The following is a 72,089-nucleotide window of genomic DNA, read 5'->3' on the forward strand; positions in this document are numbered from 1 at the left end:
TTTTATAAATTTAAGGCCGAAATGTAATAAAAATACTATGATTTGACAAGAAATGTACCTTCTAGAGGGAAAAATCCCTCTATCTGCACGCTTGGATCCTTGCCCAAATGCTGCAAAATACTAACAATTCACCAATTTATAAAAGTACAGTTTTATTTCATAACTTTCTTCTTATTTATTAATAAAATTTAATTAAATTCACTACCAACCTATAAGTTGTGAAATATTTTCTAAAAAATCTTCACTGAGTCTATAATTCACATAACATTTTGCAGCACTCGTGCATGGTAAATAAGAATTTCCAAGGCATCCTGAAATCAATTCCAGTTATTTGAAGGAAACTCAAATGGATTGTGTTTGAACATCTAGTAATACAAATTAAAACTCTTATAACGAAGATTTAAATGTATTTATTCACTTATTTTGTGACGTTGAAACAATATTATCAAGGACTATATTAATAAGCATTTTCGTGAAGAAGTAGAGTGTATTCATGCGCTCCTCTACAGAACAAATTTCTCGTGATGATCATAAGAAGCAGAACTGTTGTCTCATGGATAAATGTCTAAAATATTAGGGTATTTGGTCGTTTGTGGAACTAAAAATGGAACAACCGAAAGTATCAACGTCTAGGCTGTTCGTAACATCCATAATTGAGAGTAAAAGAGATGAAATTGAAGAGGTAAATCGCATCTAATTTTCTATCCTTTGAGGTCGATTAGGAACAGCCATTGTGATGAGTAGTGTTAGTTGGAGTTTTAATATGTTTCCGCTAGGTTCGCTATATGTGAAGAGGGCAATTCAAATACTTTAAAATTTATGACAGAACTAGTTTATTACTATTATTCTTGTCTTTACTAATTTACACTATTTTTATAATCATAAATAATATAGCTATTGCATTAATCAGTAGAAATAACATTATAGGTTAGGTTAGTTTGCAGATTTGCTAGATAGTATATGATTTGTAGGTTATAAACACAGTCATTGTTTACATTAAGGTCTGACCATTTTCGATGCAACTTTGCATTCTTATTCACATTCAAAAAGCATTATTATTTTCATTAAATTATACTATAAGTAATAAAACCATATCCTATCAAAATTTTTATTTTTGACGCATTGTAGTTAAGTAGGCTTAGCTATTTATCATAAATATAAGGGAGGGACCATAATAATATACACTTTATTCTCTTATTAAGTATTTAAAGTACCTTTTATGTAAATGTTTTGAAAATATATGAAGATATTTAATTATATCTAGCCTATGTTGTAAAAAAACATCTAAAATCACTTTTAGCAATTTCCTATAGCCTAATAAATGTAGTATATACTTTCATTTCAACAACAAATTTTTAGGCACAAACTATATAAGTTATTCCATAAAAGTAAATAGGCTTATATGCTAGTTGCCTATTTGAAATTAGGTTATGTCCGAAATAATCATTCAATCCAAGGACTCTCTGGCGTTAGTGATGACACTCAAGAAGTTTGATATTTTACTGATAGGTACTATTTCAAAGAATGTTTGATTATGTTTTTCTCTAATATTGTCAAGTGGTTCAAGCAAATATTACCTAAACAGTCTTTTCAGAAAATTATTTAAAAAATGTGTTATGAAACTAAGAAATTTGTGGCTTGAAAAAACTTATAATATACTGAAGTAAATACAAGTTTAAAAAAGGATACGTACTCTTATTAGAATGTTAGTTAACGTATAGTGGTTTTTCAACATCATGTATTCTCAGCAACTTAATATTCATTTAATAAAAAAATGTATGAAATTCATGCCAAACATTCTTAAAATTCAATAAAAAAACATTGATTTGTGGAAATGAAAGCTTTTTGATTGACATTATTCATTTAAATATTGGCCAAAGTTGGCCAATAAAATAGCTCTTATAAAGCTTTTGCCTTTACAAAACAATTGTATCTATCTTGCCTATTTGCTTGTTATTCAAATGCACTGTAATATTACAGTCTGCTAAATAGTCTACAGCATTATAGACCAACAAAAAGCAATTAATTAGCCTAGGCTATTTTGAATCTTTTTGACAGTATGAAGTCAATGATTTAATATAAATCTGAGTGTTGTTAATATAAACAAACATTAGTTGTCTCTATAGAAATTTATAGCTTGTTCTCCATTTTCCAAATTTTATTGAGCTGAATTTCAAAGCGTTTATAAAATGTGAGATGAATAAATCATATTAAAATATGAACATCTGTACTATACTAACGTTATTTACTATAAAAATACAGATGTCCTAACCATGGGGGTATTAGTTGTAAAAGAGTAAATAACTATGCTTTAGTGTTGAAAATTAACATATCTGCTTTAGTAACAATATAATGTTGCAGTGTTTACAATAGGCATATTTCAAAATTATTATACCTTAGTAGCCTATTTGATTTGAAGAATGCTGAGCTTTAAATTAAGGTGAGAGACTTATTTAGCCTTAATTTTTATATAGGCTTATCTCAATTTGTCTATTATATTGTCAATATTTCACCTATACCATTTATATAAGCAGCCAATGTTTAATAATGTCATTTAATATTGTATCAACATCTCCTTTTGAAAAGAATTCATATACCTGTAAAAATAGTGTACTGTAAATAACTCAGGCCTAAATGTTATTTTAAAAGTAGGACTAACCTGAACTAATATTGGTTGCAGTATTATAATAAGCGGCCACCACCACAATTGTATCATTGATATTCATGATTATCTAAATTATCAAAATTAAAATGTCAAACTGGATTACGTTAAATGTATTTCAAATTATTGTATAGTTTAGCTGTCCTTATATCTAAAAAAGTAATTACAGAATACAGAAAGCTTTATTCAAAACATCAAATTTAGAACAGATGTCAAATACATAATAATATAAATGAAAATCAATAATAATAAGTTAATGATTAATAAAAAAATAACTATCCTATGTTTATTTATAAAATGTAAGAAGCAAAATAGTCTAAAGTGTAGTTACTATTTACTATTTTGAAGGATAAATATGTTTGAGAGCTCTTGACACAAATAACACGCGTACATCAACATTCTACTTGTGGTCACTACTCAAATACTGTACAAATGATTTTACTTTGTTTAAATTAATTTAGAACAGTTTTACTATTAAATACATTAAAAATAGCTGCAATAATTAGTTGTAAATAATTACAATTAAAATGTTTTTGTATTCAATAGTTTAGGTATTTTTATCCGATAATTCAGTACCCTAATTCGATTATGGTGATGGCTGCTTTGTATACTTCAGCCCTAATCTTTATATATATTTCTTGTGTTCGTGTGTATGTGACTGAACTCCTCCTAAACGACTGGACCGATTTTGATGAAATTTTGTGTGTGTTTTCAATGGAATTCGAGAATGGTTTAGATTCACAATTTGGTCCACTGGAAAATGTTTTTTTAATTAATTTTTCATTTGTAAGTAGTTGTTGATTTTGGAGTGTTTTACATTGGATCCGGCAGACTGCGCTATGATACGTAATACAAAGTGAACTGATACTTAACAGCTGTTAATACTTTCAGCTGAAGTTCATCAAAGAGGCAGAAACATTTGTTTACATTTCAAATTTAGAAAATTATTATTGTAAAAGTGCTTGATCAGTAGTGTAATGCAGATTACATAGAAGAAGTTATCGCCTAATTTTAAATTTAGTTTGCACCAATGATCAATAAACTATCTATGCAATGAAAATACTATTAAACGCTGTTATAAAAGCCACCTCATTGTACAAAGCTGTGAATGTTTGCACATAACGTAATCAAATTTGGTTAGATTGAAGGTAAATGAAAAGAGCCAAAAGAAGACGCTTTATGATCGAAATTGGTTTTGGTTGATACATTTTCTTGATCGGAGCACAAGGCAAACTCCACAAAAATACTGGAAATATCTTAGACAGAAAAATTAATTTTAACAGACCGAATTAGATTCTTTATAACCTAATTAGTTTCATCCATATAAATTAATTGTATTGAATAACTTATCAACACCTAACAAAAAAACATGAAAGATAGAGGCAGGAAATATGACATACCTTCATAATGCGCCCAAGAGGCTCACAAAGGAATAACTATCAATTATCTCAGGAATGTTTCGAATGTGATAGTAATAGAATATGTGAATATATTGTATTGTTTTTCAACAGGAAATTGTGAGTGAAGCCGCGGGCAACTGCTAGTATTAAAAAAAGATTTAAGAATACACACCATGTTTCAGTTTATAGGTTTAAATTGTAACCCAAAACAACTGGTAGTTAAAATTTTGTTGTTATGTGATTTATTAGGTGCTGATTCACAAGGGCTTTGAAATTTTTGTTGTGCGTATATAATATTAGCATTACCCATATCCAAGGATTACAAAAACCGTAAAATATTGACAATGGTTGTATATTGTATGTATTTATATAATTAGGCCTAACTGAATATTTTCTTCAATGTTAGTAAAACCTTGGAATTAAAAAAATAAACTATAATTTTGATGGACCATAAATAGAAAATTGACATTAAGTTCCAAATTTGGAAATATGGCTTTGAAAACGAAGGAAAAATTATCACAACTTTTGAAAGTAGACTTTTATATAGTTGTACAAAGTATATTTAAGGAATAAATTGGAGGCCTAACTATTAAAATGGCTAATTTTTAACTAACAAAATGAAAATCAATAATAAATCCCACTTTGTTTCTTTTTTTTTTTTTAATTTCTGATATCCGACAGATTGGTTTACAAAAGCATACAAGCATGAAACAAAAACTAGCATGAATAGCAATTTATAAGTGAGTGTCAATAGAAGTAAATAAAATATTGGTAGCTCAAATATGTATTTCCAATGGTAGCCTACCTAACTAGTTAGATGTATGGAATAACAAATAGAGAATACTTTATCCAGTGCCCTGTGCCGCACTATCCAACTGTAGTAATGATCTCTATCTTTAAAATAATCCATTTCTTGGTAAAGAGAGTTGATGTCCTCAAATAATTGCATGTAAAAATATGGAATAACACACTTAAAGTAAGGCAATCATTTAAAGTAAAAGTTTTGAAAAGAAATTAAGTAACAATCTGAAATAGATAAATCTCAATTTAAAGATTCAAGTGTTCAATTTTTTTCTTGAAAAGTTTATAGTTCTTAAATTTTAAGCAATGTAGTAGAAGAGAGTTTGGGAATTTTTCTGGATAGCCAATAACATTATTGAAAAATCTAGCATAAAACAAGAACTTCTATTTGTTGTTTGATTTAATATTGTTGTTATGATTATAAAATGAACATGGCTGCTGGTAGATATGGCTCTTGAAGATACTACATTTAAGATTGACATGTAGCTCAATATGATCAAATATTACTTTTAACTGGTTGAAAGTGCCTAACGACAGACTTAATTTTAGCTACAATGTAACCGATGTTGTTTTGTAGAAGTTTGTAGAAATTTAAAAGATTTACTTGGCAACTAAATTTTATTTGATTGTAAAAATATGGTTGTTTTACAGACTTTAAAGTACAATATTACTAATTGGTGATATTGAAATAATGTTTAACATGTTACAAAGAGTTTCATACCAAATCTATCATTTTGATATACTGCAGCTAATCATGTAAAATTATTTGGAACATTCACCATTGGTATATGTTACAAACACTTAACTGTATTTTGAGGGTTGGTATGCATCCTTTCATTTACAAGGTTAGTAGTATATCATGCTGAATTTTGTGTAATAGGCATCGCTGAGGTTGGATGCAAAATTTTAAATCTACAGCTACACATGTGTTTATGTTGCAATAAAATGTCAGATGGTTGTAGCCTATTCATTTTGTATATACATTTCTTCTATGATTTTCTTGTTGCTGTTCAGGGTTAACGATAAAACCAATGTGTTCACTAACAATCAGCCAAATCCCACTGAGTTGGATACACCATCATCAAACTCTGTTGCTTATGTAGAAATGAAGTTTTATGCAAAATTTTAAGTCTATAGGTTGGATTGTTCTCAAAATATTATGCGGGCAGCCAAACAGACGGGAAAGAAATTTTTCAAGCTCCTGGAGTGATAGGCTTTACTAATGTTCAGCCAATTAAAGTACATGCATGCTTAACTAAATGTTTTAGGATTTTTAAGACATGAAAAATGCTTAGATACCAGTCCTTGAAACATACTATCTCCGTTTTTATAACAACAATGACAAATATCCTAAATGTTGTTAATTCTTCCAATTATCCAATATCAGTAATTCTCACTTAAAAAAAAAATGATCATATAAGTATATATATATATATATATATATATATATATATATATATATATATTAAACTTGTTTAAAAAATAAATTATGTTAATTAAAAAATTTATTTTACAAATTAAATTATTACAGATGTTTCATTTTTAATTTGTATTCAATTCTGTAGTCATTCATAAAAATGTGTATGTAGATAATAATCATGATTTATTGATTGATTTGAGTTTATTCTGTCAAAGCAATTTTCAGAAACTACCTCTCAGTTCATAATATTGTAATCAAGTTTTTAGATATTTTCTTAGATAAGTTAAGAGTCTTCTCCCTGTAAAAGTATTCCTCTACAGTAAAGCTGTGTTATTTCTGTGTGGATTGTATTAAAAGTTTTAATACATGATCTGCCACACCAGTGATTTTTCTCACACCCCCTCCGATGGCCAACCCAAATAAATGATTACTTTCTCTTGTAGTGTTATTATTAGAAGAACATGAACCTATGATAATACCAGGAGTTGAAACATCTGTATTTAGAAAAAAAAATTGTAGACCAATCAGTTGCCATTTTATTTTCATATTGATTTTATAACTTAATTGAAGCTGCCGCACGATCGGTACACACTGAACCCATAACATTTTGTTGGTTAGGATTTCTACACTAGTATTTTTACTCTCAAAAGTTTCTTCCATCTAAGTCCTAAGTGAAAGATCAATAATGTACGAAAAATAATATGAGGAATATATGAGGAAACTTTACTAATGCTGGGATTGCTGTTCTATAATGCATTTGCCTAGTTTCATTTCATGTTCTTAAACTATAATAAAGCTATTTTCATTAACACATGTTTCTTTCTCTAATTACAATCAAATAGAACAAGAAATTGCGTTTAATATTAAAATGTGTGAAATGAAAAATTATGTTTTCTGAATCATAATAAATTGGAAATAATCAGAGTGTATTTATAAACATTTGAGCTGTAAGTATCAGTACATTGTATAGGATGAATAACGATCACATTTCTAGCAGCTGATTCAGCCAACTAATAAAAGACATATTGCAGTGAAGTGCCGTAATTGTAGCATTATGTAGTTTGCTATACTCTTAGTTCAAAAAAACTCGTACTGTGTAGGAGTGCTACAATAACATCAAAATAGAACCACTTTTATCATAATAGCTTGTTTTGCCATTATTGCCATATCTTCAGTTCATTACTGTCCCAGGGGTTGGCTGACATACCTGTTAGTACGGCATGGCATCTAATGTGTTAATAGAACAAAAACAAAAGAAAACACAGAGAATTGAAACTAGAACATTTGACAAAGTTTGACTGTGTTGGAATGTTTTATTTAAATGGATGCAATATAGTTGAATGGATAATAACAAATTTTTAAATATGTAATAAGTAGAAATACTTATAATTAAATTTGGTCTCAAAGGACAATTGTGTTCTAAATTAATTTGTTGACTTTGTTTCATACTATTTAGTTCAAAACTCGTGTATTTTTGAGCGCATGTTGGAAGTTGGTTAACACCTTTCATGTCAAAACATTTTTCAACCGTATCTTGACTTATGCAAAATCATTCTTGCCTGTAGCTATTTTGTGTTGTTGAAATCAAATATCAAATCTATGCTCTGTTATGAGAATTTGTCACTAGGTGTCTGACCAATGTATTTAAAAAGCAAGATTATTTGAGTGTAATACTACGGTTTACTATTTAGGGATAAATCGGTTGAATAATGCTAATGTTAACTTTCCTTGAAGTGTTATTAGGTGTACAAAAGTGATTTCTAACCATTAAGTAAAGCCGGCCGTTTAAAACTAAAAGTGATTTATAACCTCTTATAAATGACTGAGTTTTTCCCATAAGAACAGTGTTAACACCTTATTCAATTTTACACGCTTATTTTTTATCGTAGCGTTATGGGAGATTTATCATGTTCTCAAAAGCTTTTTGGTTTTGTTTGTAAAGTGTATACTTTTTTAATATTCAAGCAAAAAATTTCAAATATATTTTTTCTGAATGTTCTATAAAAAATTTGAAATGAGTTTGAATGCATATTAGAGATAGAAATCTTTAAAATTAGATATCTCCAATAATTCTACGACTAAAAATTAAGTCGTAAAAGTGTATGAAGTTTAACATACGGAGCTAAAATCAAGATTTGACATCAGTACAGCCAGCTCTTAATCTTGTAAATTGTTGGGTTTGGGAATTGTTGTGTGAACTAATCTACCTTACATTTTCAGTTCAAAAGTATTTTTATTTTGAGGCTATTTTTATAATATATACTCTTATGACACCCCAAACATCATTATGAGACTAAACTAGCTATACTGACTAATCTTATGTTAATCTTACTGATATACTTATTACTGACTAATCTGTTTAAAGTATTTAACTTTTAATTTTTGTACTGGTATGAGAAACACATTAATAGATTAGAAGTAACCTTACATATTCAATTTTTATGGATGAAATAAGATTAAAATAGAATGACAATATATAAGCTCCAATCAATCAATCAATCAATCAAATATCTTTATTCATTTGAATACATCAAGTGTACAGGAATAGTGTCAAAAATGCCATCATACATATGGCCAATCTTATTACTAAAAATATTTGCTAGTTTGGTCTTTTTTAATGACATGAATTCCTCCAACGAGTATAAACTAAGGCTTATAATATACTTTTTTAATTTGGCTTTAAAAATATTAATATCATTTTCCTTTAGAATATTTTCATGCAAACGCCTTTAAAAATACTTTTCCAATGTAATTTGGTTTCTTTTTATATAACTCAAGTCGATGGTGCTCTGTTATTATAGTATTTTTCCATCCTGGTGTTGTGAGGGGTGTATGTCATTAATTACACTTGAATCAGTTTTTACAATTAAGATTGTTTCATATATGTACATTCCATATACAGTCCAAAAGTTCTAATTTTGTAAAAATATTCCTTCACAGAAATCATTATTTTTTCAGACTTAACATAATACGAATCCCTTTTTTCTGTAGCTTAAGTAGTTTATCCAAGTTTTTTTTTGATGTTGAACCATATAGACTTAATTCCAAAGTATATATGTGAGACTGAACATGTGCATGATAGACTGATTTTAACATTTGGTGATTACATAGATATCTCATTTGTCTAAGTGCATAAATTCCTGAGTTAACTTTACTTATTACATGTTTTACATGGTCGTCCCAACTAAGGAACTTATCAATTTTCAGCCCTATAAAAATTTGTTGTATTTACTTCTTCAACTAAATCCGTATTATATAGTACCCCTTGGTTTGTCAGTATTTCCATTCTGTTTTGTAGCAAAGGCAACAAATTTAGTCTTTTCAATATTTAAAGTCAGATTATTTGTTTTTAGGAATTGGTTAACTAATGCCAATTTTTGTGCTATATTCCGCTCTAGTTCTTGAAGAGTTTTTGCAGAAAATTTTAAATTTGAGTCATCAGCAAATAAGGTTAAGTATTGGTTTTTATTATTGTTTATTAATTTGTGGCATATCATTTATGTAACATAAGAACAGGATTGGACCCAATATACTCCCTTGCGGTACTCCAAATTTTATTAACTGCAAATCTGAATGAATTTTATTTTTTTTGTTATTTGAATGTATGATAATTCTACAAAATTGTTTTCTGTTTGATAAATAAGATTCAAAGAGCTTGAATGACGTTTTTGTAACACCCATTTTTTGTAACTTATCAAGAAGTACATCATGCTTAACGCTATCAAACGCTTTAGACAGGTCCATAAAAATTCCTACTGTCTTTCTTCCCCCTTATCGATTGATTCAATTACTGACTCCAAGAATGAGGTGGCCGCTGTAATTACTGATTTGTTTGCACGAAATCCGTGCTGGGCAATATTCAACATTTGATTCATTTCTAAGTATTCTACTAATCTATTATAGATGGCTTTTTCAAAAAATCTTGGATATATTAGATAACAGAGATATGGGACGGTAGTTTGAAATGTTTTGCTTGCTTCCTTTTTAAAGACTGGTATTTATTTTTTGAAACTTTTAATAAGTTTGGAAAATTTCCAGTAACAAATGCAGAATTAATAAGATGACTTAAAATTCTAGATAGATTTTTTTTTAGCCGCTTTTACTACTGAAATCGGTATCTCGTCATGACCACAAGAGCTCTTATTTTTTTAGAGAATCTATAATATGTTCTATTTCAGACTCACTTACTGGTTTTAGGTAAAGTGCTGGTTGAAAGATATTATTGTCTTTGGTAACTATTTTGATCAAGTGGGTAACTCATGCTATCCAGAGATTGTTTACTCCCCACACAATTTACTACATTAACATAGTAGTTATTGAATTTTTTTAACTTATAATAAAAGGATCAGTGTAGAAGTTATTATCAATTGTTAGAGTGATATTTTCAGACTGATGATGGTCTTATTTCCAATCTCAGAATTTATTACTTCCCAAGACGCTTTTGAAATATTTTTGGCAATTCTTATTTTATGATCATAATAGTTTTTCTTGGTTTTGTTTAGTTTCATCTTAAAAAATCCTATTTCTTCTTTTCCTCAGGTACTTAAATAAATTATTATTTTTACTGTGTCTTGCCATTTTATATATTTCAGTCAACTCTTGTTTTTCATCTTTAAGTTCAACTGTCACCCATTCGTTTTTCTTTTTTGTTCCCTTAATTGTTTTTAAAATGAAATGATAAGTCAAAATAATATTTGAATATATCATAAAAAATTTTTGTACTTAAGGTTCGAATTTGCAAAATATACTTGGACCCAGTTTTCCTTCTCCAGAAAAGAATTAAACGTTTCAACATTCTCTTTGGATATGACACGCTTAAATTCTGATATTGAAATGTTTTCAGTTGTAGATTTTTTCAAATTTAACAAGTCAATTAATTGGCCATCGTGATCAGATAGCAGTGTTTATAATCCCTTCAACTTTTATTTTACTTGTAGGGGATATTAGTAAAAACATTATCTATAGCAGATTCAGAGTCCACAGTTACTCGGGTTGGGAAGTTCACTAAGTATTTCAATCCATGACTTTTTAAAATATTATTCAATTCAATTTTATCTGGTTTGTTAAGTAAAACATTAATGTTAAAGTCACCTACAATCAGAATATTTTTAAAATTTTGCTAAAATATAATCAATTAGAATATCTAGTCTGCTCAAAAAACTCATATACGTCAGACGATGGGGACCTATACATTCCAACAAGTACAAATACATAATCATTTAGAGTACATTTAACAATACAAAAATTCACATTGAAAATCTTCACATAGTTTGTCAGCTAAAGGTATTGACATGTTACTTACTTTAGATCACACCTGGAAAGTATTAAGACTCCCCCCTTTGTAGTACTATCTCTACAGTAACTAGAGGCAGTGCTAAAGTTATGCAAATTTAGCCTTTCTAATTCCCAACTTCTAATGTTATGCTCAGTGATAACACAAATATCAGGTTGAACCTCGTCAATTATAATTTGAAGTGTGAATTTTAATCGTGACGGAAGATGCTCAATATTCTGGTGAAAAATTCTGATCTTTTTTATTTATTTCTTTGTCAGCGTGTTTGTGACCGGTATAATTTTTGCATTATTCTATCATTAACTTGTTTGTTATCAACTACAAAAAGGTGAGGAACCCACCTCCAGATGCGAGCTCAATCTAAAAAACCATTATCAGTAATAACATTTCCGTTTGGTCTGTACACAGACCTATCCGATCACAACACTAGTACTCTGCTTTTTCACCACCGGAAACATTTTTAATAACTTGCACTGAACCATCTTTTTCACTTGTATCCAAGTTAAACTGGTTCACTATTTTTCCAACAGTTTCGTGCTAGTTATAGCATAGTGATTTCCATTTGACTGTGAGTCAGTGAAGTTTTAAATTTCAGCTGGCAATATCAACGTGCCTTATCTGCTGATGACTTATTCTGTTGATGACTTATATTGTGATTAAAAAGAACGTATAAAATGTATTGCGATATACTATCGTGTAATGTTTTTTAATCTTGTTCATAATTATAAATACACATATCTAAACTTAAGTTCCAACTGTGATCAGTGGAAATACTCCAAGCAGTTCTACTGTAATGAATGTGTTAGTGTTGGAAACACCAGTTCTGCCAGTACATTGTCAACTCAGTAAATTGTGATAGTATAGATGGATGTATTTATTTTTGGGAGTTTATTTGTAAGAATTTTATAATTATAGATTTAATCATTTTATTTGTCACTAATTATTTAAGAATAAATGTAATAAGACATTGTCAATGTTACATACTAAAATAATACTGTCAATTATATATTTGTGGGTTTTGTTTAGCTTGTAATAACTTTACTTAACAACTTTTAAAATAAATTATAAAACTTATATAAGTTATGGAACACACATGTCATTTGGAAACAAATGAAACAACATCAACTTGGATTTATAATATATAACAATTTAAAAACTCAATCTAATGACACAAATGAAATAATCAGGATTTATAATAAAATACTTCTTACAACCATATAATTTGTTGTGGTAAAATGTCTATTTTCAGATATTTACACTTAAAAGTTTTAAGAAGCCACCATTTTGAAAATAAAGCTTGTAACAAATTATTATTTTTTCTGGGGTTATAAAGCTATATACCAAATTTGAACTGTGCACAACAAGCCGTTCTCAAGCTAAAAATAGTTAAGTGGAAAGAAAAGCAACATTACTGTAACACATTGGTTATATACAATTTTACTCAAAATATTACTATTAATTAATACATAAATTACTATGTTTGCTGTGGAATTCCCAGATACCACTCATAAAGCAGTAATTACGGAAGCAATCAGAAAACAAAACAGGTTCTTATGTGATATATTCATTCTTATATTTTATGTGATTTTGTCATAAAATGATGTTGTAATATATATTCCGATAATATGTATTTTCCGTTCTGGAAGCCATGGTCGGAGAAAGTGCAAAGCGTCTCCTGAAAATTCAGTGAAGAGTTTTATTACAATAGGCATATTTCTATGAAATCCATACATAAACCACTAATATGCTATGGTTCTTTAAATCTGGAAGGCTTTAGGATGATGGAGTTAGGTTGGGATCACTTGTATTCATATCATACAATACAGTGGGATTGAATTAAATAACTTCTATCCCATTTTAATTAGGACCATACTTTCTTATAGAATAACAATTACTGGTTGACCATTAAATTTCTGTTAACAAAAACTATGATGGTATAACAGACATGAAGACTATGAGAAATTCATAGCCTGTATAAACACATCTAGTGAAAAAAATAGTGTGTAATACCGTTGTAGGATTTCATACTATAAATGAAATACCGCTGGAATAGTGACACTGAAACACGTCAGAACATTGACATAAAACGAAAGGTGACGCGATATAACTGCTAGCCCATAGCTAATCTAAAGCTCATAAGGGGAAATACCCAGAAGACAGGAGTGGGAGAGCAGCCGACATATTCCCTCGGTAATTACTTGGAGAAACACAAGAAACTCAATATTGACTATAAACTATAGACCATTATATTAACAAATAGTCATATTTTTTAACAATTCTTTCCCATTAAGAGACAAAGTCATATTTTTAACAATTCATTTCCATTAAGAGACTAAAATATATGTTTCTGAAGTACAACATTTATGGATTTGAGACTATAAAGCCGTTAAAGCCGCTTTAAAGGTTTACCCCTATATTAAAAACAGAGTCTCAGATTTGTGGCCTGCACTATGTTTGAAATAATTTGCGATTTCAATGTTTTTGATAAATAAAAGCGGAGAGTAAGTTCTTTACATTAACATTATAGTTTTAGTTTTATATATAAAACATCCTTGTTAGTTGTATTATTGTTTAATCCAGCAATATGAAGTAAGTTTGTGTACTTATCTAAACTTGGCACTGTCATAATATTAGATTCATTAAATTTTTATCATATTGACCTTTATAATCAATGCCAGAAAAATAATGCCTGTGTTTGTATAAAAAGAGTGTTATTATTATTTTTTCCAAGTTTTCCCATATTTAGTGCCACAATGTACAAAATGTAATTTAGAATATACCTAATGAATAATTTTAAAAGCCTATTCGTTATAGGTCTTAATATAGTTTTCGATTACACAAATACTGTATTTAGACCTTGAACAGTAAGAATTAAAATGTTCGTGTCATTTTAAATTTGTATTCACAATACAACTGAGAAATGTGATGGACTACTGATAAGTAGATATTACTAAACCCTCAATTCTATCTGTGATTCGAAATTAGAATATTTATATATGATGAAATGTAGCGATTTATTACCATTATGACCATCAAGAAGTCTTTGTTAAAATGGTGAACAATAAGAGGGACATTTCAAGGAATTTATTTCAAAACTGCTCTAAAGTTACACTTGAATTGAGGTACTTTAGTTCACTCCACTCTGATCGAACAATTTTTTTCCTGTTAAACAAACAAGCATATTGGTATAAATAGGATCTGATAAAAGTTAATATTTCACAACAATTATGTAAAATTATATTAATTATCTGTTGATGTATAGCATTTTAAATATGAATTTTTGATTGTTACAGAAATTGGAACAAGGTTACCAGACGTTGCATGGCTTGGTGTCCGGTCTCTCGGAGAAAGAGGCTCATGACGCACTGAACATCGCTGTCAGCAGAGACAAAGCCCACGAGGAGGCTGTGACCCTAGGCTTGCTCTGTGTCATCCTGTCGGAACCTCAGCATGCTACAAAGGTGAGTATCGGTCATTCTATTGGCCAGTAGTTGACTGTAGAATGAAAACAGTATCTTCTGGAAACACTTGTGTGATGGTAGTACGTTGACAAGACTTCTTGAAGTAGTCAATTAAATATTTAATTGTTTTATTCTAGAAAGCTGCAAAGTAAACGGAAATTGTTCTGAGAACAAGGGTGTCTTTTAAATTAGACCTTAAAGGAGTAATTGATGTACCGGATCTAGTTTAAGAGTATATTACCTTGATGGCAGTTTTGTAGCATTATTAGTAGCTTATGTGTTTGAAATGATCCAATAAAAATATTGTATGTAAGAAATTGTTAATTTATGTTAGTTTTGGATGATGTAAGATATTAATTTATGTAATAACAGTGTACAAATACATATAACTTAAAAAGCTTATAATATTAACCTTTAGCGAACCATATTAAAGTGGATATAGTTTTGCCATTGAACCACATATTGTTTTGTGGAGAAAATGTTCCGGACACAAGAGTTAAATCTTTTCCAATATGAGGAATCATAAAAATATAACCATATGTTTAATGATGTATTTTGTTAATTTAGAACTCAAAATATAAGGAAGAATTAAATATACTTAAAAACACCAAATTCAGTAAATAATAAATTGCAGAAAACTACATTATAAATTAAGAACACAAAAGGCAACTGTTAACTGTTAACTCCAGAACAAGTGCAGAAGCAACTTTTATTTAATAGCACCACTGACAGGCTGAACATATAAAGGTAGATGCCATTGCTGTAAAAAGGACAATGTACGAGAAGTATTTATGTTATACTTTGAGTATTTGTAAATAAATAGGTCAAGACATAAGCATTAGTATCTCCAGGGCTATAACACAACGTAATTTAGTGTCCTATTGTGTAACCTAGAGAGGCTAAATATCCAAATCGTCTACTGTTGATTTATACTCAGAAACTTGTTGTTTGATCAGTTTGAGTAAAATATATAATTATGTGCAGAGTTTCCGAGACCTGACATTGGTGACGCGCGACGGTCTGCAGCTGGTGATGATGTGCCTCTCGCAGCTGGCTGTGGAGAAGTGGTTGCGGATGGCTGACGTGGCGCGCTCCCAGTTGTTGTGGCTATTGCGTGAGCTGATACGAACGGGTGCGGCAGGCGTGGACAATGTCTGTTATAACCTCATGCGGCACGCGGCTGGCGGCGATGTTTCACCCAGAAACATTGCGCTTGTCGATTACATGTTGGATACCTTCATAGAGAACAGGTGACTACAAATATAACTTTCCTGTAAACTTTGTGATAAAAAAGTAATTTCCTAAAGATTAATTAGTGTATTAGTTAAAAAATACATAATTCATCGTTGAGTTAACTTGTTTCATTTGACACCTAGATGCAGACTAAATATACATTACTTAATTAATTATTTTGTTTTATGAATTATTGAAACTCATTGTTCATCTCCTTTGAACAATATATTTAATCTCTAACAATATCCTTTTAAACATAGGGAGACCGGCTCAATAACACAAAACTTGAGCCAAGAATACCATAATATTTAGGGGATTTCCTCTGGAGTTCCAGAGAAATGGATACATTTTAAGAACTACAAACCACATACTCGTATCTTTTATTTATATTTGATAGAATTTAAAGTAGATTTCTTGAATGAATGGTCTTACACATAATACAATACTATTGGGATACAGTGTCATGTGTAATCATATAGATAGTAAATACACAAAGTGGTCATCATAAGATCATCTGCTTATTACCAAACAGCTGACGTACGCACATAGATGCATGATACTTGACATAGAACGTACAAACTGATATAATATTACTTAAAAACTACTGCATATCATTTATTCCATTTATTTACGTTATTTTCTTACACTGAAAGTATTCCCAAACATTTCTTCGCCATCATCTTTGTACTATAATGCATATCTCATCATGGGATGATGCACGAACATAGTCAAAGACAATATTCTTTATTAAACAATATAATTCAGATATGTTATAAAGTCAAAAGTTTGTAATAATAATAATAATAATAATGTTTTCCTTTATTTTCATCAAGCGTTTCTCAGTTACATACAGAACAACTGTGCTTTTCAGAACAACTATCGTCAAATACAACATATACATGAAAATTAAATAGGAGTAAATAAATAAAATCTATACATTAAGCAAATTCTGCCTCATCTTATTCTTAAATGTAGCTATTGAACATTGTTTTCACGTTTGGTGGGAGATCGTTGTACAATTTCGGGCCGAAATAAGAGAAGCTCCTTCTTCCCAACTCCAGCCTAACTTTGGGAAAGTGAAGAAGATTCCCATGGCGGGTTCTGCGCTGAGAGACCTCATCCCGAAATGAGAGCTTCTCACTAAGGTACTGAGGCTCCTGATTAACAAGAGCCTTGTGGACCATGCAACACGTCATGACCCTGCAGACGGTCTCTACCCGACATCATCCCAGCGGCATCTCTGTAAGGAGAGACATGCTCAAATCGTTTCAAATTAAAAATGAAACGGATAGCAGAGTTTTGCAACTTTTGAAATGCGATGCATGTCTTCTCCAGAAATGCTATTCCCGTAGGCTGGGAAACAGTAGGCGAAAACGGACAGGACTAGTGACTGCATGATACGTAGCTTCGCAGACTCAGGTAAAATATCTCTAAATCTGTAGAGTCCCCTCAGTCTACCGAGTGCTCGTTGACAGGCATGCGTGACATGGTCAGAGAACGTGAAGGCCACTGTCTAGCACAACGCCAAGATGTTCTCGCCCTATCAAATACAGCCAAACTCTGACCATCGAGCCTCACCATCACTCCTCTTTCACTGAGGGACTGCACAATGTTGTGTGGCGCCGTATGCAACACAGTGCACTTGCCTATGTTTAGTTTCAGCCCATTCGCCATTGACCACCCCAATATTTTTTTCAAGGTCGACATTGATCATATCAATGGCTGACACCATCTGCGATGGCTCATAAGACAAGTGCAGCTGCGAGTCGTCAGCATACAAATGAACTGTGGCAATTTTGCACACAGCTTGGCATATCGGCTGTGTACATATTGAACAGAATAGGCCCTAGGCAACTACCTTGAGGAATGCCTCGATACTTCACAAGCGGGGTTGATGTTTCACTCCCTAAACGCGTCACCTGCAGCCTGGAGTCTAAGTATGACCTTATCCAATTGACTACGCTCAAGTCAAAGCCATAATAGCTCATCTTCGCTAAAAGCATCTCATGGTCCATTGAATCAAAGGCCTTAGAATAATCCAACATAACAATGGAGTTATATTTACCCCTGTCTTTGGCGTCAAACATATCACTGAAAAGATTTGTCAGGGGCTGTACATGTACTATGATTGCGCCTGAAGCCCGATTGCAGCTTCGGTAAAATATCCGATGTTTTCATAAAACTGTCTATTTGTCTAATGGCAATCTTTTCCAGTAATCTTAGACATGGCTGGGAGTATTGAAATTGGCCTAAGCTGGTCTACCTGAATTGGCAGCTTGCCCTTTCGGTATTGGCCGAACAATACTTGTTTTCCATGACTTTGGAAACACGCTGCCAACCAGGGAAAACGTTTACCAGTGTGTAATGGTTTTGACTGCGTAGGGGCTCACTGACTTGATCATGTCAATCGAAATTTCATCGCTGCCCACAGCTTTAGATTTTATTTCATTCATTGCCGAAATAACGTCTCTTTTACTGACAGCGTAAAAACTTAAATTTATCTCTAATTTTTCTTCTCGGCCATTGGTTGCAAAAAATTCCCATACGCTTTTATCAATCTTCGGGCCAGCTCCCATGTTTATAAAGTATTCATTGATCTCATGCGCTTTAAGTTCTGGTGGAATGTTCGAGCAATCCCTTGTTTGTACAATATCATTTTTCTTAAGGCATGTCCAGAACTCCTTTGGATTTTTTGAAGAGGATAGCTTTTCAGAAAAAAAATCTCTTTTTTGCAATTCTGATCATATTATTAAGTCGGTTTCTTATTTCTTTTCTTTGTACCTCTCCCAGTCATCTATATGCCTGTACTTCCAATATCTATTTCGCAACTTATTTTTAACCTTCGTCATCTTTCGGATGTCATCGTTTCGCCATGGGGCTTTTTTCTTGGACACTTTCTTACATACTACAGGGGCATTTTTTGTCATATACTTTCCTGATATTATTTGTTATCCATGCCTCCACAATATCGACGTCTTGTTCGTTCAATATACCATCCCAGTCACAAGCCGCTATCTCGCTTACAACTTTTTCTGGGTCACAGCTGCTAAAATCTCTATATTTAATAAATTTGTGTTCTATTTTGTTCTTTTGTAACCCCAACAATGCAATAGGGTTAACTTGTGATCTGTAATGCTTACGCCCCTATGATCCTTAATACTCGAGACATCCACGACGCCGTTCCTCTTGACCTCAACCGACCTGTCCACAATGATGTGGTCTAACAATGTGGCTGAGGTTGTTGTCACTCTGGTGGGCTCATTAACAATCTGTGACGTATTGGATTCTTTCAAGAGTCGGCAGTAATATCGAGATACGTTGCTTGTTTTTGACATGAGATCAACAATTCATATCTCCTAAACATATCACACCCCTCACTTCGATCGCAAGATCCACGAACAGAGAGTGAAACAAAGAAGCGAGACAGGTATGCCTAACAATGGGCGGCCTATAAGCCACACACAGCCCGAGCCTCTCTCCCCTCAATTTCAAAACGACACAAATCGCTTCTATATGCCGGGGTCAAGCTGATTCACGAAGGAGTGGCTGTTCAAATTGAATGCCATCTTTTATGTAGATAGCTACACCACCGCCTCCTTCCTCCCCATCGGCATCATTTGCATTGGAGTTTCGGTCACAGCGCAACATCTGATAACCAGGCAATGAATAGTTAACAGATGGAGTTGCTGGTTGTAGACATGTAATATAAAGTTATTACATGTTTCAGAATGATAATAGATGGATGTCTAGTCAAGTCGAAGATTTTCATTCCATGAGTAGAATTCCCCAAGTATTTAGATGGCCTGGTTATGTAGCCAATGCTGAAGGATTCTCTTCTGGTTCTTGGGTTGAAAATACTAACTTAAAAAATCACAATTTATAAAATGACAATATTTAGTTAGGTGATAATATAACTACAGCGTTTTATACATAAAGAACGTGTTTTCAATCAAATATCATCATCACTTAGACATGTGGTAATTCATTAACATAAACATGAAATATACAAACCTTAAGTCAAATATTATTTGCAAAATGGGTATTTGCAAATATTTAGTCAAAATGTGTTACAAAAAATATAAACTATATCTTTTATAGCTTTTAAGAGAAACTCTCAATATACTGAGTGTAGTTCCTCAAAGGATTAAAAATAATACAAGTAATGAGACATACAATAAAACATTCACTAGGCAAATTCTAGCGTTATGTTCTAACTGTATTTATCAAGATTTTGACACATTTACTTGCTATGATTGTGCTAGGGCAGATATCCTGTGGGGTTATTTTTTAAAATTGTTAACGTATGAATAAATTGAATAACATAATTTTTAAAAATTCGTTAATGGGACACAATGTTGTGTATTCAGATTTCATAAAGTTGATACTTGGAATGTTTCAAAGTTGTTGGCTCCTAGTGAAACCACCTTGTTGAGACAGAGAAATAAATAGGAACAACTCTTGCATATGGCTTTAAAAATATTTTGAAATAGATGTTCTGGTTATTTTGGCAATGTACCAATTGACTGCTAGTGATATTTTTTCATGACATTGCCAATAATTTTAATAATAAGCTTTGCCTATTTTGTTATTTATTTTTAAGTATTTCATGTTGGTCAGATTTGGAACATTTATTTTACTGTTTAAATACAAAAAAAAAAAAACACAAAAAATAATGATACAAGGATAATGAATTGGTGATCTTAGTAGCCATGCAATGTAAATGGGTTTTCTTCTAGTGCAATATCCAAGAAGAATGTCTAGGTCTACGGGTTCAATCACTTGTAACTTGTGCTGGGGTCCCAATTTCCTAAAACAAGACATATTCATTGCCTATGAACTCTTATAAACAGCATCATCTTCCTCTCTTAATCACTAATTTAACTGACATTTAAAGTTTTCTTCCATAAAATAAGGATCCACAACAGGAGTCAAACAATCCTACCCAAACATTTACTTTTGAGGATAATGCTTATGCTCCTTAATTATCATACCCTTTCGTTATTCTTGAGACCAATAATGTGAATTATGTCTTATGTTATATGTTATCATGTTGTTGTTTTGTTAACATAGTTACCATTTTATTCCCTCTAAATGTAATAACTATAGTTGTGTTCTTGTTTAATAAAACCTTGTTCTAATTAAAAGTTATTACTGAATTTACAGTATATTTGCTGTACTATTAAGAAGAAAGCTGGTCGTACCAGAAAACTAGTTTTTATTACTGGCATTAGTTTGTTACAAATTCAAAGTATCCAAGAGTGTGGTCTGGGTTATTCCAATTTAATACTTAATCCAGTTAGACCTTGTTATGCTAGTTCCTTGAAAATTACTGTGTAACCATCTGTTATTTTGACAACCCAAATCTTCCCAGTAAATAAGCATTACATCTTTTTACTGTTTTTCTGGTTATGAGTAGAAAAAGACACCATGGTCATATATAGATTAATTAATTTAATTAACGCATTAAACCATTAAAGTCCTGGACTGTTATATTATTGTTCGCCTATAGGAATGAATACCATCAAATATTTCTTAACTCTTTATATTGACAAATTTTGTCTCTATATGATGGATAGGATACAACTTAGTTTCAGTAAATGGTACTGTCATATTGCATGTAAATATTAATAAACAAATATTGATTTATATAAGCAAATAACCTTTGTTTGTTAAAGCAGTCTAAAACTAAACAAGAACGTCAAACATACTAGATTTTCCCTTTTATGAAGAAAAGACTATTTTGAAGGTCATTGGAAAATCCATCCACAGTAGTTTTTTATCACACCTCTACTTAACTAGTCACTTGTAAATTGATAATAAAACACCTTTTTCTAATTATCTTATACAAGAGTGTTTATGAACCCTCCAACAATGTTTTGGGAATTTGTTCTTTATGTGAATACAAAAAATGTATTATACACTGAAATTATTAGTTTATCATCTGTCTGTATTTGTGTTTTTTAGTTTTTGTTTTTATGACATTAATAACATTGTATTTTACACTACTTGATCCGTGAAACTGTGATATATATATATATATATATCCCGGCAGAGCAAGTACTTTTTGTGATTCAATGTTTATTGAAATTATATATATATATATATGTATTTACACAGTAGCATTGAACTTTTTATTCGTTGTCACTCTCACCAGAGTGATTGCGAGGGCAATAATAATTTGTATCCAAAGTTTATTATATTTTGTGAAGTTGTAATAAATTATAAAACTATGAAACAAGCACTATTATAATGAGCGTATCTTTCTGTGTTTATTGATATATTATAACATGTATTTAGTTACTAATGTCTTGAGTAAAAAATGTGTCTTACAAAACCCTTGTTGTCACCTTTTGCTGCCACTGGGGAAGCATTTTTAAAAGGCCTTTATTTAGTTACTAATGTCTTGAGTAAAAAAGGCGTCTTACAAAACCCTTGTTGTCACCTTTTGCTGCCACTGGGGAAGCATTTTTAAAAGGCCTGTTATAGGCCATTTGCTGTGTCTGGAATTAAACATGAAATTTAATATAAGTGAGAAGTAAATACTCTTGTACATTACAATGGAAATTAAAATTTAGTAGTAAGAATTTTAAGTTTTTCAGTCCCACTAAATTTTTTATCTTTTGGATGATGCCTTTAGACATTTTTGATTTGATTATAGGATTAAAATGCTGTAGAGTTTTAAGTACTGTGGATTATAATATTTTGTACGTATGTAAATTGCTTATTTAAACTTGTATTTAACGTGACAAGTAAATAAGATGGAATCTATTGACATTAGTATAGAAAAATTTAACAGTTCTATCATGAAAGCGCATTTTTCTCACTTGCAGAACGTGGTTGGAAAAACATCCGGTCCTGTTGTCGTCGATGGTTTACAATTACTTAAGACTAATAGAGGACCACTCGGCCCCGCAGTTCACGATGCTACGTCAGAAGGAAACCAGTTTCGTGGTGGGGCTGCTGCGAGACCGGTTTTCTGACTGTATGGTGATTGGGCGTGACCTTGTACGATTGCTGCAGAATGTTGCACGGATACCTGAGATAGAGCTGCTGTGGCGAGACATTCTCAACAACCCCAAGTCTCTGTGTCCCTCGTTCACAGGTGAGCAGATCACACAAACAATAACAGGTGGTAGAGAAAGACGGAAATAAGGAGAGGGAATGATAGTACCCACAGTAATGATAGTTCAACTGATTCCCACAGGCAGGGTAGAAGAGGTATGCCGACCTCGTCTAGCATCTACATATCTGAGGTCCCACCTACTAATGTTATGAATGCCTCAAAGATCTGAGTAGTGATTCCTCATTGCAGTCAAGTTGAGACTAAGAGCTCTTTGTGGTGTAATGTGTACTTTCTCTGATCAGTTTAAAGGTGTATTTTCTTCAATCTTCAGCCAGGAAAGGAAGTACCAAGTAGGATTCAGTGAATTTAAACATGTACCAATGTACCCATTCAACCCAAACTCTAACATAAATGTGTGGGATTAAACAAATTTTTTAACTCTGTCTGTTTACTTAACTCTTAAAGGGTAACACAAAAATAGTTGTTTCACATTTTTTTTACAATTATTGGTAGCACTAAAACGTTACATATAGGAAATTATAAATTTGCCTGAATTGCAACAGAAAAAGTAACCATAAACAAGTTTTCTAATACAATGCATTTATTATATTTTATTATATAAGATAAGAAATATATAACATTGGGAATAATCAAAAGAACTATCTAGAAAATTGGTAATCTCTACCATATTATATTTAGCAACTCAATATAAATATATTTTCAAAGTTACAAATTTAATATTAATCAAATTGTTAAAATGATGAAATAATAATTCTATATAGAATAGCCTATGTGGCCTGATTGGTGGTCTGATTGACAGTCAGATTATCAGTTTCAATTCTAACAATAAGATTAATTAATTGTCTGTCTATTGTTTGGTTTTGACAGTGACAACTTTACTGTCAATGGCAGGCAGTGCTCTCAGACATTACCCCTTATTCAATATTGTAATATTATACAGCATAGTTTATTCTTAGAAAATATATAAAGCCACATATATACAAAATTATGAATACATGTACAATATATATATATATATATATATATATATATATATATATATATATATACATATAATGTAAAACATGTCACATAGTCAATGTATTTATACATATTCAAACTTTTCAAATTGATAATTTCAGATTTAATTATTTAAATGATACCTTAGTAAAACATTGTGCAAATAGCAATTGAGAGGTCATTAAAACAATATAGGTAACCTAAACTTGCAATAAATCTACATAGTTAAAAATTATTGTGATACTTTGTATTGTGGAGGCTTATAAGCTCCGCCTCATATGGCAAACATGGCCTCTATAGGCCTCTACCCTAGCACATCTTGAGAGGCCCATGTTTTAATTTGTCATCATAGATTATTGTAACCACATTTACTTGCTCAGTAAACATATTAAATGTATTGTAATTAAAAAATCATTCATCTTTACACAACAAGTTGTCTATCTAAAATTTGATGTAAGAAATGCTGATTCATAGTTTGTTAAACTCTTGATAATACCAATAAAACGATTTCTGAATGTACCTGTCTCCAACCAAATCTTGGTACTCGTGAAAACACAATGAACAATTACAATATTTGAGCAATAATGAAATAATTTCTAACCCCGTCACAAAAATGCCAATTTAGAAGAAAACAATAATTTTTATTAGTTGTTTATTTAGCATATTAAATTACAAATAATCGTACTGTAACAGCACTGCACTTTCACTGCACTCTTCTATAGGTCTACTCATTTGCTTGATATTCACTACAGCCTTACAGATCTGCAAAGTACACAATTTAAGAGACCTACCTTTTATAAACTTTAGGCTGAATCAGGAAGAATATGTAGAAGCCCAAACACAATTAAATCTAAATACATGGAATAATGTATTGGAAATTTTGTCATGTGGAGATTGCAATAGACACATTTGCAATTATAAAATCATTGTAATAATAAAAGTCTTTGTTTGTTTCAGCAAACATATTATTGGTAATTAAAAAAATTCAATATACTGTTTTTGTTTTTGACTATGGAAAAGGTTTTGTGAAGTTTGATGTAAAATATTATGTAAAATAATTTGAAACATTTTTCATTTGGTGTGTTTCATTCTTTTGTACCGTTTTACTGGCACATGAGGGGTTAGCTTTGAAATTTAAATTTTTGTGAAGGTTCAAAAAGGAAAAGAAAATCTTCTGAAATAAATAAAGTTCAAACTAAAATAAAACTTCTTCTTGAAAATAATTACTGGATTTAAAATTAAAATAAAAACTTCTTGATGACTTTTAAATTCAAACTTGTAATATATTCGTCACTCAAAAATGTACAAAGTTCTTACAGCTTGTCTTTTATTCAATTTTCAAAATTCAAAACTTTCACACTCTAATCTGATCTGGTAATTCTTCACTTTAATTTATCTTCAAAATTCAATTTTTTTAGTTACTAATTTTCTTTAATTTACTTTAAATATTATTTCTTTTCAGCGTTAGAGAAATAAAGAATTCTTCAGTGTTAGAGAATTAAAGATTCTTCTGTGTTAGAGAATTAAATATTACTTCTTTTCAGTGTTAGAATTTTGTAATTGCTGAAAGCATCCACAGGTTCGATGACAATTAGCAAGAATAACTCTAAGCACTTTCAAAGACTTTACTCGTTACTACTACTTCTGATCAACTGAGACGGGAGGTACGGCACGTCTAGCTCACCCCACCTCTCAATTTCGTTATCAAACACTCCCATCTGCGATGCGCGCCTCGCTGGTAGAAGCCTCTTTTGTACTGTCCAGTCCTTATCATTCTTCTGGGCCTACTCCTTCCACCGGTAATCCAGTTACCCCAGAATTATTATTTAATACAATCGGTACACTTTTGTCATGGATTTAGCTCAGAATAAATTATATTATTGTAAAAAAACCTCTTTATTTATCTGTTTTATGTACTTTTATATGATTGCCTAGCTGGCATGCCATTTGCCTTTCAAAATATCGTCTCTTTTGGATTTGATTAAGTTTTTCCCATATGCAAGATAGTCATTAAATACACTTTTGAATATGATTATTCTTGTAAAAATAAAGAAAACTTGTTTTTATGAAGAATACGTCAAAAATGCTGAGTGCTTCATCTGCCTGCATCTGCCTGTAAGTTGTCTATTGATCCATTTGTCTTCATTTCAAAATGGCGAACATCTTTAACACATTCACTGCGGATGACAAAATTACCAGCGACAGAAAATGCGGGAATTTTTTTTGTTTTTTACTTACCCAAAACGGAGTCAGGATAGCCGAAAGGGTTGTCCAGGGTATCCCGGAAGCTTCGTTGGCCGGAACGGGTGACGTCATGTCCGTGCCGAGTGTGCTCGTCATCCGCATCGGGTGCCGGTCCCCGTGTTGTATGTGCTCGCAGTGCACTAGGTTTCGGCACAAACACTCGCGAATTACACGTATATAGTACATGAATGACACGTAGATAGTACATCAATTACACGTATTGGGGTTGGGTGGCCCACTGGGGGTGGGGGACGCCGCCTTCACCATCCCTAGAACTGTTCGAACTCGACTCATTGTCTTTATCAGATGAAAAATTATCATCAATAACATTATCGTCTTCCTTCATTATGAGTACATACACTTACACAGTCAACAGACACTATAATCCACTCACACATTATCGCAAAGCATGCACAACAAAAGAAAATGGTGAACCGGTGACGAATCGCACCAACTGACTCACTGAAACAGGCACACCTCGCTATAAGTGTTACAGCCTTCCGGGGCAACTACTCAGCTCACACTGAGGCAATATGGAAGCAGCTATTGTATGCTGAGCTCGCTCGTCCACCGCCCGGCGCGCCATTTTCGCATGGCGAGCATGCTCGTCACCCGCAGTGAATGTGTTAATCTTTAAATATAAATAACATAAAAACTGCTTTCTTCCTAAAAATTAAGTTTTGGATTTTATAAATAAAAATGTTATTTTAGAAACCCCATAAATGATAATTAACAAGAGTAGACCCATGGACAGTAATAACATTAAACTGGACAGAAATAATGTTGAATTAAATTCACTTGCCATACCAGATAAGGTTATCTAACAAATGACCTACCAGACCAACTTAAAGATGCTTGCCAGACTGTTATGTTTGCAGACGACACTGTCATTACAGTAGCAGAAAAATCAAATGAACAACTTGACATCAACGCCTACATAGCCTTTAATATGACAAAACAATATTGCTACTCAAATGACCTTGTGTTGAACGAGAAAAAGACTCTGCAGATGATCTATAACATTCGGAAAAAGGAAATCGAGGCTGGACTACCTGAACTGAAGAGAGAAGAATACACAAAGTATCTCGGAATAGTGATAGATGAGAATCTGACCTGGCGAACTCATATAGACCAACTCTGTAAAAAACTCAGCTCAGGAACATATGTAATCAGACGAACCAAACAAACAAGTGGGATAAAAACATCAAAAATTGCATATTTTGCACTTTTTGAATCACATCTAAGGTATGGCCTGGCAATATGGGGTGGAACAACAAGCTCAAATCTGGAAAGAGTGCTTATACAACAGAAAACGAGCGATTAGGAGCCTTGCAGGGTTAAACTACCAAGATAGCTGTCGAGAATCTTTCAAAGAACTTAAAATATTAACTGTAATAGCACTGTACATAAGAGAAATCATCCTGTATGCAGTAAAAACCAACCAAGACAGACACAGAGACCTACATCAACATAACACCAGAAACGCAATAGATTTCTCACTCCCAACTCACCACTTGAGTCTTTATGAAAGAAAGCCAAGCTACAGAGGAGCCTTGTTCTACAACAATATGCCTGGACACCTCAAGAAAGTATCTGGACAACGACTGAGTAGACAACTAACAGCGTGGCTGGAAGACAGACCCTTCTACTCAGTGAAAGAATTCCTGGAGAGAGCCCTTGACTAAATGAAGACCACATAATGAATTTACAAACACTGACTATTACACTCATTTATAACATTAACACTTCTTCTTGACCTTTGTTCTGTTCTCTAAGAATATGTACAATAAAGAAAATGAAAATGAAAATGAAAAAAATGAAAAATTATCTGTGTTTGACTTATACGTTTTCAAATAGTAAAACACACATGTTTACTTAAAAGATGCAAGATAAAAAAACATTTAACAATGTTTATTGTTATTATTTTAATAATTCTTAAATCCAAAAACAAATCCTAAGATATGGCATACAACTTACAAGTAGTGTGTGTTAAATACCTTTTATAACATAGGTAAGCTTTAATTTTCAACTAACTTTTATGTCATTGAAATATACTTTTTTATATATTTTGGATCTGGAACTCCTATTATATCTTTATTTTTTTAAACTAATTAGTTTTATTAAAAACTGTGGTTATCTTTTAAAAATATTGATTCAGTATGTAATAAACATGAGAGAGTCCAATTAAAATGCAACTGAGTCATTGATCATAATGTGCGAAGTTCGTTATTCATAATTTAAAGCCCTGTAGTTTGGTAAAAGGCTGTAGTGGATGTCGAGCCCCACTGGCTGCCACAGTACTGACATTGTCCTTGCGCTCACTGTGTGCTAGGTGTCCTACAACTGTTGCAGGCGCGCACGTCGCGCCGCTTCCTGCAGGGCCGACTCACACCGGAGATGGAGCGCAAGGTGGTGTTCCTTACGTCACACGTGCGGTTTGGCCAGCACAAGCGCTACCAGGACTGGTTCCAGAAACAGGTCAGTCATTTTAGGACTATTAACACTAGAACTGGTAGTTAAATTACTTTGTATTGTGCGTTGCTATTGGTCATTTTACTAACATTATTCACATAAAATTTGATCCTAACTGGACCAAAATGTAGCTAAATGTTTTTTTCTAAGTATTTTAAGTTTATAACCTTCTAGTTTAACAGAGGGAATTCAGACTAATAACATTGTAAATAAAAATTATTGTATGTATTAATTATTAATATATACTAGTATCATAATAATAACCAACTAAACCATTGTTGTTTTAGCCATTTAATATGTCAAAAACTGCCATTTTAAACTGTTGAATTGCTTGTCAATTTAAAATATGTAATAGTTAAAAAAAATAGATAAAACGTCTTAAAACTCTTTAACTGAATCATCATAAAATATAGATGGTTTTTATAAGAAAACTTGAAGTTGATCATCATATTAGGAAATTATGGCCATTTAGAAAATCAGTATGAAAAGCGTGCATATTTTTATTATTGAGATAAAATGAAGTGAAGTTCCTCAGGATGTAAAAGTTTGGTGTATCTGTAGGTTTACAAAATTTGAATACTTAAACAAATCATCCTATATTTGGAAAGCTGTTTACAATATTCCCCAAAAGAAGGAAACAGTAAAAAACTGTAAAATTAATTTTTTGGCAGTAAGAGTGTCAATTAAAAATAGGAGAGTTAGTTTCTGACATGCTCGTATAATCATGTGTTTATAAATTTAAAATAATGAGTAAATTTGTGTGTTTTAAATGTTAAAATAGTTTTATGTTTCACATTTTGTATATGGAAACTAATAGTTAGTAATTATTAACATAACATAAATTTTATATTGTATTGCTCAACTATGGTAAATGGAATATGTCACAATGAATAAAGTGAAATCGAAATTGTCCAGTATCTTGCCACGCCTGAGTCACAAACACTGCGCATTGACCTGATCCGCTTTATCGTTGGAGTTATCCATCCCACCAACGAGCTGCTGTGCTCTGACATCATCCCGCGGTGGGCAATCATTGGCTGGCTACTGACCTCGTGCACCAGCAACGTGGCGGCCGCCAACGCCAAGCTGGCGCTCTTCTACGATTGGCTGTTCTTCGACACAGAGCGCGATAACATTATGAATATTGGTGAGCTTTATTGTGCAACTTGGAATGATAAAATTAGGTTTCTTTGACAAAAATGAATGAGAATAAGAATGAATAGTAGGGAGATATGTATAGTAAGGAATGGGAAGATTGGACACTGTTATCAGCAATATTAATTCTTATTGTCATTTGAGACCCACGCGTGTGAGAGATAGACATTTGTTTCATGAAAGCAGCTAAAAGCAATGATCTAACCATCAGAATTAAAATCAGAATCTTTATTGTCGTTACAAATCAGTAACATGCATGCCATCATCACAATTCTTACATTTATAAAGTTTATTTCATAAATGACCTTGAGTTACATTGCGCTACAGCCTGTAATACATTATGAACAGTAATGTATTAGCCTATAAATGGTTTTGTCTCATAGACTTTAAAAATTCATCGACACTACATACAATTACATTGATCAAAATATCTTTAATAGATGTCTTGTATTAATGATATTAAATTTATATCTGACATTGTATTAAATAAATCTAACTGGCTTTTGATTTAACTTCTTGTTGGCAAAGTATATTTGAGTATTGTGCAAGTGTACTTTAAAAAATTAAAATATCAACTAATACACATACAAGGGTCAGTCAAATCTATATTAGACTTTTTTATGTAAATTTATTACACATAGAAGACTCAAAACATCTGTAAATTTTTTCATTATAGTCTCCTGCGTACTGTACACATCTTTTTCTTCTTTGAGGAAGCTTGAAGATCCCTTCTTTGAAGGAACTTTGAGGTTGAATTGTCAACCAATTGGCCATGCACTCCTCAACATTGACTGCCTACATATTGTCTTTTTTCACACTGCTTCTGTCAAAGGCACAAACGAAAACATAGTCATCTTGGGGATCTTGGGGTTGTAGAGAGTGTGTTTAAGTGTTTCCCAATACGAGCACTCCAATTTATCCATCATAAAAACTGCTATGAGAAGTCAGGCGTTGTCTTGGAAAAAGGATGATATCTCTTATGGCTACATCAATCGTGAAATATCTTCCACACTTCCATATCCGTCCTCAAACTTGCAATTATGGTTTTTTGCCATTATTATTGATAAATTCAATGGCAAATAAACAAGTCTGGAAATAAACCATTGTTTTGAACGTGTTAAATACTTTATAATAATATGTTAAGCAAGAAACAATGTAATATCTTGCTTACTAATGTTGCTCTGGTGAAAATACTGAAACAGGCCATCTAGCTGATCCCAAGCTTCTACCATATTGACCTTGAACTCCATACTCTGCCAAACATAGAATCTATATAAAAAATATCAAGTATCAAAATTTAGATATATTTTGTAATTTTTGGTTTTTGAACCTGTATAACTTTTGGAGGATAAAATCACTATTTGTATATACACTTTAGTGAAGTAACTACACTCTCCCAAAACAGTAAGTATGATATTACATTCTTTCTAGGGTAGTATAACCTCATAATTCTCATTGTTCATATTTACTATTTGTTAAATATTGTTAAATGTATTGGTTGTTTCAGAGCCAGCAATTCTTGTAATGCATCATTCCATGAGATCTCACCCTGTAGTTACGGCTACATTGCTAGATTTCCTGTGTAGGGTGAGTACCAACTGTGACTAGATTTAAGGAACTACTATCTGCACAAAATGTTAAATCATGTTTAGACCATAATAATTGTTAAAAAATTACTTGTTTGATTTAAATAACACAAGTATCAATCGTAGATATTTAATTTTATGTATCATGAGTACAGTTAAAAACAATAATTATAAGAGTTAATTTAAGCTGTCAAAACTAAAATGTTTTGACCAAACCTATATTTTAATCTTTTGTTGCAAGATACATCATTGAAATATTACTATATAAAACGTATTTGAAATTATATATTTGTACACATTGTAATCAGGTTCTTTGGGAAGCTTTTGTTAAATTTTGTTTTTAATTTATTAAATCATATTAGATTTTGTTAAGATGAAATGCACAAATGATTCTAAGCATGATTTATACAGGCTTGTGTGCATCGTCATGTGTGCTTTTATATGTTACATCTTTTATATTGCAATGAGTGACATTTGCATGTGCTGTGGTTGTTAGATATTCACTTCGTTGGTTTGCATTATTATAAATCTATTCAGCTTTACATTGTTAGAAGTTTTAATCATTTTTATATCAATTATGCATTGTAAATAAATGAACTATTAACCTTTCCAGCGTTATTGACGCGGTTCCGCGGAGGGCTACTACTACAAGCTCAAAACGTTATTGCCGTGGATCCGCGTTTTTGCATTCTTTATTTTCTTAATGCTATGTTAGTTGAATATTTTGCTGCTAGATGGTTCTAGTAGTTATGCGACATACAGACGGGTTGCCCTGCCTCAAATTCTATTACAATGGGAGTGGCAGTGGCTTCTAATTGGCCAAACACTGTCTAACGGGCGTGGCCTTGCGCCTTTCACAAAGTCATTGACGGGAGCTCCCGTCAAGGCATCTAGTCAGTTAGTTAGTGAGAAGCGTCCGGTACACGCACATGTATTTCGGTTATCGCTAATTTTCTGTTGTGTCCTATTCTTTTTAAAGTAAATTATTCATATTATATACAGCAGTGTCCAGTGTTTATTTATCGGTAGTGTTTTTTTACCTTTATTCGCGTGAATGGCGAATCCAGACGATTCGGAATTTGAAGATTTGGTAATTCTGAGCAATTACTTGGTCAACCCCAAACTTTTTCATATTTTACTACGGTCATAAGGATGTTATCAGAAAGCAAGAAACATAATTCAAGCCCCGCAAGGCCGTCCTACAGGTTGCCGAGCGATAAGAAGGTTCAAAGTCCACACGATAACAGTGGCTTGCGGGAGAGGCGCGGAATGCCAGTTGTGGCAGCCCGCCACCAAATAAACACTCTTTGTGTACTTTTGTATTTTTCTAATTTTATTAGTTTGTAATATAGTATTATGTTTATCGGTAAAACTGTGTTTCATTCCCCTATTTACTGAATAAATGATAAAAAAATTAGTGACAACTACACTGCTATTCTACGATATTCTCAAAAGTTAAAAATTAGCCTAGGAAATCCAAAAAGGGCTAAACAAATTTTATTTACCATTAAATAACTCTATTTTGACATACAGAAAGGAAAATAAATTTAACTTTACACATTGGAAATTAAAAAAAATTCTAACTTAATCAAGGATCAGGTCCAACTTTTCATGACGCTTAAAGGGTTAAATTTAGTTCCATGAAATCAATCCTGAAATAATCGCTCCCATCAATATAAGAAAACAAAGGTGCAATAAATGTGATGACAGCTATTGCAGTTACTGACTTATACAAGACCCATAGAGATAAATAAAAAAGGAAACGTAATAAACCCATACTGATAAAAAGTTTGATTCTTTCTCTTTGTATCCAGGTGAATTTCATTGGAGTCATATTTATTTATTATCATCAAAGTATGTTAGGGCTCTATTTGCAGTGTGTGCCACTTCAAGGGTTAAAGTTAAAATCAAATATTCATAAACAAATTTGAAAAAGTTAAGGGATAATACTTCTCTTAAGACTGTCTCAACCAAATGCAAAACACACGTACACGAAAGAAGCTTGTGTGTTAGAAGAATATTACACTGTCCTAGAGTTTCATAAGTCTTTTGATGAACCCTAGAATGTTTGAAAATCTTTGTTAGAACAGTTTTAGATGATAAAGGATGCTGAGGGATAGTGAAAGTATAAAAGAGGTTATATGAGCAGTGTGTTGTAGGAACGGCAACCTTCAATAATTTGAGTCATTTACTGCATGAATTTATATAGTGAATGGTTGGTTAGTTACTATCATGTAAACAGGGATTTTTTTCTCGGTGGGTAAAACCCATAGCTGAAACGTGGTAGAGGGGAGACCCACTTATCAGGGGGGCTCTTCTTCTTCCTAATGTTGCTTAAAGGATTTTTTCTGCCCGTGGACAAGTTATGAATTATAATAGTAAGTGGTTAAGTTCATAAGAAACATTAAATCATATTAATGACAGGAGAATAAGTAACTGGCATATGAAGTACTGAAAGGAAAAACACTGAAAAAGAAATACTATTTTTGTTAGAGAATACCTATAATTATTTGGTAACTGATAAGGATTTATAAAAAGAAGAAGGTCTAGTGACATATAAATCAGTGGCTTTTCCTTATAGGGCACACAGCCTGACACCTGAAAATGATATACCATTGGATGAAGGCACTTTTGTAATATAGTGAAATGGTAAATAAGTGTAATTATTAACGAACGATATGTAAAGTATTGTCAGAAAAAACAAAACAGAATAAACTTACAATTCAAATCAAGATGTAGGTTAATCCGGGTATACTGTAAGAGTGGGTACTAAAAGGTATTGAGTTAGTAAGAATATTTCAAAACATTAAAATTATTATTAAAATATTTAGATTTGGACTCTTTTAAATTAATACTGTGATCATATTTTCTGATGCCTATAACGTTCACAGATAATACCCAACTTCTATCCACCACTGAGCGAAAAGGTGCGACAGGGTATCTACGCGTCGTTACGCCACATCATGGAGAAGCGAGTGTTGTCGACACTCTACACTCTGTTCGACCACAGTCGGCTCGACAAGGAGCTGAGAGTCATGGTTCGGGAGACATTCCAGGAGTTCTGTTACCCGCACCCTAGTCTCGAAGGTGAATCTTTTTACAAGGAGTTAGCTTAGTTCTTCACCCCAAACACAAAGTGGGGAAACAACATTTTTTAAAGTGATAAAAATAGATTATGGCTCACTCTTAACATTTTCATGAACAACAGTTGTCATGAGTACAGATTACACACCCTTAAAACGTTATTACATCATATGGTTAAACATTCACCAGATGATTTTAGGCCCAAGTTCTGGAAAAAAAAACATTAGTTAAATTAAAATTAAATTAGTTTTGCTGCTTTGGCAATTATTAATACTTTAAATCTGGATATTTTGTACATCTATAGTTGCCAAGTTTAATATAAAAACTTGAGATCATTTTGTAAGTAGGATTATAAAGCGTATATATGTTTTAATATAGATTAACAGATTAGATTAATATGTTAACTGCGGCAGATGCCCAAGTCCATACCAGGTGGTTAAAAGCACTCAGCATAGAGTCCCAATGAAGTTGTTAATATTATTTTTCAAACGATTTGCCAAATGTGCTGAGGATTAAAATAGGACCAATAATTACTACAATTTAAACACCATTTTCATTATTGTTTTTAGTAAATAAAGGTACTTTAAGTTTGATCATAGTTATATTTTACATTTCATTAATTAAGTGTTAAATCGAAGTTGGAATGTTCATTTACGTTTATTTTGGATCAGGAGTAAAGTTGGAGGAGAGCAAAGAAGAAATGGTAAATCACCTGGGAGAAGGGGTGGGGGTGGGGATGGCCGTTGGTGGGGTAACCAATCACCACAGTCCGAGCGAGCCGACCTTCAGCGACGAGGAGGGTGAGGCCTCGATCCGACCACACGGGGAGGAGGAAGATGATGACGACATTCCACTTGGTTAGTGCCACATCTGGATCACTTCTCCCTCTTGTTTATACATAATCCATTAACCACGACAGCTACTGTAATAAACATAAATGCTAAGACTATGAATATTACATTACAAATTTTTTTCCTAAAATTTTATGATGCATAAAATAATAATAATAATTTTGAAAAAATATTTTTAGAAACTTTCACCCCTAAATTTGTTTCATACCTAACTTGTAAATGTTGTAAATTTCGGTTAAATCATATAAAATGTATGAAATGTGGATTATGAAATCTTAGGTAACATTCATATAAAGCTTTCTGAAAAATGTAATGAATATAAATAGTTATATTCATTGAGTTATAGATTTTCCTATGATAAAGTATTCATATAAATTTATGAACATGTGTGAATGTAATGTTTTCTCATCAACTCCCTTAGGTTTTTAAAGTTTATATTTTCAAGGTCAGGTGTACTGAACACCACTAAATATGGATTTAATATTCAGTACAGTGAAAAAATAACACAGTAAAATGACTGCAAAATGAATGCATACAAACACTGCTGTCTAATAGTAATATCACTTACTTGTAAGAAGTGCCACTCAAGTTAGCAACCCTATTGTCCCGCACAGACATTCCCACTCCACTAGTATTTCCAATTCATAATTAGCAAAACATTTTGTAAAATAATTTTCGATGATTTTTCCATTTTGAAACTTGAAATGATTCATTTAGGCGACTTGAAAATATGAATAGATTTATTTTAACAATTGGATAGACCACAGATCGCTCACATCTATCATGAATGAAATGTTTTGAAGTGAATTTTATTTTTTGCCAGTATTCTGTTTTTACCCATGTTAAACTTTGTTTTGAGTTCTAACAAAATTGTAGTTTTCTTTCAATAAGCAAATGTTATTGATTCTATTATACAAAAATTTGATTGATTAAATGATTTAATGTTAAATTTTCAGAATATAACAACACATCATGTCACTTCAAACAAAATACGTACCGCCATGAAAGGATCAGGGCTATCCTTGTACACCTCTACTGTAGACCAGCCTTACCTTACCTTCCTTGTTCCTTTCCTGTCCTACCTGACTGCAGAGGTATGTCTGGTTAGATAATGGAGACTTATATAAGGGACTTGGACTATAGAGTATCAGCGACCTTGGACACTGGATTTGTACAGATAACCTGGAGAGTGTATCAGCTTACTTAACACATTCGCTGCGGGAAATGATGCGACCATAAAATGTAAAAAAATTTAAATTGTGTTATTCACAATGGATGTCCAAAATGACGATTCAAGATGTCTAGGAACCCTTGTGGAGTCGACTAGTGACATTTCTGGGGCTGGATTTCCAGCCCACAGGCACTGGTGCCAATCTTCCTTCGTTCAGTCCATAGTCAGTACTTTACTGGTTTTCGTTCCCCACCCATGCTGTCACCCGGGAATCAATTTTATGTTTATTTCAAAAACATTTAATTGAAAAAGTTTGTTCTCCCCTTCTCAACAAATGATATCCATTCTTACTCAATGTTTCAAAATGTCATAAGAATTCTGTGAACATGAATTGGGTTGTTCTTCATCAGAAAACAATATCCTCCTCCATTAAACTACAGATACATATTCACAGTCACGATACAAAAAACACAACACACAACAGAGAAAATGAACCAAAATGGCGATCTGAGAATGGTTTGTTCAAAAAGCGCACACTCGGTATGTGACACAACCTTCCCTGTCTGCTACTAGACTCACGCTGAGGCAATGAGTCAAGTTTGAGCAGGGTGTTACTTTAGCAGCTCATAGCTAAGCATGGCACGCCAGAGTGGCTGTTCCACAAAAGCAGCCTGCTGCAGCGAATGTGTTGAGAAACAGTCAGGTTACAGTTGTTAGGTTATAGTAGAAATATATTTTATTTAATGAAAGAACAATGTGTTGTTGCAAAAAATTTCTGTTCCTGTAAGTAAAAACTGTGTGATGTTATATTTTTTTGAACTAAAAGTTGTAATACAAAATAAACAATACACTAAGATAATGGTTTCATCTCACTAACACAATTTAATCAAAAACTTCTCTCCAGTATTATTTGGTATCAAAGTATCAAAATACTGAAGCAGTTCAATGAATCTATTGATACATTTTCTTTACACACTTTCTTCCGTGATCATCTTCCTTACTAGTAAATTCTAATTTTATTTCTTTGAACTTTCTGGACCATCTACATCATAAAATCTTCACTATATACGCAGTCTATAAATGGTTGATAAAACCTTATCACATTGTGGAACTTGTGATTTGCATTTGACAGTGGAATTCAGTCATGTTCATGAGCTTGTAGTCAGACTACACCTGCTCAGTAGTGAGTAATGGTGGAAATGGAAGCATAGGTTGATGGGATATTTACTATGCTATGTACTAGCTCTCTGGTTTGTACCAGTGATATGATTTTGATAATTGAAAATAGCTTTCAATTTGTTAAATGAAAGGTTACAACTGTGACAAAGGTACTTTGGTCTTCACATTAATTTTCATAGTTATGCCTCCTAGACTTACCTCTCTGGTCCAAATTGCAGAAGATTTATATGTATGCATGACTTGTAGTATGTATACTTGTATATACATGAGATATCAGATGTGTGTATAAGTGATTGCCAAGTTAAATCATAAGGAAAAAATTAATGATGTATTAATAAAATAATGGTAATTAAATGAGAGAGATTGAAATAAATATATAGTCAGCAAAGTAATAAAGGGTCTTGACCTTTTGACTAATGACGTGGTTGAAAAGTAATAGTATGTAGTAGATCAGACAATTCCAGTATTTTCATGTTTCTACTAATATTGTGGTACACAAATGAAAAGTCTGAAAGAATATACCTTTGCAAATATTAGGGAAAGTAATTATTTTTTTAATTTATATTTTTTGCTATACAACTGCAGTACAAGTATAAAATATATCAATGTGAAAATGAATATTTATACAATGTGCAACTTCGATTTGGTTGAATTAGCTGAGAACACACTATTAAAAACCAAAAATGTTGAGAATTTTATTTATAGGATCAAAATAATTTTCATTTAAAATGTTAGTGTTCTGTATTTATATTTATAAAATATGTAATGTCTCAATGTTATTATTTTAATAGGTGAATTAATAATTAAAAAATATTTCAATGTTAATGTGAGCTGTTTATGATAACACCCTGTTGGTATGTGTATTATATATGGTTGATTTGAAAGAAAACTAGATATTCTTGTTTTGAGTGTAAACTCAAAAAAAAAAAAAAAAAAAACAGTTGAGAGTTGCAGTCTACTTAAACATAGATTACATATAATGTGCCGATTCTTAACATTAAAATGTATATCATTTAATATCCATTTTAAAAATAGTATGTATTAAAATGGTCTATACTTCATTTGATCATATTTTTTTGTAAAAAAATACAAATGCTATTTATTTTGTTATTCAATGACTATGTTCTGAACAAGAATTTTTGTTGCCACTTCCAGCAAAGGTGAAGTTAAAAGGAAGTCCATTGCCAGATGAGTGGAAGGATGATGACGACGAGGTAGTGAAGAACCTGGAGGGGCCGTTCCGTGATGCCATCGAGAGGCTACAGGCCGAGACTGACAATGAGGCTAAGTAAGTTCTGTTTTAGCTAGTGGTACTCTGAACTACAATGTCTGTACCAAATATGGTCTTGTGGATAGTACAGTCACTTAGATCCATTAATTGGTCATTTACTGAAACAATCTAAAGAGACAAATTCATTTTGTAAGTATAGAAAAATCCAGAGAGCTCAATAAAATTATACTCAATTAGTTATTAACATATTGTGTAAGATTCAGGAAACTTGAGAGACTCTTATTCTGTGATTGGCTCCCATTATATTATGAGGAAGTTTAGTATTATGCAGTGTTTCATTGGGAGATCATTATGATAAGGTTTAAGTTCTTAGATAGTGTTCTTTCTTCTCTTATTATTTTGAATAATTAATGAGATTTGTAATTAAGAATAAATTAGTTTGAAACTAAAAAAAAATTTTCCACTTCAACTGTACAGGGTATAACTCTTAAATACAGTGTTTTTGATTGTGTATGGAAGAGGAGACCAAATTTAGTCCATGCTTATTATAGAGTGCAAAATTAAATCTGGTCTGAGGTATTGATTTGTTAATGTATGAACATTTGTCATCATCAGTACGAATAAGACTCTGAAGGATTGAACAAGCTTTACAAATTTGCTTTTCACACTATGTTGTTAGGTGTAGTTGGTATTTTATACTTATTCAAATAACATTTCTAATCAATTTAATTATCAGATCCACACAAATAATTCTCAGGATTCTCTATAGTTTATTTCATGTTATTGATAACTCAACGAGGCTTCTTAAAAGATTTGGATTGAAAGTTTTGTGTAGCATCTTTGTTTGTTAAAATTTTTAAAGGCGTGTATTGGTGACATGATGTGAAACTGTTTTATGTAACAGGAAAATGAAAATTGATTGTGGGCTGAGGCAAGATAAAATATTCTTATATTAGGGATATCTCATTATTTAAAACTATATATTACAATTCAGTAAAATATTAAAATATTGTGGCAGGTGCGAGGCGATGGAGAGGATAGTCCAGCTTGTGATACAGGACGATGAGGTGGACAGTGATACGTTGACGACAGTGGGGCAGTGTTTGTGCGCGGTGTTGAGGCACACGTGGACTACAAGAGTGTTTCCGGAGACAGTGACCGAGGATAGTATAGAGGACAGTATAGGACGGCCGCTGTTTGTGCTGTTTCGTAATTTGGCGGAGTTGAGCGAGGACGACTCGAGACGACTACCACTGCTGACAGTGCTTAGCGAGATGTACAGTCGGTGTCAGCGGATCGGTTATCTGTTACTCTATTACCTGCAGGCCAGCACGCTGGGCGATGACGAAGGAGGTAAAATCGGAAGGTAAGGTGATGTTTAGTTAAGCTAGTAAAGTTGTTGATTGTGGTTTGAGTGTCACAGTTATGGGTAACCCTTTGACTTGTTACTTATTTGATCTCTTTTACCCCTTCTTGCAGGACTTAATTTGGTAACTGTGGTATTCAAATCAAATCAAAATAATCTTTATTCATTAATTTGCACAGTTTGTACATCAAATAGTGTCAATTTAATGAAAAAGTAGTCAAATTACAATATATAATTGTAATATAAAGTTTATAATTTAATTTTTAACTGATACCTAACAAGTATTAAACAGTATGTACTTACCATTACAAAATTAAATATTAAGGTCCTAAGGGAAAGTGTTCAAATTTTTATAAAGAATATAAAGTTATCCTACCAAAAACTCTTATAACTTTCTCTTAAAGTAAGTAAATTTACCCCCACTTTTTATATAATCAGGAATTTTTCTTAAACATTTATTTCCTACATATAATGTATTTTTTTATATAATTCCAAGTGATGACAAGGGATCACAAATTCATTTTTATATCTGGTGTCATAGTGATGCACCACCTTACTGCTACTGATAGATGTTTGATGTTTAACATACATGATGGCTTCAAAAATGTAAAGTTCATATATAGTTAATATATTTAATTTTTTAAAACGTTCATTGACAGATTGAAAAAAAAATTCTAAAATGGTTCTGACAGCTTTTTTTGAACTTTTAGTATTGCATTGAGATTTTATTTTTTAGTAGCCCCGTATACACACAGTCCACATGTAATGTGATACTGAATGTAAGAAAAATAGATACGTTTTAAGGTGTCAGTGCTGCATAAATCAGACTTTCTTATTGCGTACAAGTCCAAATTAATCTTTCTGTGGCTAATACTATTTCCTTTCCTTCAATTTCAATGAGAGGAGTAATTGCTTGTTTATTTTGTTTTGTTTTAAAACTTAGGCATTTTGTTTTATCTGTGTTTAGATACAAATTGTAACAGTTAAAAAATTGTTGTACAGTGATTTCAATATAGGATTTAATTTCTATCTGTTCTTTTGTTTTACTCAATATTTTTAAATTCGAATCATCTACATAGAGACATAGGCTTGTAGAAGGCTTAAAGCTTAGACAGTTTTTTAAGTTTTTCAGGTAACAAAGGAAAAGGAGTGGTCCTAAAATAGATCCTTGGGGGTACTCCTAGCTCTACTTTTGACAATTTTAATTTTTATTTCAATTTTAAGTTATTTTTTAATTTAAAATTTCTACAAATTGTTGCCTATTTGATAGGTATGATTTAAACCACTGTAATGCTTTTTCACTCACATTAATTTCTTTCAACCTTGAGCAGCAACGTGGAATTATACACACTGTCATAAGCTTTTGACATGTCCATAAATACTCCGGTTACCTTCTCATTCTTATCGATAGATTTAATTATTGATCGAACAAAGCTTACCACAGCTGTTATAGTAGACCTTTGGTTTCTGAAGCCATGTAGTATATCTTCTAACCGGTCTAATATCTTCTATATATATATATATCTTCTATATATCTTCTATTTTAATTAATATTAATTAATATATTATACATTATTCTTTCATAAATTTTAGAGATTGAAGGTAACAATGATACTGGCCTGTAGTTACTTTTATCCTTAGGGTCATTCTTTTTATGAATTGGGATAACTTTTGCAATCTTTAAAAAGTCTGGGAATTTACTACATATAAAAGGAGAATTTATCAGATGAATAAGCATTTTACAAATATGTTGTTTTACCGATTTTATAGCAGTCATGGCAATATCATCATATCCATATGATTGCTTATTTTTAAAAGAATTAATTACCTTGAGAACATCATCCAATGTATTCAGTACTATGTTTATTTAATTAGGTGGTATAATTTAGATAATATTAAGTTTATGTTGTGTATGATTTCTGATATTTAAGGTTTACTACTTTTACAAGTATAAAACATATACAAATTTTTTTACTTACGTTTCTATAAACTATTTCTCTTAGTCATAATCTTACAAAATTGCCCATGTCATAGTAATTACAGGCCTAGACCTGTTTCAATTCATAGGAATGAAATCATCATTTAGACCTATATTCAATGGATCCTTGTCTCTTAATTTATGAATAGTAACTTCAATTTCACCAGTACTTTTATGTAGGCCAAGGCCTAGATTTTGCAATGTTTTAGTGAAGTCTACTTAAATTTTGTTTCAAAATCTTCTAAATTATTATAGTCTATAAGCCAGTCAATTGTACTGTCTGTGATGTTATTTTTTGCAGCCATAACTTTTAGAACATCATACAAATTGTAATTATTTTTAGTCTAATTCAAGTTAAACTATAAACAATCATCACAAATGACTGTTTGGGCTGAACACTGACTATATAGATAACCACACACCACACACAGCATGGTTCACCACACACTTTAAACTTGAACAGGATGTGTTCTGCTCTGTACACCCTTTAAATTGTTGTGTCGGAAATATCCCCTTACCGTAAACACTTTTAGGTCATTGGCATTTTTGTATTGTCATACAAATAAATTTTACAGGTAGTACAAAATATTTAAAAAATACAGCCATGCACAAAGAATCCGAAAGAATATTCTAGAATCTAGAAGAATTTATTTGAAAGTTTGTGTCATGAAGTATAGAAAAAATTTATTTTGGTTTGGATTTGTACAGGTTCATGTTACAAGCAATAAAAACAAAAAAAGCACTGTTTTCTATAGACTTTAGACTGCCATTTTGAAACGAATAGATATAATAAAACGCTCTACAGTTAGCAGTTTGACCTTTAGAATCGTTTGAGACGTGCGGCGAGTGCCGCTACAGTTTTGAATTTGGCGCGCGTTATCCGTCTGTTGCCGCGAACGCTATAGCCAGCTGCGCCGACCTCTAGCCTTTAGCTCAAACAATAGGAGCCTCCTACCATCCGGAATTCTTCCGGACAGGTTCTGGTAGGATGGTTCCTGCTAGGTTTTCAGGCTGTGACCGGAGGTTGTGCACAGCGGAGTCGTTGTGCAGCTATCGGGTGGAGTGGACGGTAGGAGTGAGTGTACGTGGCCTGGGACTTGATATCATTGTTAGGGAACCTTTCGGTACTATATCCAAATTATTAGTTATTATTTAATCATCAAAGCTGGTTAGGTTTTGGAATAGACGGAATCTAGTGGCGGATCCACGGATTATTCCTCTGGAAGGCCCCACCTTCCGGTCGCGACGCCACGAGGTCGCAAATATTGGTAGCGCGAGCCGTCCGCCTCGGATTCCCAACACCATTCCTAACCAGCATTAATTTAAATTTCACGCTTTCCGTCCATTTTTTTAGTTTTCGAATAGCAGTGGTAATTTCTCAAACAATGGCGTAAATCACCCCAGGGCAGCGACCGACGCCACGAGGGAAGCAGCGACCTTCACCAACAGAATCAGATAACTAAATTAGTTCTAGTCATTTAAAATAAGCTTAAAGTGTAAACCGTTATTACTTGAATTAATTTAAACATTTATTTTATTGTTCTCAGTTTAACTTTAATAGAATTTCATAGTTCAACCTTAATAATTTATACCGTACTTTTTTGCCCTTTTTATAAAGTATTTCTTAAATATAAATATATTCTTAAATATTTCTTAAATAGTATTTTTTTAATAACTAATAACAGTAAAGTCTCATTTAAGCTTTAACTAAGCAGAGTTACGACTTGTTTAACCAAGTTCTATAGTTTTCTTTTATACTAGTAACCTGAAGTACACTTTGTATTGGACTGTAACACCATTTTTTTTCACTAATTATAGGTGTTATGCAGTATTTTTCTTTGTTGACTTTAATTTACATAACTGTCCATTTATTATTTATTACAGCCACAATTCCTTTTTCAAGTTTTTCATAAGGCTTAAGTCGTTTAAAATTTATTATCACGGAGTTCGTAATTTCCGTCTGTCTGTCTGTTTCAAACAAGAATTTCTCGTTTCGTTTTAAGACAGTTTTAAAATTTAAATTTGACATTTTTCCTTGTAATTATACTTATAGTTCTAAGCTGGCAATTGTTATAATTATTTTACTTCATATTTTTATCCGAATTAGATCTTCTTATTTTTGGATCTGCAGTAATATTTTTCGACACAAGTTTAGTCAGTTTGCTGTGCAAGCACGTAATTGCGTAAGCATAGTTCCTCAGATCCGGTTTTTGTATTACTCCGTAGATAACGAAGTCTAATTATGTTACTCTCACAATATAGATTTTACTACTACAGTTAAGTACGAATATTTTATAATTTCCGGTCAATGTTTTAAGGTACTACGTAAGTTATCTTTGTAAGTCAACGGTAATTTGTTTTCGTTTTCACTTAAATAAATTGTAAACCGAATCATTTCTTTAAATTATTTTACGACTTAGCCTTATATACGTTTAGATGTTGGTTATATTATTTAGTGTTAAACACATAATAATGACTGGTGCTTTTGTTTTAATGTAAATTACAGCTTGTGACGATCATTTGTAACTAACCTTGAGTTACGCATACAGGTAAGGTAGTTGGCGACTTTGTTATTTTTGTTATAGCCAATATTTTACTTTCGGTAGAATCTTAACCTTTGTGTTCTAAATATCACTTCGCTTGGAAATATGTTTAATGTTGGATACGAGCGCTCCATTGCTCGCAATTCAGTAGGCATTGCATGTGTATATGACCACTCCTGATTGGAGTGAATTATATTTCCGACGCAATTGTTGAGTTTGCCTTGTTGCCACAATCAAGGAAATATGTTGGTCAAAAAGTTATTTATAATAATATCATGGATATTTATTGCCTTTTATATATAATAGGCCCTACTTAATATTTAATAAAAATGTACAGCTACATTAACAATAACACTACATATTTGTTTCTTTGTATACTGAAAAATATTGATAATAATTTAAAACATTTAGAGCTGAATTAGAACATTATTCAAAAGTTTAGTTTAGTGCACTTATATCGACCATAGTTCTTGCCGACTGTTTCAAAGGGTTGGTGTCAAATTCTGACCATCTTGTTTTAGGATATTTTGTAAGATAGATGAGTACTTACCTAATCGCCGAAATCTTTTTAAAAGATGAATTAAATTTAACAATGTCAAATGATAAAAACATAAGTACAGTGAGATATGGAACATCAATAGATGCTGCATTAAAAAAATTTCTAGAATTATTATTTCTTATTTCAGTTATAAACCATTAATTTATTTTTAGAATGTAATGACAATGAAAATGAAGCAATTAATTTGTAAATACAAAATTCTAGTGAAAATGATACTGACCAAATTATAGAAACAATAATAATGAAAATGTATAAATATTTATTACTTTAATATTTAGAAATCACTGATCATTGTAATATATAAAATGTAAAACATATTACAAAAATATGTATAAAATTAATAGAAATTACAACACTTTATGTTAAAGAATTTAGTGTCTCATATTATTTTAAAATATAAAAAATATATATTTAATAATAAGCAAACTTATTTTTTTTAAATATATATTTACAGCTTGTTACAAGAAGTAGTTACTTCTGTCAGTCAGTCCCATGACTGCCTTATTTTTTTAAATACAGTAATTGTGCCTGTTGAAAATGTAAAATAAAATTTACTATGACGTGTGTATTTTACTCTGCACAAATAGTTCTTTAGACATTGTGTCATCTTTTGTATGCGGCTGGGAATGGCAGAGGTACTGAAGGGTTAGCGGAGGCTGTACAGTTATGCTAGTAGAGATATATCTGCTAGCTCACTGCACTTAGATGTGGGTAGAAACAATCTGAGGTTGTTACACAAGAAATTAGATATTTACAAGAGCCATGGCAAACAAATGAAATCTTCAGATTTATATCATCTACATTTACTTACAGATATTTTCATAAAGGCGGGGATTAAAATGTGTCAGATGTCACCAGTTTATTTTACTTTTCAGAGGAGAGTCGTAGACCTTGTCTACTCTCCCAAATCCCAAAAGTCCTTTAAGTTTGTTACAATCTGGCACACACAATTTAATTTCATTAGTGAATGAAAACAATTAGTGTGCTAATCTATGAAATTTGTGTGCAATTAATTTGTGTCAATATTTTTCAGTAACGGTAAATCTCAGGTGTTCAAAGAGCTGTGCGAGACACAAGACAGAGAACTGGAGGCTGGACTTCTAGCAGATCTAAAGGTGTGTTATTTATTGTTTTACAGATTGCAGTTAAATATTGTGTGTGAGGTTTAATTTGTTTCAACATGGTTGTGGTTGAAAACAGAGATGGATTTTTGCAAATCCATAATTGTTATTAGTCATACATTTCTGTTCAAATCAAATCACTTTATTCCACATACTTAGAATATACAAGAAAAACAAAGCTTATTCGCATGGAAATTACTTTGAAAATGAAGTCAAAGATTCATCAGTGGGGTTATACTGTGTGTGAACTCAGTAGATAGAATGAAATACAGTAAAATTCCATTAATCTGGCATGCCATAGGTAATTATGCTGGCACACTAAGTAACTTTTTCCTGACCAACGCTAAACATCAATAAGTTATATGCTACAATAATTTTTCGTTTGTGGTGAACACAGTGTTTATGTATTACAGCATGGAGAAGAGGATAGGCCTCATATTCGGCTGACTTTGGGTGATATCGATTATACTTGAGTAACATGACTGACCATTGCTATTGCTGTTGGCTGTCAGCCTATGTAACGAGATGCCTTTGTGACATCTTTTTATATGTTCGCACTTAGTTGTCATTCTCTCAGTCTGCTATTTAGTTTTGATGTACAGTAATACGAGTAACTTAATACAGTTATAGTGCTCTATAAAGTTTATTAATGATTGGATTGTGACCAGGATAAACACGTTCTCGACCTTGACTGTGTTCTGCGGAATTGTTGTGATGCGTAGACTACACACTGTAAATAGACCATTTAAAAAGATAGTTCTCTAAGATCCACATATAACGAGGACTACCTGAAGGTTATATTTGAATAATAAAAACACGTTTTGCTATGATTGTTTGTTTAATTATTTTGTCCAAATTATTTCTCTGATATTTATCCAATAATCCAGCATATTTGATTATTCGGCATGACTCAAGCCCTGACTATGCTGGATTAACGGATGTTTACTGTAATTACAAGTGTTGTACTGTATGTGCTGTTCAAAATGAGGAGTTCTGTGTTTGTGTCTGATAAATCTGATATTTTACCCCTTTTAAGCCCAGCCATTATATCAAGTTATGTCCCATTTTCCCCCACAAGCCATTTTCGACAAAATGTGTGGGTTTTGTTAATTCATAAGCAGGCTATTTTTTCTAAGTTATCAAGCTAATTCTTTTTTGTTTTTCTTATTGAATATAGTTTACAGAAATATGAAAAATAAACTAAATATGTTATATCTTAAAAAAGAAATAAACCATATAGCTTTATAGGTTTACTTTATTTACAAGTTGATTTACAAACATTTACTTTATTTACAAGTTGATTAACATAAATGTTTGTAAGGCCGTGTCATTTTTCCTTTTTGCCATTTTTGTACAAGTAAAGGTAACACGAGATTTGAAATTCATAGTGCTTAATACAAAACATAAAACCAAAATTATTTCTGATAAAATAATTTAAACTGTTTATAGCACATATTTAAAAAACAAAAAACACTTTTTAATACAATATTTACATATAGTAGAAAATGTTTTCAGAAAAGTCAAGATAGCATCACTCAAATCATCGTCATTGCTTACATCCATGCCACTTACAACTAAGTTACTAATTGATATATTTTCACTTACGGGAGACTTTGAGTGATTCCTTTTACTCAAATTAAATCAAATAAATAATAAACTAAATTTTAACTGTCGTACTTTATATGTTTTAACTTAAAAATATGAAGCAAGGTGGAATATGTACAAGTTACTTCAACAAATGGTGAATTATGTGGGATGAAATTGCAATTTCTCAATCACAGAATGACAAAATATGAATTCAAAGCTTTATATTTCAATGCAATAGATCTTTGTATACAAGTCTGTGGAATTTCAAAGCATTTGGTAAAATAGGTGGCCAGTAAAATAAAAAAGTGCATGTCCGTATCAATCAATCAATAAATCTTTATTCATTGATTGTATAATACTGATGTCGGAGTTAAAAGTCAAGCATATCTCTGTATCTATTTAAATGTGTAGACAAGAGAAGATAGCGTGATCTGAACTTCTATCCTTAAGGTTTAGTCAAATGGAGAAAAAACTGCTATTTATATAGATTAATTGTCATTTAGTTTATAATTAGTCTCCTTTAACTTTAACTTGTTGGACTATAGCAGATGCCTTATGGCGCTGAAGCAAATTAAGAGTAGGTCTCACTCAATATAGACCAGCAGTGAAGCTGTTAGTCTTAATTTTTTAAATCCTCAAATGTTGTATAGTATCTTGTTCTTCATTTATGCTTCTCTTCCGAAAATATTGAAGATTATAATACAGAGTACACTGACGTGAGTACTAATTATGCCTCTGTTTTTCTGTCACAGCTGTGTCAAGAAGAAGATGTGAACCTGTTGTGTTGGCTGCTTCCTGCGGTCTACACACAGTTCCCTCAAGTCGCAGTTGGCAACACTGCTCTGTTACACCTGGTGGTGTCCACTGTTGATGCCAGGCAACTACAGGAACTCGTCTGTAGGGTTGTCCAAAGGTACCTAAAAGTGATAACTTTACTTATTACAGACAGTGAGACAATGATTTTGATGTTAGTCAAGCAAGTTGCTTCGAGCACAATAATTTGAACACTTTTTATGGCTTTTAAGTATTTTTAGAGCATTGTAATATATTCCTTTATCAACTTATACTGAAACTTAATATTTCAGTACTGAAATTCTGGAAGTCAACATGTGTGAACATTCATTTTTCATGTCCTAATCGTTATGAATATTGATTTATAATGAGTTAGACCTGTTGGTTGTTTTGTTTGAATTTCAGTGTTTTAAGTTGCCTCATTCATCATGAAACATCCTTTCTTTTCTTGAACATTACAGAAATTCTATTTAAAATTTTCTTTTCTTTTCGGTTATATAATATTAATGGCAAAATCAAATAAATCCAATCGGATTTGAGTTCTGAGTATTTAATATCTGAAAGTTAACTGTCAAATAATTAGTGATAGAGTGTACAATGATATTTGGTAGATTTTAAGATGAACAATTACTACAAATGTTGTGCTGATGTGACAGGTCGGCTGGTGATGTTTCGAGAGAATTCATTCCAGGAAGTGTTGTCAGCATCATTGTCGTGGGAGACGTTTGAGCAGTTCTGCCTGTGGCAGCTGGTTACTGCTCATGGTATACCCATCGACTACGTTATGCCCATCCTTCCACGGCTCGACCACGACAACCACGCTGAGGCGCTTACCGCCATCCTGCTCATGCTCAAGCATGAAAAGTAGGTTAACATATCTTCATATTTTTTTTTAATAAGAAGATATGTGACTATATCTTAAAATGTTTTAAGGGTAGTTTGATATTTTTAGGGGTGCATCTTCTGGCAACTTTTGCTTTAATGGTAAAAAAAAAAACTTTCGGCATGGTAAATTTTGAGCGAGAAATAATCAGGAATTAGTAAACCAGCAAACTGCTCACTGAGGCTTTTGATGGAAGATTTTGGAAACATAAAAATGGTTCAGTATGATACAATTAATTTATCAATGGTTGGTTTGAGATGAGTCACTTTAATGCAATAAAATAAAACTTAAATTTTTTTTAAGCTGTCAGCCACCTTATCTTTACTTTAAGATGAATTTTCTAACAGCTTTAATTACATTGGTTACTTTGACAAACAATGAAATAAATGTTAATGCACAATACTGATTTATAATACCACCCCCCCCCCCCCCCACCCCCCCCCCCCCCCACCCCCCCCCCCCCCCACCCCCCCCCCCCCCCACCCCCCCCCCCCCCCACCCCCCCCCCCCCCCACATTGGACTTTATAGAGATGGAAGGATGGAACATGGGGACACTTTTCTAGGAAATAGAAGTGCACTTTTTAGTCACTTTCAACATTTCCCATTTCCTAAAATGGGAATTTGGTGGCGAAGGGTTGTGCGCGGATTAAAAATTTTTAAATTTAAAAACATAATAAGAGACATCTCTTCGGAAAGGTCATTATATATAATAAGAAGAACAGTGGAAAATATAGTATTCTATCTAAACCCAATAAAACATTTCAGCTCAGTTTTTAAAATATTTTACAATACTTTTTCTTAGAATTGTATTCAAGTGGTAGTTCAAAATCTTCAATCAGCCCTGCTATGGCTTGTTTTCATATGCTTGTACTCTGTGCTGTAATCTTTATGTGAGGTATAATATATCATTTACAAACTATGCACCTTTTATTTGAGTAGGTAATTATGTTCTTTTATGAGATACATATTATGATATATACACACACTCACACACATATATGAAATATATATAACAAATAATTGACAAGGACACATCCTTGAGGCATTCCTTTGTTAATTACGCTAGTGAGAGCACACTTTATATTAATGTAACTTACCTGATTGTTTATCCTGTCAGTTATGAAAAATATACTATGGACTTGGAATACATAGGTTTAACAATATACCTATTAATACAGGTAAGAAAACATTGATAAGTTTTTTCACCTTAATATATTGCAATGCATGTCTGTTATACTACATTGATAAGAATAAAGGCGTTTTATCTGTTATTATGCTAGAACAGTGCTACATGCTTTATGCAATTGAAAGAAGTTTTTAGTATACAAACAGTCATTAACCAAGTAAAGTAATAACAATTAACTTTAAAACTCCTTTTATCTTGGTAATAAATACCAAAGTGGTGCTCATACATACTACTTCTGATTCAAGCAATCAGTTTTATTATTGCAACAAATCATCAATCATTTGTTTATGTTGGGTATGGCCAGTATTGCTAGTTTAAGTTCTTTATTACACCAGGTGGAAGGCGGAGTTTAGTTTGAGGTAAAATTTGCTACTTACCACAAAATTCTACTTGTATTTTCTATGTAGTAAATAAACTATTATGTTTAAAATAAAATAAAAACACTTTATTAAACTAATTAAACTTAAAATATTCAAAGGTATTTTTATTTCTTATAAATATGCATTGCATTTAATGTAAAGTAAATAAATGTAAGGAAATATAATTAAAAAATATTAAAAAGCTCTTGTTTGCATATTTTATTGTAGCATATTTTAAGAAAATTAACAGATAATATACCTATCAATATCTATAATTTTAAGTTCTCTATAGTAATTGTCCAACTGCAATCATACATTTTAATCTAAATGTAGAATTGCGGCTCATCTGTAACAGTGCTCAGAACTTTGGATCATCTGATCGGGCTCAGTCGGTGCAGTTTCTGAGACTTTCCGCTAGAGCGTGTTACAAAGTGCAAACCTATACATATTAATACAGTGAATGAATAGATGTATAACAATATATGTATTGTTTCAAGAGTCTGGTAAATATAAATATATCTATCCAAAACTATTTTTCTATATTAACCGTAAGTTCCTAGATACTATACTAAATATTATAAATGTTAAAATTTTAATAACAATAGCCTTAGTTTTATTAATTAACTGAAAATAACTTTAATTTTCATCTGTTATATGATTCCGTCACAAATGTTTTAAATAAAAAAAAAAAAAAAAAACGACACATTGCTTGTGTAAAATAACTTATTTTTATAAGTAACAACATATTTTAGACATCTAACCAATCAAGTCCTCGCGACTTTACATAATAACCAAGCCTTTTTACTCACCCGTCGAGTATTATGATTACTGTTTTATTTTAATCGGTCAACAGTGACCGGCTGAACGAAATGAACAGCTGCACGATTTTGGGGGACCTACTGTAACATATAGTGCATTTTAGTTTGTTGCATGTAATGTTAAGCTGTTCTATCTTATATATATATAAAAATCTTGAGTCACGATGTATGTTGCCAATAAACTCCAAAACGACTGAACCAATTTCAATCAAATTTCACATGTATCCGTAATTTAGTCTAACTTAGAAGATAGGATAGTTATTATCTGAATTATTCGCTTATGTCGTGAATATAAACGAATAATAATCTTATAAGTTGTAACGAGTATTTAAAAATAATATATCTGATTTGGAGGAAAATAACAAATTTATTCAGTTGGCGGGAAAAAAGTGATTGAAACGTTCGGGGGGTGAACGAGTAATTTGAATCTCTCTGATACAGATCACTCGTTCATCGTTCCCCTGAGTGACTCGTTCGATTTGAATGGGTCATGATCGAACGATACATGTCTAATCACGAATGGACTTATTTTTATTCTATTAATAAACTTCCTATTAGATTTAAAAATGTAAACTTTAAAGCCATAAAAAGTATCAATATCATCTGAGTATTACTTAAATGTTTTCCTACAAATAACTAAGTAATGCTAAAAAAAGAAAGGTACCTTATATTATGAAATATATGTATATTATAACATTACTAGATAAAGAATATATTAAATAATTAGTACATTATTATTTGAATTGAGATGGAATTTTAAACTATTTATATCATAAATAAATAATAATTTATATGGTATTTATAAAGTCCCGTCTCACCCAGGGGCGCACAGTTTATGATGTTGGGCGGGGGGGGGGGGAGACGAACGGGACTGGTCTCACCCAAGAGACTCTCATTTCTAAATAGTCAATTGCTTAATAGTTACTGCTCATGGTATAAATATGTAAAAAAACTCAATTTTATTCGAGAACAAAACGGAAACAAAGTTTAAAATTCGGGAAGATGATAACTTTTTTCAAATTATCTCCTAAAAAACTCAATTTGAAATTTGTGTCATATCTTGTTTTTGTGTTTTAGCATAGTATGTTATCTAAAGTATATTGGATTGAAATAATTTAAAATGAGTGTCAACGGTAAACAATTTATAAATGCTGTAGGATTATCTATTAAATATTGTAGACTTATGTAGGCTCTAAATGAAATTTTACTAGATATGGCAGCTTCCAATAATCTCAAAAGGTTCTGTTGTTAGGAGAAGATTTAAGCCAGTTATGTTTTAACTATGATTCGCGAATGACATAATTGTAAACCACATTTAAAAAATATGATTAATCATATCCTTTTGTATCTGGCTATTAAAAATATGTTTCACTGTTAATGTAGAATATATTATAGAATGTACTATTAAAAAAGTAAAAATAATAGTGACCCAGCTGCTTTATATAATTTTACTATGCTTAAGAAAATTTAACAAAATGGTACGTTTAAAATTGATATAACACAATTCTTACTCCTAATACTAGGATAAATATACTTCAGATGTTTATATTATCAATGAGGTCTTCATGTATTTATGCTAACATGTGTTTGTTTACTAGTCTATTGTGTAAAGTATGTATTCTAATTCTACAAAAATGTACTTTTATCCTCATGTACTTTGCTTTTGTTGTTTATATCCTTATAATACATGGTTTATAAAAATGCGGCTTTGTCAAACACAGACAGGCATGCTGCACGCAAGTACAGACGTGGTTCTCAAAAGCCCTTTTTGTATCAGGTGGTCCTAAATTTTTTCACTGATAGCTAGAATTACTTCCAGTTACCCCGGGTATCTTTTCTTTGTTGAGAAACACCTTCTTAAAACATCCTCTGAGGCGTCATCTGGTAATCTTGCTGGAAAGAGTATTCATTTTAAAATCTTAGGCTTTTCGATCATTTGTCTATCTAAGGGTACGCTTCCACTATGCTGGAAAACCATATGCAGGATACTTACAAGCTGTTTGATCCACAAGGTTCTATCCCTCAAGGAACCTCAGTACTTGAGCAAGAGACAGGGAAGAGTTGCTCAACTGATGACCCGTCATGATCGGGAGTTACACTTTCCCAGGCTGACACGGGAATTGGGAAGGAGTAGTTTATTTTATTTTGGTCCTGATTTTTCAACAACCTCCCTAAGTGCCTCGACGTTAATGTAACTCATAAAGCCTTCAAACGGCAATCCCGAATTGCCGTGACCACTTTTTATATTTTTTAAACAGTTTCTTGGAAAATTGTGACCCTAGGTTATGATAACAGCTACTATTCATATTTCAAACCTAAGCACAGTTTTTCAAATATAAGTTGATTATTAGGAGACATCATTGCCATACCTTTATACATTTTTTTTACACTAACTTTCTAAATATTTCGTAATGTGGCCCATTATTAATTTATAGTTAATGCATAAACAATTATATGTCTTTCATAAGAATTTAATAACATATAGTTTTTATTACATTAACAATACTAAATATATATGTAACACTATAAATAAGAAAATGCTATTCTCTATAAGATGAATATCGTTAACATCCAAGTGAACTTATCACTGTGTTATAATATGAACATTGCATGTGTCAGTCCCTCCCCCCACCACAACACTAGAATGCTCCATGTACATCAGACCGTGGATATATACCTCTGTTATGCCAAATAATTTCTGATCATATAAAAACTTTTCCACATTGTATACTCGTAGTTCACTAAATATGACTTTATTTATTTGTACATAATTTTAATAACCACACAACAGAATCTTTCCTTCTAGAAATTTGGCGATGTGAGAACTGTGCAGCACCCTTTGTGTGGTTGCTAATTTTTCGTTTAAGAACGTTCACTGGTCAAATTTAGTACAACAAACTACTACATTTACTACTGGTCATTTTATCAATTTTCTGAGTTGTTTCCATACTTGAGTAATTATTGTTGTTTGTTAATCTTTATTTTTTTGTTATGTTTTGGATATTTATAACTTGTTATATCTTTGGATACTTATTATTTATTATAAAATTTTTGTATACCTATTTTGTTACTTTATGTAGATTTTTCATCTGATTGTATTAATTTTATTTTCCACTGTATTCTACCATCTATGCTTGTCTTTGTAAATTGGCTGCTGCCGTTGGAAATAAATAAATACATAAATAAACAATACTAACTCTAGTACTCTCCATTAATAAACTTGATAAATAATTAATACCCGTGATATGAGTCAATGATTAATAACAGAAAAAAATTAGTATTACAGTTTTCTGGACATAAATCTGAACTTTAAATTTAATGTGTAGTTTTTAATATTTTAGAATATAAATCACAATTATTATCGTTCAGCCAGATGTATTGCTAGTTCAGGTCTTGTCCACCAGGTGAAATGCCAAGTTAATTTGGATTGTCGTCGCTAGGGGCGCTCTTGTAGTTGTACAGTGCTACTAACATGATTAATTATCAGTATTTAAATAAAAAATTCAAAACATTGTTAAATAATTAAAAATTATAATATGTACACATTGTTATCCCAATAAGTATTTATTGTGTATAGTTCAAAATACATTAAAATATGGCAGGAAAATTTAAAACCATCTCGCTCACAGATTTAAAAGTAGTATATTTACACAGGGTGTTCTGAAAAAAGGTGCCCATAAGTCAGGGCGTGATTCCTCACATCAAAATAAGAAAAAAAGGTCTAATTAACATAGGTCCGAAAATGCTTAGTTACCAAGTTATACAGGGTGAAAGATTTCGTCTGAATTTCAGTTCCCCTGCTGCAACGAAGCCCTACGGGTATTTCTTGGCTGTTAATTAAGATGTACAATTTAGCGTACTTTATGTAAAATGAACTGAAAAATTGAATAAAAACCGTTTCCAGACCTGTAGCTACAGTAATTTTTTAAGATATGCGACGAAATACGCGAAACTTGGTCCCGAAAAACAAGTTACATTTAGGTTTGAAGCAGATTTACTATGTTAAATGTACAATAAACACAAAATATTTTTTCACGGTACTTGTAGAAAATTTAATTTCGAAGAGAAAGATGTAAAATAAGTCTATAATAGACAAACGCAAACTTTAAAAAATAATCCTTAATTACATACAAAAACGCATGAAAAATAGACAAAATCTGTTAAGCTCTCTACAAATGTAATATTGAAATTAAAACAGCTGTTTTATTAAAACAAATTAATGAGTTACTATTATTTTTTATCAAGTAAATATTTTTAAACAATCATACATTATCATACATAAAAAAGTTATCTGAATTATCATTCAACAAAAAAGTTACACTTGTCCTAAAAAACTAACCACGTCACAGTAGATGTTCAAAATGTTTCCCCTCATTCAAAATACAAGCATCCAGCCGTCTTCTCATAGACTGCCGAACTCTTTCGAAGATCCCAGGTGTCTCACGTATCCTTTGAATCCCGTTAACAATCCTTATTCGCAACTCTTCTATGGTATCCACAGGCGAGTCGTAGACAAGCGTCTTTAAATGTCCCCATAAGAAAAAGTCTAGAGGATTGAGGTCAGGTGACCTTGCAGGCCATGCTACTGGGGCTCCTCGACCAATCCATCTGTTTGGATATGCTTCATTTAAAAATTCTCTTACTTGTAATGTGTAATGAGCTGGAGCTCCATCCTGCATGAACCACATGTTGTTGCGTGTGTATAGTGGCACATCTTCGAGTAACTCATTCAGATTATTCGTCAAGAAATGTTAATAATTTTCACCATTGAGCGTATCAGGTAAAAAACTAATAAAAATTTTATCACCCAGAATAGCAGCCCATACGTTTATAGAAAACTGATATTGGTGACGGTTCTCTGAAATAGCACGTGGATTTTCCAATTGCCCACATGTGAGTATTGTGGGTGTTAAGAATAGCCATTCTTGAAAATTTTGCTTCATCAGTAAAGATAATGTAATTTAAAAAATGTGGATTTCTGCACCTTTGGATAAGCCATTGGCATAGCTGAACACGAGGAAAGTAATCTCGAGGCAAAAGAGCCTGGACCCTTTGATAGTGATAAGAATGCAACTGCTGCTCGTGTAAAATCTTCCAGACAATTGAATTACTAACACCGAAATCCAAGGCTAGTTCTCTAGTACTTCTTCCAGGATGATTCTCTATTTCGTCCAACACGCCCTCCTCCAATTCAGCTGTACACGTTGTACGTGGCCGTCCTGATCTACCAACTTTTCCAGATTTAAAGGTTACCGTCTCGCTTAGCCTTCTATGAATGGAAGAAAACATTTTATGAGTCGGTAACTGTCTATGAGGAAAATGTTCCTGATAGAGTCGTCTAGCCTGACGACTGTTGCAATGTGCAAGACCGTACATTAAATGCATGTCTGCCATTTCACCATTAGTGTACATAATATTCATATTACCTGCCATGATGAATAAGATATTATTAGCTATCAAAAATTAACTTCAACGGCACTCGCACTAACTTGTATTAAAGTACAGATCAACACACGCACTTAATGAGCAATGGAAAAATAGCTGCTTGTAATGTTTATTTAAATTATTATAAACAATGTTACATTGTTAAAACATATGTTTTAAATAGAAATTATTTTGTTTCTCAAATCAAATATTTTAATAAAACAGCTGTTTTAATTTCAATATTACATTTGTAGAGAGCTTAACAGATTTTGTCTATTTTTCATGCGTTTTGTATGTAATTAAGGATTATTTTTTAAAGTTTGCGTTTGTCTATTATAGACTTATTTTACATCTTTCTCTTCGAAATTAAATTTTCTACAAGTACCGTGAAAAAATATTTTGTGTTTATTGTACATTTAACATAGTAAATCTGCTTCAAACCTAAATGTAACTTGTTTTTCGGGACCAAGTTTCGAGTATTTCGTCACATATCTTAAAAATTACTGTAGCTACAGGTCTGGAAACGGTTTTATTCAATTTTTCAGTTCATTTTACATAAAGTAAGCTAAATTGTACATCTTAATTAACAGCCAACAAATACCCGTAGGGCTTCGTTGCAGCAGGGGAACTGAAATTTAGACGAAATCTTTCACCCTGTATAACTTGGTAACTAAGCATTTTCGGACCTATGTTAATTAGACCTTTTTTTCTTATTTTGATGTGAGGAATCACGCCCTGACTTATGGGCACCTTTTTTCTGTACGTATAGTTATTCATTTTGAGTATACAATACAAGATTCATCTGTCACTTGTAATTTAGACTTAATCATTATTAGGAAGATGCATTCAATCTCAATCATTATTACCTGAATTTTGAACCTTAGCTCGTGATATAATGTTTTTGTTGTTAGAAAATTGTCATATTAGTAAGGTATCTTTAAAGCACTCATATAACAGGCAGCAGGATGTAATAGGTGTGAACTGAAGTAGGACAGTATGTATTAGGTTTGAAAAAGAGTACAACCAACATAGTTTTACATTGCAAGTTGGAACGTCATTTTCGGTTAATCTATCAAAGTTTTCTTCCACATTACGTAAATATCTAAACTTTTTTTAACTCATATTCTAGTTTTGGCTCCCTTCCTTGGTTGTCCCAGATGTAGAACAAGATACTTTATCCTTTTTGTTAAAATCTTGCCATGTACCACAATGGACGTTATAAAGATGCTGTTAATGTTTCCACGTAGGACATTACAGTTTATGTACGCCAATCAAAATCATCCAAGTCTTATCGGGTACGATTGGCTTTATGGGGGTGTACATTGTCGTGTAAAAACCATAACTTTGAGTTAAATTTCCCCTTCGCTTGTTCATTATCTCTCGGCGTAGTTTCTGCAATGTTCCATAGCACCTCTCTGCGTTGATTGTTGATCGTCGCTCAAGGAAACCAACCAGAAACACGCCCGTATTATAAAAAAAACTTTTGTTATAATCTTCCTCGCTAACTGAGTTGGAGACAAGTCCTTGGGTTTTCTTGGAGAATGTGTGTGCCCCCATTCAGTAGACTGCACTTTTCTTTCACAATTGACTTGCTTCAGCCATGTTTCATCACCAGTAACGATACGATCAAAAAGTTCGTAACCATGTTTGTCGTATTCGTCAAGGTAAGTTAACTATGCAGCAAGTCTTTATTTTTGTGATTTTTCCACTTTTTGGAAAGATTTTTGGAACCAATTTGCCAAAAAGTTGCAGTATCTAAGCTTCCCTACAGCAATTTCATTAGGAAACTTCTTGAAATGTTCCGAGAGTTCAGAAATTGTGAAACCCCGCATTTTCGCAAACCTTATAAATGTAGTGTTATTTTGTTATGTAGCTCTAGTATATTTAAAATACAACATAATGGTACATTTATATAAATTGTTATTATAAAATTAAGTACTATATTATAATATATGTATATATATTTATTTATTTATGATAAAAGTAATACCTTAAGTTTGTGTTAATTTTACCACTATTATTTGTAGTTTGGCAGACTCTTTTGCATAGATATTAAAGTTATTATGAAAGTTGTTGTTTCTTCAATTTGATATCAGGATTTTATTTAATTTTCGCTTTACCGGGGAGGTAAACCTTAGCATAGGGTTCCCTTATAATTGGGTTTTATGCCTGTAAGGCCTACCTTATGCGCGAATTTACATATTTATTGTATATATTTTAATAGTAATTATTGTTAGTTGTAAGTAATTATTGTTTATTTATGAACTGTTTTAATCATGTGTTAATTGTTTCATTTTATTTGAAATTGAGTTTGTATATTCCTGCAATAAAGAGAGTTTTTTATTATATTCTATTCGCATACTTTGTCATTAATTTTCAACATCAAATCTTCAGCCTGTAGGCTAGGCCGATAGCTACGACAACCGTCATGAACATTGGTGCGGCCATTTTAAAGTCAATGCTCCACTACGTTACTCTGTTTTTACTTAATATACTATCTCCATAAACTTCACACAGTTGGCGATAGATTTTAATTGGTTTATGTTTTTTGATAACCAAAACCTTACCACTGAACGCAATTCACAAGTGGGGGATTTTCAATTGCAGCACAAATTTTAATTAATCACAGTGATAAAAATAAAAGAGTGAAAATATGTTCATAAGAAACATAAGAATAATTTACTATACGCCACAATGTTTTTCATGGTGAAAAAGAATATAAATGTATTTGTCAAATTAGGGCATAATTAATAAGTATAGTAGTTTAGCTGTGTAATATAATAACCGTTTTCATCAAGCAAGTGTGCGTACTTAATAACGTCAATTTTAAGTAATCTGTTTACAATCAAAGAATAATATATCGTAAAATCGGTAAAATACCATATCGCTGAATTTCATATTTAGTGCTGGAAATGTCAAAATGTACTGAAATTTAACATGGACATTTTTATTGTCCCTGGAATAAATAAAGGCATATTGTTATTTCGAAAATCCCTCCAGGATCCGCCCCACTGGTCTCTAAAGCAACAAAATTATGTGAGCCTGTCAAATGTAATCAACTGTTCTGAGTAAACATTGTTTATTGTTTTCAACTTGTTTACATCAATGGTTAGTAAATTTTGTAAAGTCATCATAATTTTTACTAACCTTTTTTATTTTATCGATTAGGTAAGTACTATTCTACATTAAAAAATGTTCTAAAACTTAAGAAGGTACGAATTTAACTTCAAAGGCCCCCTTTGGAGCAGTTGACAAGAACCAAATTCAAAGTCAAATACATGTTTATTTATACATGTTTATTGCGAAAACATTTACGCTATATAAAAATTCCCTGCACTGTTCTTTTTAATTAATGTACAAAATCCAACTCTAAATGTTCTATAATATTTGAAAAAATGTACTGTAAATTTTAAGACTGATAAGGAACTTTTCTTGGTTCTCTTATTATAAATATTTAGCGTGTTTTCTTGATTGTGGTAATAAGGCGAACTCAATATTGGCGTCGGAAATATTATTCATTCCAACCAGTTGAGGTTATAAACGTACAACGCCTACTAAATTGCGTGCAAAGAAGCGGATAACTTCTAGCAGTGCAGATATAAGAATTAATGTCGTCTAACTTCACAATACATTTACAGACTGTTATGAAACCTAAAAGTTGTCATTTGACAAAGGCATGCTACTAAGAACTGTCTATGTATATATATTTTCTTGATTGGGCGAGGGGAAAATCAGATTTGGAACAAGAATTGCTAATCCCGGAGTAAATTAAAATGACCATAAATATACACTTTATAACATATTTTCTTAGACGTGAAAAGAATACGTCGGAAACATAATTAACTTGAACCAAAAGTGCTCGTAGAGGTGCAAAACCTGCTAAACCGCGGGTAACTGCTCGTGTTGAAAATAACAATAAAACACTTTTTTTTAAATATATAAAATAAAATAAATTGAAATTTTATCTTTAAAAGATATTTTTTAACTAATATAAAATACATTAATAAACAGAAGATTTGACTTATATCTGAATTTCTTTTCACTATTGTTTTATAGCCTCGACTCAGGTCGCGCGAACATTTAACACCAATTTATTACTTGAATTCCACCAAAATAGAAAACAAAGGTGGCAATGTTTGTTATGTTAATTGTAAAGTTCACATCGTACCAATATAAATGTAAATTTTACAAAACGAAAATAGCAAAATAAATCTATCAAGAAATGTATACAAATTTCGTAGACTGATATTTAGGTATCCATTAAAGAATATTACTCTTACTGTATATACAGGTTCGACTAGCCCATTCAAAATGTTGATGCAGTATATGGACACTGTACAGTTCAAGGAAACACTTTCACTCTCTCAGATGTTACGTCATCACATGCTATTGTCTAACGTTCTGATTACTTGTATATTGATTATACTTTAATATTGTCAACTGGAAAAGAATTATTGGTCTTATATTTACCTTTTTTATAACGATGTAGAAGTGAAAATAATAGTTCTTTTTGAGAAATAATCTATGTTACATCAGAGTTTGCGTAACTAGGCCTAATAAAAAAATTGCATAACTTATGTTTTAGTAAAAATGTTTATACATGTTAAAACTATTTTAAGTACTTTAAATGTATACAAAAAAAATTCCTATATATTTAATTCATGTATGTCCACTAAAGCTAAAAGCTATACTACTACATTGTGAAACATGTGTTAAAAGTCGCAGTATAATCTGCAGGCTGTACTCAAGCACTATCATCTTAGATTTTACGTTAAATTTAGTATAGAAATGATAGAAACAGATCAGTGCAATTCGCAAACACTAATACAAATAGTTTTAATCGAAGACAACTTCTCATCATTAAAACATTGCCTAATGCGTTTTCACAATGTTATTTTGATCCATTGCACACTCCTAGTATTTAATCTGAAAATATTATAACGAGAAAAATAAGAATAATTATAGACTACTATTTGATAACACTAATTTCAACTATATAATAAACCACATGTTCTTTATCACATCAGTACATTATTGCCAATTGTGATAGTTTAACTGTTGGCCACCAGGGGAACAGTAACACTAGTTCTGATCCTGTCAACCAGGTTACAAGCTGTGATAGTTTGTGTCAAGGGTAACAGGTAGCGACATGATTATAGTTTTTACCTGTGAACTAATTATTTACTGGAACTTAAACCAAAAATAGTAAACTTCAATAGCTTAAATTAAATGAGCTTGTATAGTACAAAATTATTTATCATGATATTTTATATACTTTAGGTTAAAGAAATGCATTCTATTTTTTACCTTATTAGTCAAAGATTGAATTGTCGTTCCGTTATAAACCGTTTACTTGGGAGTCATTATAAGAAGTCGCGAGCAATATCCATGTAAATCAAGTTACCAACTCTTGGAGACTGCATGTTGAATTCCATCTATTAACGATTGTGTTAATTTTTCTAAAGATGGGCCCTACGTACCTATTATCTCTACTTATGATACTCTTACTCAGAGGTACTGAGTACAAAATAATACTGATTTACCGAATACTCAAACTCTGATAAGTAACCAGTATTTCCGTATTGGTAACGTTTTAAATATACACAATTTCCTACTGCTTAAAACGGTTTAGATAAGATTTTGATTTAACCGAAATTATTCAAAAGTACACAAATAAATAAAACAAAATAAATTATAAGAGCCATAAATGTTTTTCATGAATATTTATTTTCTTAAATTATTCTGGTGTATTTAATAGTGTAATACAGATTGATGCTATTATAAATAGATTGTTTCTTTCATCCTTATAAACGATATACCTAAAAGATAAATAAAGTGGAGATGGGGACAATGCCTTATACTTATCGTTGGAGTTTAAAATTCATCCATTCTTATCTAAATGTCAATTACAGATAATAATTACTGTGTCATGTTGTTGACAGATAGACCAACCAGTACATACCCTTTCTCGCTATTTTTGATAACGTTACTCAGCGATACTGAGTAAAAACAAATTACTTCTGATTTATATACTGATTTACCGAAAATCCCTACTGTGATAAGTAACCAGTATTTCCGTAGTGGTAACGTTTGAATTATACTTATATTCCTAGTGAACTGTTCAGAATTTACTTTGATTCAACTAAAATTAAAAATAAATACTTACTTAAAAACAGATATAAACAAAATTAATCATTATGACAATGAATGTGAATTTAATTTCATTTTTCAGATACATTTAATATGGTAATACTAATTGCTGTTTTAATGAACGGATTTTAATGGGCACTCTAGATATACTTAAGGATTATAAAAATAAAATTCATATTTGTTACTTTAACATTTATACCTATGCGTATATTTAGTGCGATAGCACAGTTTTGTAACAAGAACAATTAAATTAGGTCCTTGCCAGAAATAGAATAAATTATGATACATCTAATAATATTTTTCACAACTAAAGAGTTTTAACACAATGCATTAAATAAGTTTAACAGAAGTTTTCAGACAAAGTGAATAATTGTAACTGCCCAAAAGTGTTTTAACTTAATACGTTATATGGGTACATAAAAAAACTCAAAAATAATTCAACTATAAATCAGTATTTTATTATTCAGTATTAATTAGTATTTGAGTACTTAAGGGTTATTAAAGTAATCAGTATGAAAAAATAACTCTACATTATCTTGTCACCTGGAGTACAGGACACAAATTCATCAGTATATTTGTATCGCAGTATCCGTTACGGATGCTGGAAAAAAAAATAAACGTTACAAAATACTTATTACTGAAATTTCTGACTCACTTCTCAATGAATTGCAGTTCATGTGTTATAAATAAAGTGTTCATCTTTTTAAGTAAATTTTATTCATAGACATTTGCTTACCTCGCAACATAGTTTTAAGCATTAACTTATTATCGACTGTGACCAAGTACAATAGTGTGAATATTGTGATGTAAACAATCTGTCCAAGCAATTATAACCTAAATGTTAAATTGTAGTTTATGACAATTGTGTAATGTTGTTTGGCCCAATCAGTACGTACCTGTTATCGTTCTTTTATACCGTTACATTTGAGTAAATACAGTTTTAAATCCTGATTTACCAGTTACAATATTAAATAATACTAATCATTTGATATGTTGGGTGTAGACAGTATTGCTAGTTCAGTTCTTGTCCACCACGTGGAAGGCTGAGTTAGTTAATACTTAGACTGCTATGTAATGCCGTAAGAGTTGTTTATTTCATATAGCTTCATTAATTATTAGATTTTAAATTTAATATTACATTTTCTTTTTTTATAAATTGAAAGTATAATAAAAATAACATTTCAAAGTGTATACAATATGTATACTACAAAATAAATAAAACAAAGCTAAGAAAATAAATATAATTTATAGTAGTAAGTTTATATATTCATTCATTTCAACATTGATGTGCCATAGGTTCATTACCTTGTTCTCTACATTATATTTAGTATTTACATACTTATTACTTACGTACTTTTATGTACTTTTTAGATACTCTATATTTACACATCATTTGTTAGCTGGATTCAGTAAATTTTACCTAAATGTCGAATATTGTAGCTCCTTACAATAGAAAGATTTGAGTTGCAAAGAGTTAATTTGATACGTTATAGTTTTTAATATAATCATTTAAGTAGCAATACTTATGAGGTATCATTTATAAATGGCTATGTCTATCTATGATAAGTCGTAATTAGAAAACCTAAACTATAGCAACATATACATTTGATAACATACTATATAGTTGAACTTAAAGTGATCTTAAACTCGTAGTAAAGTAATCAGTACAAGAAAATATCTGTCTTGTAACCATATGGAGTACAAAGTACTGATTACTGAAATACCATCTCACCTCTAATTGAGGCATTTATTAGTTACTGACTATGGCTATGTACAATAAGTCATAATTTGAAATTATAAAACGTGTTTATAACACTCAAATCTCGTAAATGGTTTGCTGTTTAAAACACAAAGTATGACCTTAAAATTAGGGTTATAGTTTAAACATACAGCAACAGATACGTTTTAGAAATACTAATATTTAATATTTTAGTGTTAACAATTTCTAAATGTATATATGAGAAATCATATTTAGAATTCCTTAAAACATCTAATGGAACACTGCAAATGTGCTGATATAACCAAAGGAACAAATACACAGTACACAACTCAGATATCTTACCTACATTGAGGCCAGTTTCTGAAACCTGCAGCCTCCCGTTGGGGCACCACAGGTACTCTACCTACAGAAATTTGGAGGAAAAGTCCAAATTTCGAGCAAACCTGTATTCTTTAATCATAAACCTTAAATTTCAATTTAAATGTGGATTAATTTCTATACGATGGACATTGAGATTAATAGTAGTGTATGTCACTGTATTAATTGACAGAATCATTTGTATTAATCTTAAAGGCACTGTATAGGCATTTTTCTTCTCTGTTGTGTTGTATGTAATTGTCTCATTATTAGAGTGATGAAATAAGCTCTCTAAATTAATACACTATATTAATACTACTACTCTACATTAATCTTAAAGGCACTATATTGGCATTTTACTTCTCTTTTGTATTGTATGTAATTGTCTCATTATTAGAGTAATGAAATAAGCTCTATACATTAATACACAGTATTAATACTACCACTCTACATTAATCTTAAAGGCAATATATTGGCTCTTTTCTTCTCTGTTGTATTGTATGTAATTGTCTCTTTATTTGAGTAATGAAATAAGCTCTCGACTTGAAATTTTAAGTCGAGACCTTACATTGCATTTTAAGCGAAACCTTTCTGTATAACTTTGTATAGTAGAGTGAAACGGGAGTTACAATTTCCCTTGCTAAAATTGGACTTCGGAAGGAGAATGTTTGATTATTTTTGTCTCATATTGTACAATAACCTTCCTGAGTGTCTTGAAGTTAACGAAACTCCTCAAACTAACGTTATATTGCTATTTTAGGACGTAATATACCTTAAGAATGTTTATATCTTGATTGTATCTTTAATTTTTATGTGCTAATTTATTTATTGCAGTTTTATGGTAAATCTGTAACTTATTTAATAAGACATGACTTTTTCAGAAAAACTTTGTAGCTAAAAAACGCTTTTAATAAAGACCTTTTATTTATTATAATGTAAGAACAGTGCTATATGCTTCGTGCGATTAAAAGTTTTTAGATTAGAATCAATCATTAACCAATTTAAGTTATTACTTAAATAAATATTATACTTATATATAATACTTATTGAATAAATAGTACCAGTTATTTGACTCCGTTTTGTAATAGAAAATAATATAATAAAATGTATTACCAAACAAGTGTAAATACATAATAACCTTGATTCAAGCAATCAGTTTACTATCAAAGAATTCAAATCATTTGATAATGTTGAATGTCAACAGTATTCATACTTCAGTTCTTGTCCACCAGATGGAAGGCCGAGTTAGTTTGTGGTAACGTCGTTAGGGGCGCCCTTGCAGCTAAACATTTCCACTAAAGTGAGTATTTATCAGTATTTAAATTAAAAATCCAAAACTGTCTGAAATTAAATTAAATTATTATGTGTATAAATTTATATTTATAAAACTATATATAGTAGGTAGTTCAAAATACATAAAAACAGAGCAAGAAAATCAGATCTATTTAAAAACATTTCGCTTGCAGATTTAAATGGAGTATATTTATATAGTTATTCCTGCCTATTCCATATCACGTCAGTTTCGTCTTCTTCTATTTTTAATTTATTTGGAAGCTGCATTCAGTCATTCTTACCTGAATTTTGAATGGCAGCTCATGACTTGAAGATGTAATCTAATTTAAAATGACCGACTTTGTAAGATATCTTTTAATCAATTAGCAACTAGCAATGCAATTATGTTTTACAATGGCTATGTAAAATATAAGTTATAATTAAAAAAAAACGTTAATCATATCGTTTTAACACCTAAATATCTTAAAATGTTTATGCAATACCGCTTATTGCATCAATTTTAGGTTTATAGTTTAAATATGCTGCAACAGATACGTTCGATAAACTACCATATCGTTGAATTTGGTATTGTAGTGCCAGAAATGTCAAAATTCATATTGTGAAACCCATATAAAATATGGCAGAAAACTGCAAATGTGTTTAGGTACAGAAAAAAGCTGAACTGTTCAGTGATAATAATAAAATTGAACCAACATTTGAGTTGGTACACCGCACAGAATCTCTCCCACTGTACATTTAGCGCTAATATGTGAGAACTGTACAGCATCCTTTGTGTGATCCTTAATTTTATCTATAAAAACATTTATTGATCAAGTTTCATAATAAACATTAACTATAGTATCTCTCCATTTATTAACTTGATAATTAATCCCCTGGATATGAAACAACGATTAACAAGAGAAAAAATTGTAATTACGGTGTACATTAAAGAACTTTGCTTAAATCTAAACTTTAATGTTAGTGATCAGTTTTAATATTTAAGAACAAAAATCTCAGTTATACTGAATATATGCATAAATTTTGGCTCACGTATTGTCCACCAGGTGAGAGGCCAAGTTGGTTTGTACTGACGTCTTTAGGGGCGCCCTTGTACCTATATGTTTCTGCTAGGGTAAATAATTGTCAGTTATTATATTTTAAACTTTCTTAAATAAAAGAAATGTTAATATAAACACAATTTATGACTAAAACTATATATCATGTGTATACATTTCAGAAGAATGGATGGCGAGACCGTCCGACATGTGGGGTCTAACCTGGATATGATAATTAAGCTTATTCTTAATATGTATTATTAATTAAAAGTGATTAACAGTAAACAGACAAAGGAAGAATATTAAATTATAACTTGCCCAATACAAAGGGTTAAGGAATCACTATGTAGTATCAGTAATATTAAACATAATCATAATCAACAAATAGTACGTTTTAGTAAAATAATAACTTCTGAAAATGGCCACCAGGCGCATGATATTTGCTAGTCCAGTGCTTGACCACCAGGTTCATCTCAGAGTTGGTTGAGACTGGATTTGTTAGAATACGTTGTAGTTATTCTCTCTTTCTTAGTACTGAACAATAATATTGCATTTAAAATCAAAGTAAACATATTTCTTCCACATTTAAACATAAAATTGTTTCAAAAATTTTGTACTTGTAGAAATAATTTGTTTTTTTTATAAAGTATAAACACAAAATTAAAAATATTTGTAACCTTATTTACTAACGTTCCCGTTCCCAGAATTACTTGTAATACGTTTATATTTGGTAACGTTCGAACCGGATTGAAGACTTCGTATTCTAAATCTTTATTCGTTTATAATTTTGGAAGTTGTTGATAGTAACTTTTAACTGTATGCTGAGATACAGCGATTTATCTTTATATCTAGTGCAGTAAAGTAATATTTAAGCACTGTCACTTAAACGTTATCCAGACAGCTTTCTTGGATAGTATCAGTTTTAGAACTGGTAGTATTATGCCTCAAAACGGTTCTAAATGAGGGAAGCTTTCCTAACAGCGCTCACACTGTTACCTCTTCATTTGGTTCCCACAGACTTTACTTTGTTGATGAATGATAACCACATTTTACTAATTTCGATATTTTCGTCGTTGACTGCATGTGTTATAATGTTAATGACACTATAGTTTTATTTTTGTAATGTTGATGCCGGATAGAACAGGAATACAAGAAAGTAGAGGGTTCTGAAATATAGTAAATCAGAATACATTATATTAATATTGCTATCATTATTGTCCATGGAACCCTAAAGAAAATTTAATACTGATCACCGGCTTATCACATTGCTAACTGTGTCAGACCCCCCACACTCACCTTACTGAAGAAGACAGCGACACATAGCAGACTTTTGGTATAGTCAAGTGTAGATACACAATGTTTTGTCACATTATAGGAGTTTGACGCTATGTGGGATCAGTAGTAGTTCACGCATTGTATGGTTCACTTAGGTTGGAAGGTGTCATCCAATTCGCTGAAATGTCAGTGTATGTCTTAGACATTTTCCAATCATTAGCATCATCAACTAAATATATTTCATTAACCGAAAGATTCGTTAGCCTCTAGTCAAGCAATGTGAACTGATCCTATTATTATATTTAAATAAAATAATCATTTATGCTAATAGTCAAAAGGCGAACAGTATTAAAAGTTCAGTTTCTGACCACTAGGTTACTGTTACTGACAGTTAGTTTGGATTGTGGCCGGTAGGTGCGCCGTTGTCGTTCCCTCTTCTCATAACGAAAAGATTATTGTTAATAATAATAAAAATACAATTATTTGATACAATGTTTAACATGACAATGTATTTATAAATTTTTCATTTATAAGAATAATTTGAGTGTCGTAAAATTTGAAAGTAAAACAAATATACGTTCTTACCTTACCTAAGAACATTCCCGTCTTCAGCTTTACGTATAATATGTTTATAAGAAGTTTCATTCCATGTAGTTGTACTCTACGCATTATCGAAAGCATAATACATTTTGGAAGCTGTGTCCAGTCATTCTTACCTGAATGTTGAGACGCAGCTCATATCTTGTACCATCATATTAGAAAATATAATTAATGGTGGATTTGCCTATATAAATATAAGTTATAAAAATATAGTTACCCTAAAAAATGTTTAAAATCATGAATTTATTTCAATATCCAAAATACATAAGAATTGTACTATAATAAATGTCTACGACGACAACCGAAGTTAACTATCGACTAAAAATATATAAACTAAGTAAAGTAAAATTATTTAACTCATAGATATTCATAATTAATAATTCAGAGCTGTTTTATTTTACTAAATTTTATTTATTAAATTAATCCAAACTAAGTAAAGTAATTTGCGTAGTGAGTAATGATATCGTCAAGAACAATATCGATGAACATGCGCCTTTTGTTTCAAAACGTAATTTTAAACATTGAAAAATGTTTTAAATGGCTATATGATAATGATCTTACTCGTTGAAGTCCAAACTGTCCTGTTTGTACTGCAAGACAAACCAAAACGAACACAACATTACAAGAAACGCACTTTTTAACACCAACTAAATGTTATATAATGTAAATAATAGTATTTTTTTTAACATCACCACACCCTATAGGATTCACTTAGGTTGGAAGGTGTTTACTTGAGTCCATTCTACATTTGTACTATGGGAATAATCTTTGACCTAAATTTAATTACAATTACAACTGAGTCTATTATAGCCCATATACCATGTTATAACTGCCTTCTTTGCTTGTATGTCTACAGTTTCGTGTCCAGATATGCATATATGTCCAAGTAACTATTTATAATTTTATAAGAAATTTATAATAGAACTGCAATAAAAAAAATATTTTCATCCGATGGCCACCAGGTGAACAGTATTGCTAGTTCAGTTCCTGTCCACCAGGTTACTGGCTGAGTTAGTTTGGATTGTGACGGGTAGGTGCGCTGTTGTACTTTATTCTTCTTAAAATGAATATATTATTATTATTAAAAATTAAAATACAATTATTTGATACAATGTATAATATGACAGTGTATTTATACATTTTGAATTTATAAGAATAATTTGTTTGTTGTAAAATGTAAAAGTAAAACAAAAAAAGCTCTTACGTTACTCAAAATCATTCCCGTTTACAGGTTTACTTGTAGTATGTTTATAATAAGTTACATTCTATAACGTATTTGATTTTCTTTTTGTATGTAAGTGTCTTTATTTGGGTAAGTATCCAGTCATTCTTACATGAATACTGAGATTCAAAACATTTGAGCTCATATCTTGTACGATGATAATAGGAAATATAATGAAAGGTGGGTTTACCTGTATTAAAATATAGTTCCGTCTACCCTAAAAACCTCTGAAGAAGACTTATTTTATAGTTGTTCTATGTCCTTTTAAAACTTGTTCTTTCTTGTGTTTATTAAATGAATAGTAAACTTACTAAACTACGGAAGATCTTCTAGCAACGCTCATACTGTTACCTCTTCTTTCGGAGTCCTCTGAGTTTACTATGTGATGAGTTCATGACAAGCTGCTGGAATATATGAAACTCCTGAAGTTAGTTGAAACGTTTTTTAAATAATGAACGTAGTTTACCAAAAATAATACATGAGAATTGTGTTTTA

General features: G+C 31.5%; 2 protein-coding genes across 3 annotated transcripts; both read left to right on the forward strand.

Moving 5' to 3' along the window:
* Positions 1 to 492: 492 nt before the first annotated feature.
* On the forward strand, positions 493 to 49,499 carry LOC124365845 (integrator complex subunit 3-like). 2 transcript variants are annotated; one of them, XM_046821903.1, is made up of 14 exons: positions 493 to 682; positions 14,870 to 15,037; positions 16,022 to 16,287; positions 23,101 to 23,372; positions 28,930 to 29,075; positions 29,985 to 30,216; positions 31,732 to 31,811; positions 34,702 to 34,897; positions 35,566 to 35,751; positions 36,702 to 36,839; positions 39,251 to 39,383; positions 40,345 to 40,692; positions 46,806 to 46,887; positions 49,233 to 49,499. In XM_046821903.1, exons 1-14 carry the CDS (start codon positions 605 to 607, stop codon positions 49,482 to 49,484), a joined length of 2,577 nt encoding a protein of 858 aa, XP_046677859.1. In that variant the 5' UTR covers positions 493 to 604; the 3' UTR covers positions 49,485 to 49,499. The 2 variants fall into 2 exon arrangements, with proteins under 2 accessions (XP_046677859.1, XP_046677860.1); XM_046821904.1 differs by lacking the exon at positions 36,702 to 36,839.
* Positions 49,500 to 49,891: 392 nt separating this feature from the next.
* LOC124366723 (integrator complex subunit 3-like) lies at positions 49,892 to 50,140 on the forward strand. The gene has a single exon (XM_046823324.1). It carries the CDS (start codon positions 49,892 to 49,894, stop codon positions 50,138 to 50,140), a length of 249 nt encoding a protein of 82 aa, XP_046679280.1.
* Positions 50,141 to 72,089: the final 21,949 nt, after the last annotated feature.

Source organism: Homalodisca vitripennis, chromosome 7 (assembly GCF_021130785.1).
Source record: "Homalodisca vitripennis isolate AUS2020 chromosome 7, UT_GWSS_2.1, whole genome shotgun sequence".
Lineage (NCBI taxonomy): Eukaryota > Metazoa > Arthropoda > Insecta > Hemiptera > Cicadellidae > Homalodisca > Homalodisca vitripennis.

Coding starts and splice junctions, on each gene's coding strand:
- LOC124366723 (XM_046823324.1), top strand. CDS start 49,892: ATGAACAATTACTACAAATGTTGTGCTGATGTGACAGGTCGGCTGGTG.
- LOC124365845 (XM_046821903.1), top strand. CDS start 605: ATGGAACAACCGAAAGTATCAACGTCTAGGCTGTTCGTAACATCCATA. Junction 16,288..23,100: donor GATACCTTCATAGAGAACAG/GTGACTACAAAT, acceptor TCTCACTTGCAG/AACGTGGTTGGAAAAACATC. Junction 39,384..40,344: donor GAGACTGACAATGAGGCTAA/GTAAGTTCTGTT, acceptor ATATTGTGGCAG/GTGCGAGGCGATGGAGAGGA.